This window comes from Hemitrygon akajei, chromosome 11, assembly GCF_048418815.1.
Source record: "Hemitrygon akajei chromosome 11, sHemAka1.3, whole genome shotgun sequence".
NCBI lineage: Eukaryota > Metazoa > Chordata > Chondrichthyes > Myliobatiformes > Dasyatidae > Hemitrygon > Hemitrygon akajei.
The window spans coordinates 88,120,758-88,185,166 of NC_133134.1; the positions used below are offsets into that span (position 1 = coordinate 88,120,758).

Below are 64,409 nucleotides of genomic sequence, written 5' to 3' on the forward strand. Positions count from 1 at the left end.
TGTCCCCCTCCCCCTCTGTCTCTCTCCACCCCTCCTCTCTTCCACCCTCTTTCTCTTCCCCCTCTTCCTCTCCCTCCCTTGTGTATGAATTTGTTCCAGTCTCTAAATATGAACCTGCTTTTCTGTTTGAGTGCTTGTCCATCCACTGTTCCTACTAAAGTCTTTCAGCATGTATCGCACTCTGTGTGTTGGTGTGATTTGTATATGGTACTGCGGCTGTCCGTGAGCATGCTCACACTCTCTGAATGTCCCGGCTTCTGTCTGAGTATGCTGCAGACATTTCTGTTCCTAGACTGTGACTTACTTTCTTTTTTTTTTGTAATTTTTATTTTATTGAAGTTCATCATCAAACATTTCTATAAGATGTATTTCAGATACTGTACATATATATCATATAGTCATATTTGTCACAAATCTCCACTTAATATTTATCTGAGGTATACACTTATAGAAAGGAGAGGAAAGAAAGAACAAGAAAAAGGAGAAAACTATGTACAAGTAGGGAGTGATCTTTTTTTTACAACTTATTCATTGATTTATGAGAACACTGTTATCTTCTCCATTTTGTAAATGTCCATTGTAATTTCCATCCATGCATTTAAAGTTGGACTCTCCTGTGATAGCCATTTCCTGGTAAGAGTCTTTTTACCAGCCACCAACAGTGTATTCATTAAATATTTATCTCTTTTCAACCATTCTTGAGGTATATACACAAAATATATTGTCTTACTTTCTAAGGGTATTTCACATTTAAAGGTGCCTTGTAGGGCATTATGTATCCTACTCCAATAGTCTTTGATAACGGGGTACTCACAGAAAATATGATAATGGTTTGCATTTTGACTTCCACAATTTCTTCAGCAAACAGGGAGGTTGCTATCATAATAGGATTTCTGAGAGGGTGTAATAAAATACCTAGCATCCAGTTTATTTGGCGTAAAATCCGAGACATATGCACACCATTTAAGAATTGCAATATCTCCCTCTAGTTTTTATTCTTTTATAATAGTTTTCCATATTTTAAGAGTCCATTTCACCCATGGGTTATCAATAATATTTATATAACTTTGTAGGTTGTTATCAGCCAAAATTGCCTGTATGGGGATGGAAAGTATCCTGTCTTCAATTTTTTTTCCATTGAGTGTCATATGACAGGTTGCACCAGCATATCACAGCTCTCAACTGTGCTGCAAAATAATCTCTAAGAGAAGGTAGGCCCCATCCCCCCTTTTCTTTGGCTAATTGCAAAGTTTTGTGATGAACTCTAGGCCTTTTACCTTGCTATATATATCTTGTTCCATTCATTGAGTTGATTTTGGTTCATCTCTATTGGTAGGGTCTGAAAGTGATATAATAGTCTGGGCGGTATATTCATTTTAATTGATTCAATCTTTGAACTGAGACTGAAAAAAGGAATTGTGTTCCATCTTGTTACATCTTCCTTATTTGAAAGACTCTGTTTTCCATGCCCAGGGGTATCTCAGACCGTGACTTTCAGTAAGCCAGTGTCTGACAGTGTACCACTCTATTTGAATTTATGTTTGGTTTGCACTCGCTATGACTGTGCATGATTATGTTTTCATTTCTTTCTGTCTGCCTCTGTTTATTAATGTTGATGCCTCTGTCTGTGAGTATGCATGTATCTCTCTGTTAGTGTACATGTCCCATTCTTTGTCTATGTATGTACCAGATTATGAGTAACCTCATCCAAACTCTTGATTGAGTTGGGCCTGGAACGCTTATGATCTGTGTCCACTCATCTCTGTGTAACTGCTTTTATCATTGAATGAGACTGAATCCATCATTCAGTGTACCTGTTACAATGGCGGATATTATCTAATGTCCCGTTCTCTTTCTTTGAGTGCCACAACTTTGCTTTCACCTATGTATCAATCTCTCTCTTTCTCTCAGAAGATCTGTCTCAAAGGGAGATGAGCATTCTTGGCCTCTGTCTGCCAGTGTTCATGGCCCCCACCTGTCAGTGTTCTTCCCTCTGACTGTTGGTATTCTTTTCCTGTTCCTCCCTGTGAATGCCAGTGTCAGTGTTGCTGGCCTCTGCCTGTGAGTTTTCATGCCTTGGTCAATGTCTGTTAGTGCACTTGATCTCAGTCTGTCAGTGTTCCTGTATCTATCCATCAGTGTTCTTGGTCTCTCTCAGTGTTCCTGCCCCTGGCTGTGTTCTTGGCCTCCATCTGCAGTCTTTCTGCATCTGTCTGTCAGTGTTCCTAACTCTGTCAATGTTTCAGCATCTGTTTGTCAGTTATTGGCCTCTGTCTGTAGGGTGTTCTTGACCTCTGCTGGTATTCCTGCCTCTGTATGCCAGTGTTCTTGGCTTCTGCCAGTGTTCCTGCATGTTTCTGTTGGTGCTCTAGTGCTCTTGGCCTCTGTCTGCCAGTGTTCCTGCCTTTGCCTATATGTAGAACAATGCAGCACAGTACAGGCCTTTCAGCCAACAATGTTGTGCCAACCTTATCAATCTAACTGATCCCTCGTACATAGGCCTCCTTTCTTTAATCATCTCTGTGTCTAACTAAGATTCTTAAATATCCCAATGTATCTGTCTTCATCAACACCCACCACTCTCTGTGTACAAAACTTACCTCTGACTTACTCATATAGCTTCAATCTAATCACCTTAAAATTATGCCCCACCATATCAGCAATGGGAAAAGGCCTCGAGCTATCCACTCAACCTTTACCTATTCATTTCTTAAACATCTCTATTAAATCTCTCTCAACCTCATTCGCTCCAAGGGGAAAAGTCCCAGCTCACTCAAACTATCCTCATAAGACATGCTTCCTAATCCAGGCAGGTATCCTCTGCAGCCCCTCTACAGTTTTCACATCCTTCCTATAAAGAGGTGACCAAAATTAATTACAATATTTTGTGTGGTTTAACCAGTGTTTTATAGAGCCGAAACATCATTTCATGACTCTTGAACTAAATCTGCCAATTAATGAAGGTCAACCTTCATTAGCCTTCTAACCACCCTTCTTAACACCTGCATAGAAACATGTATTGCAACATTTGTCTGTGACAATGTCTGCCTCAGTATGTACTGCCTCGGTCATAACTGTACACCAATGCAAATCTTGTTCTTTTCTTTTCAGAAATGCCACTCGGATTTCCTGAAGCATATACAGACAATAAGGTGACCTTTATTTGAATTCAGGTACAGTGACAGGTTCAATCTGATTCTCACATACAGAAGTTTCTTCCCAGTAACTTTCCATTTGCTTACCAACATTATGTCCAAAAAGAGGACGGCGAATTCAAGTCTAAGAGGCAAACCTAAACGACCTCGCAAAGGAATTTCACTGGACATGAAACTCGATATTTTACGAAGGTTTGATGCTGGAGAGAAGCTTAGTGCAATTGCTAAAACGCTGGTGCTTGCTAAGTCAACAGTGGGAACAATAAAAGAGAACAGAGATAAAATTAAGGCAATTGCCCAAGTTGCAGCACCATTAAGTGCTCGAACGCTTTATCTTCATCGTAGTGAAGTGATGCTGACAATGGAAAGACTGCTGAATGTGTGGATAGAAGAGCAGACACAATGTAACGTGCCATTAAATCCAATGATTATTCGAGCTAAGGCCAGGAGCTTATATGATGATTTGTTGAAAGAAAAAGGTAGTGGTGCAGGAGAGAAACGTTTTGTGGCAAGTAAAGGTTGGTTTGACAGGTTCTGCAAGCGATTTAACCTGCATTACATCAAAGTAATCAGTGACTCTGCTGGGGCTGATGAGGAAGCCCTGATAAATTCTCCTAGTGCCTTGAACAAGATCATAGATGAGGAAGGATACCTGCCAGAACAAGTGTTTAATGTGGCTGAAACTGGTCTTTATTGGAAACGCATGCCTGACAGGACATTTATTTCTAAAGAAGAGGATTCTGCACCAGGTTTTAAAGCTTCTAAAGACCGTCTGACACTACTGCTGGGAGGCAATGCTGCCGGTGATTTTAAGTTAAAGCCCCTTTTAGTGTATAGCTCTGAGAATCCCAGAGCCCTCGATGGTTATGCAAAACCTCACTTGCCTGTGATATGGCATTCAAACAGGAAAGCTTGGATGACCACAACTATTGTTCATGACTGGTTCACCAACTACTTCTGTCCAGATGTGGAAAGGTACTGTGCCAAACATAACATTTCAAACAAAGCTCTGCTCATTCTAGATAATGCACCAAGCCACCCTCTTAACTTAAATGACCTTTCCAATAGTGTGAGGGTTGAGTACTTGCCGAAGGAAACATCAACCTTAATTCAACCAATGCATCAAGGTGTAATTACAAATTTCAAGAGGTATTATTTGCGAAGAACGTTGAAGCAAGTGGTTGATGCGACTGATGGTGAAGGAAAAACAACAGTCCGAGAGTTTTGGAAACGCTTCAACATTATGAATGCCATCGACAACATTGCTGAATCGTGGGATGAAGTAAAAGTATCTACAATGAATGGTGTTTGGCAAAACATATGGCCAGGGTGTATCAATAACTTCACTGGGGACCCAGCAGCAGAACCTGCAGAGAAAGTTACTGGAGACATTGTAGCACTGGCAAACCAGGCTGGGTTTGAGGGTATCGTCAAGGAAGATGTAATTCAGTTGCTGGATTCACAAGAAGAGGAATTGTCGGATGAAGACCTTATGTTATTGGAGCAAGAGCGAGCGTCAGAAGAGATCAACGTTGCAGAACCTCCTGCCAGTCCACGTCAACTAACGACAAGCCACCTGTCTGTTACCTTATCATACATCGACCAGGTTGTGGATATCCTCAGTGCCAACGATCCAAGCCGGGAGCGTAGTCTAAGGGTTGTGCGTTTGCTGCATGATGCTATGAGCTGTTACAGGGAAATGTACAAGGAGAAAATGCGCCGTGAACAACAAACAGATTTTGATGCTTTTCTCATCTGCAAATCAGAGCCTCCCTCTCCCCCCTCTCCCCACATGTAACTCCACTCCACCACCACTACATCACGCAATGCTCCACCATGTCTCTGGTCAACATTTCAGTACTTTTGTGTATCAGTTCTCCTTTGTTCAGTGATTTTACTAGCTATCTTATCAATGATTAACATGCATTTCAAAGTGTTTGGATCTATTGATATATTTGTTATTATTGTTGAGACCATTTGGAACCCATCTTCCTTACAATATGCAAAAGTTTTGTGCTTGGGGAAAATGTGATTTAGATGCTTGTAACCACTCCATACAGCATGGTTGTATTATACCTTCATGTCTCAGTCAATGGACAGACCAGCCAGCTGTAGATCTAGTGCTCACAGAAGTGGTGTGGAGAATAGGCATGTGTAAGCAACCCAGGACACAGTGATAGCCAATGTCTCAGCTTCAGTGTTCAAACTCAGAATTGTAGTGATTTTGATAATTAACCAGGCCTTAAGAGTCCCCATGTTGTTGCTCAGTGATTGTGTCTGGATGCCTACACTCACCAACAGAGAGTGAGAGATTGAGACAGAAGCTCATTCATAAGGATAAAGCAGAGCACGCTTCCATTGAATGTGGATTTGAGCTGTCACCCAGCAAAGAAAAAGGCATTCTGCTTTTCCTCTTAGTCTGGTCTCCACTAACAAATGAAAAACCAGTGCTGTCTGGTCCCTGTTTGACCTCAGACAACCTCACTCATAATTTTTTCTGTCTGTTCCGAGTGTTTCACAGTCCACAGGACTGAAGGTTTCATATCAACAGTGAGGTATACAACTAGTGCAATAATATGGAAATAATTGACTATTTGGGGTCCCTCACTAAACATGGTTTAATGGAGTGAGTCTGTGAAGAGATGGGTCCTGAATTAATGTGTTTCACCAGTACTGTCCCATTCGATAAGGAGAGTATGAGGCAGGCAGCTCCAGGCAAGTATGTTACGAGGAATGGTAAATCTCTGCCAGCAATGGCTGGTTCAGAGCGGAGACCCTAAGCTGTTGCTGAGGCAATTTTCCTACTTCTGTCTCTTGCACTCCACAGGTTGAGGCCATGATCCATGTTAATTTACTGATGTTAAATACCTAGAGATCCTGTTTACATTCTTGCACCCACTAATCAAGAAGATTCAGCTCAAAATAGTCAAAATGGTTCTATGTATATTAGTGCAAGTGTAAGTGTGTCCAGGAGAGAGCTGGTGGTGATGGATAAGCAGTGGCCGGAAATTGAGTAAAAAATTGTGTTGAATTTCAAGGCGCTGCTGAAAGCCAAATACTGAACTCCCTGGGAGATGTAATGGATAGAAATTCGAAAAAAAGTAGCACAGATTTGCAGACATGCCATGACTTGGATCTGACTGAGATTGCTGCGGCCACGATACGGAATATTAATCTAAATCATACATCAGCTGTGCACCTCCTGCACTGTTAGGAGTTCTTCCCAGTGTGACTCAACCACTGATGCTCCAGCAATTAGCAGTAAATCTGGACTTGTACTGCTCAGCTGAGATTCCACAGTGAGACCCTTTTGCTTTTAAATCTGTGAACTGACTGGATGTCTTCCGCTAGTGGAGTTTGGAGAGCAAAGTAGTTTTAATTTCAGTTATCAAAAGTGAGTGGCAGTTGCAGATAAATACACAAATAGCAGGCATTCTGTAAAACAGCATTGAAGATTAAAAGGAGATTAAACATTGGCTTTGTCATTTGTATATTGAAACATAAACTGAATTGTGTCATTTGTGTCAGTGGCCACCACAGTCTGAGAAAAGTGCCACATGCAAGCCACAAGCATAGCATGTCCAGATTTCACTGTCTCTTAGCCTAACTGTATGTCTGTAGAATGTGGGGGGAATCCAGAGCATCTGGACATAACCCCTGTGGTCACAGGAAGAACATACAAACTCCTTACAGACAGTGCTGGGAATTGAACTCCAATCAATGATCACTGACGTTTGTACTCACCGCTACGTTGCTGTGCCAGGTAGCAGTTTACATACAACTTAATTGTTCCCTTACCCTGAAAGTGCTTATCCCCAAGGTCCACAAATCTATCTGGGAAGGCCCATTTTTTTTGGGCTGCTCTTGCCCTATTGAACTCATGTCCACATACATTTACTCCCTTCCGTTCCCCCCCCACCCCCGCGCCCCGGTTCAGTTCCTTCACTCTTACATCCATACCAATTCCCAAACTTTTGAACTCTTCAATCACTTTAATATCTCTGGATCAGATTGCTTCATTTTCACTATGGATGTTTCACGCCTCTTCCCCAGGGCACCACTGCTCAGTACAAGAGGACATGGCTTTAAATTAAGGGGAGGGAAGTTCAAGGGGAATATTAGAGGAAGGTTTTTCACTCAGAGAGTGGTTGGTGCGTGGATTGCACTGCCTGAGTCAGTGGTGGAGGCAGACACACTAGTGAAATTTGGAGGAATTTAAGGTGGGGGGGGTTATATGGGAGGCAGGGTTTGAGGGTTGGCACAACGTTGTGGGCCGAAGGGCCTGTAATGTGCTGTACTATTCTATGTTCTATGTCTAAGCCCTACACATTTCTATCCCCCATCAGGAAGGCCACTTTCCAGCATTCAGGGTCCCAAATAGTGTTTTGATGTGAGGTACACTACAATTGTGAGTTGTTGGGGCCATCTACTGTATCTGGGTGCTCCTGGTGCACTTCATCTACATTGGTGAAACCCAGCTTAGATTACAGGACCATTTCATGAAAGACTGCTGCAAGAGATGGAACTCCCATTCAGACATTTTGATCTATGGACTCCTCTGTGCTGCAGTCATGATGACACCCTCAAGCTGGAGGAGCCACACCTCATATTCACTGTATGACATTGTAGCCATTAGAATTATGACATTATGGCCATTAGTGAAACTTGGCTACAGGAGGGGCAAGACTGGCAGCTTTATGTTCCAGGGTTCTGATGTTTCAGATGTGATAGAGGCAGAGGGATGAAGGGTGGGGGGTGGGTGGCATTGCTAGTCAGGAAAAATGTTGTAGCAGTACTCAGGCAGGACAGATTAGAGGGCTTGTCTACCGAGGCCATATGGGTGGAGCTGAGAAACAGGAAAGGTATGACCACATTAATGGGGTTGTATTATAGACCATCGAGAATTGGAGAAGCAAATCTGCAGAGAGATGGCAGACAACTGCAGGAAACATGATGTTGTGATAGTGGGGAATTTTAATTTTCCACATATTGATTGGGACTCCCATACTGCTAAAGGTCCAGACAGGTTAGAGTTTGTAAAATATGTTCAGGAAAGTTTTCTAAATCAATATATAGAGGTACTGACTAGAGAAGATGCAATTTTAGATCTCCTAATATTAGGAAATGAGTTAGGACAGGTGATGGAAGTGTGTGTAGGGGAACACTTTGGTTCCAGTGATCATAACACCATTACTTTCAACTTGATCATGGATAAAGAGAGATCTGGTCCTTGGGTTGAGGTTCTAAACTGGAAAAGGGCCAAATTTGAAGAAATGAGAAAGAATCTAAAAAGCGTGGATTGGGACAGGTTGTTCTCTGGCAAGGATATCATTAGTAAGTGGGAGGCCTTCAAAGGAGAAATTTTGAGAGTGCAGAGTTTGTATGTTCCTGTCAGGATTAAAGGCAAAGTGAATAAGAATAAGGAACCTTGGTTCTCTAGGGATATTGGAACTCTGATAAAGAAGAAGAGAGAGATGTATGACAGGTATAAGAAATGGAGCAAATAAGGTGCTTGAGGAGTATAAAAAGTGCAAAAATATACTTAAGAAAGAAATCAGGAAGGCTAAAAGAAGACATGAGGTAGCTTTGGCAGTCAAGGTGAAGGATAATCCAAAGAGCTTCTACAGGTATATTAAGAGCAAAAGGATAGTAAGGGATCAAATTTGTCCTCTTGAAGATCAGAGTGGTTGCTAGGTATGGAACCAAAAGAAATGGGGGAGGTCTTAAAGTGTTTTTTTGCAGCTGTATTTACTAAGGAAACTGGCATGGAGTCAATGGAAATAAGGCAAACAGGTAGTGAGGTCATGGAACCTATACAGATTGAAGAGGAGGTGCTTGCTATCTTGAGGCAAATCAGAGTAGATAAATCCCCAGGACCTGACAGGGATTTCCCTCCGACCTTGAAGGAGACTAGTGTTGAAATTGCAGGGGCCCTGGCAGATATATTTAAAATGTTGGTATCTATGGGTGAGGTGCTGGAGGATTGGAGGATATCTCATGTTGTTCCGTTGTTTAAAAAAGGCTCTAAAAGTAATCCGGGAAATTATAGGCCGGTAAGTTTGACGTCGGTAGTAGGCAAATTATTGGAAGGAGTACTAAGAGATAGGATCAACAAGTATTTAGATAGACAGGGACTTATTAGGGAGAGTCAACAGGGTTTTGTGCATGGTATATCATGTTTAACAAATCTGTTAGAGTTTTCCGAGGAGGTTACAAGGAAAGTGGATGAAGTGAAGGCAGTGGATGTTGTCTACATGGACTTCAGTAAGGCCTTTAACAAGGTCCTGCATGGGAGGTTAGTTAGGAAGATTCAGTCGCTGGTCATGGTGAGGTAGTAAATTTGATTAGACATTGGCTCAATGGGTGAAGCCAGAGAGTGGTAGTGGAGGATTGCTTCTCTGAGTGGAGACCTGTGTCTAGTGGTGTGCCACAGGGATCAGTGCTGGGTCCATTGTTGTTTGTCATCTCTCTCAATGATCTGGATGATAATGTGGTAAATTGGATCAGCAAATTTGCTGATGATACAAAGATTGGAGGTGTAGTGGACAGTGAGGAAGGTTTTCAAAGCTTGCAGAGGGATTTGGAACGGCTGAAAAATGGCAGATGGAGTTCAAAACTGACAAGTGTGAGGTATTGCACTTGGAAGGAAAAACCAAGGTAGAACTTACAAGGTAAATGGTAGGGCACTGAGGAGTGCAGTAGAACAGAGGGATCTGGGAATACAGATACAGAATTCCCTAAAAGTGGCATCACAGGTAGATAGGGTAGTAAAGAGAGCTTTTGGTACATTGGCCTTTATAAATCAAAGTATTGAGTATGTCACGTACCCCGTGATGGGTTAAAGAACCAGCAGAAATGGAAAACACATTGGAGTGTGGTATTGCTATTAACTAATAGTGTTTATTAGTAACTACGCAATACAGTACTATAAATGCAAATATATTAAATGGTATATATATATATATATATATATATGTACATAAGTGTGCAAATGGGAACAAAACTAGGCTCTTTCAAACCTAGGGGTGGATGATGAAGAGAGTTCAGTTCAGTTTGAGGTATTTAGTTGAGTAGTGTTGGGGAGAGAGAGAGAGGTGAGAGGTGAGCTGATGCTGTTGATCTTCCCGTTGTTTTCTGAAATCCCCATTGTCCTCTGAAAACCTGTTGAAGTCACCGACTGTGACCATAACACGTACGACCGTTCTTCAGTGATGGAATTATCACCCAGGCGAAGGTGGACACAAAAAGAATTCCCCACCGGTCGCACCGTTTCACACTGCTAGAGCCACTGATCGATTTCTCCGAATCGATCCTCCAAAAACCCCACCTTCCCTGTGGGTGCAACAAAGCTCGTTCAGTGTCCGAAACTGTGTGTCTGTCTGTGTAACAGCGGACCTGGTTTTTATCTCCACATGTCGGACACCAGCTGTCCATCAACCTGCTCTGTCCTCCTCACTCTGCAAGAACTTTGCAAGCTCGCAAGTGGCCTTGTGAAAAGGTAAACAACTTGTAGAGAAACCATAACATCAATCTTTCGAGCAGTTTCTGTCTCCATCTCTCTCTTTGTAACAGCTCAAACAGTGTCCAAAAGTCAGTCTCATTCTCCCAACATTTTAAAGTGATTGTCCACAGAAAATTTGTACCCTAGGGGTACATAACACCCCCTTCCTTTAAAGAAAATTTTTACTAAGGAATAAATTTTAGTTTAACTGTATATTACAATATAAAGCAATACACATGTGATTATCATGTAGTACATTACAGAATCATATACAAATACTAATCTCTATTTCACTTTTAAACTTAACATTCAGTCAATCTACCATTATATTGTCTTTATCTTTCACATGCTTTGTTACAAAAAAGTCAAATTCCTGCAAAACCAGATCCTGTTGTATTGAAAATGGAGTTTGATCACCCATTCTCCCTCGTCCACTTCACCACAGAACAAGTAACCGTCACGTGATCAGCATGCTTACCAACTCGGATAAGGCCTTCATAGACTCCCAGCACAGGTGCTAGCTTATCACCAATGTTTTCCAAACTAAGCCCATTTGTTGAACTTCCAAACAAGTCATTAATTTTATCTCCAAGATCTTTAGTTCCATAATAATAACTGCAGATGGTCTCTCCAAATCACAAACTTGAACAGCATCACCAAGATGTTTATCTTTAAATTCCAAAGTATAGTTTAACAAATCAGCATGTACTGTCTCGGCCTTTTAAGCTTTCTTTCAGCCCGCAGGGTCTGGCATTGCCAGAAAATCCTGAACAACCATTTCTGCTGTTTTTCCACACAACCCAAAGCAAATAAGAGATTTTCCCCAATCAATTCAAACAAGCTCCCACACAATTTGTTCAAATCCCGGATGCAGGCCCCAATTTTGTCACGTACCTCGTGACGGGTTAAAGAACCAGCAGAAATGGAAAACACATTGGAGTCTGGTATTGCTATTAACTAATAGTGTCTATTAGTAACTATGCAATACAGTACTATAAATGCAAATATATTAAACGGTTAGCAATGATATATATGTCCATAAGTGTGGAAACAGGAACAAAACTAGGCTCTTTCATACATAGGGGTGGATGATGAAGAGAGTTCAGTTCAGTTTGAGGTATTTAGTTGAGTAGCGATGGAGAGAGAGAGTGAGAGGTGAACTGATGCCGTCGATCTTCCTGTTGTCTTCTGAAATCCCCGTTGTCCTCCGAAATCATCGATTGTGACCATAACACATATGACTGTTCTTCCGTGATGGAATTATCACCCAGACGAGGGTGGACACACAAATAATTCCCCACTGGTCACACCTTTTCACACTGCTACAGCCAGTGATCGATTTCCCCGAATCGATCCTCTAAAAACCCCACCTGCCTGTGGGTGCAACAAAGCTTGTCCAGTGTCCGAAACTGTGTGTCTGTGTAACAGCGGACCTGGTTTTTATCTCCACATGTCGGACACCAGCTGTCTATCAACCTGCTCTGTCCTCCTCTCTCTGCAAGAACTTTGCAAGCAGGCAAGTGTCCTTGTGGAAAGGTAAGCAGCTTGTAGAGAAACCATAACATCAATCTTTCAAGCAGTTTCTGTCTCTGTCTCTCTCATTGCGTTGGACACCTCCCTCTCTCTCTCTTTGTAACAGCTCAAACAGTCTCATTCTCCCGACATTTTGGACACTGTATGAACCCTCGGGGTACATAACAAGTATAAGAGTTGGAATGTTATTATGAGGCTGAATAAGGAATTGGTGAGGCTGAATTTGGAGTGTTGTGTGCAGCTTTGGTCACCAAATTACAGGAAAGATATTAATAAGGTTGAAAGAGTGCAGAGAAGATTTCCAAAGAATTTGCCAGGACTTGAGAAACTGAGTTATAGAGAAAGGTTAAATAGGTTAGGACTTTATTCCCTGGAGCATAGAAGAATGAGGGGAGATTTGATAGAGGTATATCAAATTATGATGGGTATAGATAGAGAATGCAAGCAGGCTTTTTTCCACTGAGGCTAGGGGAGAAAAAAACCAGATGACATGGGTTAAGGGTGAAGGGGGAAAAGTTTAAAGGGAACATGGGGGGGGGCTTCTTCACACAGAGAGTGGTGGGAGTGTGGAATGAGCTGCCAGATGAAGTGGTAAATGTGGGCTGACTTTAAACATTTAAGAAAATCTTGTACAGGTACATGGATGAGAGATGTATGGAGGGATATGGTCCAGGTACAGGTCAGTGGGACTAAGCAGAAAAATGGTTCGGCACAGCCAAGAATGGTCAAAAGGCCTGTTTCTGTGCTGTAATGTTCTATGGTTCTATATTCCATCTATTCAGCCTCCAACCTGATGGCATGAATATCAATTTCTCCAACATCTAATAATTTCTCCCCACTCCCCTTCACTGTTTTACCATTCCCCATTCTGGCTCCCCTCTTATCCACGTTTTCTCCTCCCCTGCCCAACTCCTCCCTTTGTTGCCCAGTCTTCCCTTTTGCCATGGGTCTCCTTTATTCCACTATCAGATTTAATCTTTTTCAGCCCTTTACCTCTTCTACTGATCATGTCTGAGCTTCTCCTTTGATACCCTCCCCCACCCTCCTGTAACTTGCCCTTCACCTATCACTTGCCACCTTTTACTCCTTCTCCTCCCCCACCTTCTAATTCTTCCCCCTTCCTTTCAAGTCCTGTTGAAAAGTCTCAACTTGAAATGTCAAATGTTTCCTTTTCTCCACAGATGCTGCCTCATCTGGCAAGTTCCTGCAGTATTTTGTGTGTTCTGCTTCAGATTTCCAGCACCTGCAGAATCTCTTGTGATTATTGGTTCTGTAGATTACTGGACAACAGAATAGAATGGCATTAGAGATGTAACAAGCGGTTTAAAGCAGTGAGTCTGTCAGCACTGGGTGTCCTGATTCCTGAACCCACGTTTGAACTGTGCAGGGGGTGGGGGTAGGGTGTTCAATGCAGAGTGGAAACATAGAAAACCTACAGCGCAATACAGGCCCTTTGGCCCACAAAGCTGTGCTGAACATCCGAACATGTCATTACCTTAGAAATTACCTAGCGTTACCCATAGCCCTCTATTTTCCTGAGCTCCATGTACCTGTCCAGGTCTCTTGAAAGGCACTATCACATCCGCCGCCACCACCATCGCTGGCAGCCCATTTCATGCACTCACCACTCTCTGCATAAAAAAACTTACCCCTGACATCTCCTCTGTACCTACTCCCCAGCACCTTAAAACTGTGCCCTCTCGTGCTAGCCACTTCAGCCCCAGGAAAAAGCCTCTGACTATTCACATGATCAACGCCTCTCATTACTTTATACACCTCTAATGGGTCACCTCTCATCCTCCATCGCTCCAAGGAAAAATGGCCGACTTCACTCGACCTATTCTCATAAGGCATGCTCCCCAATCCAGGCAACATCCTTGTAAATCTCTTCTGCACCCTTTCTATGGTTTCCACGTTCTTCCTACAGTGAGGTGACCAGAACTAAGCACAGTACTCCAAGTGGGGTCTGGCCAAGGTCCTATATAGCTGCAACATTACCTCTCGGCTCCTAAACTCAATCATATGATTGATGAAGGCCAATGCCCTGTATGCTTTCTTAACCACAGAATCAACCTGCACAGCAGCTTTGAGTGTCCTATGGACTCGGACCGCAAGATCCCCCTGATCCTCCACACTGTCTTACCATTAATACTATATTCTGCCATCATATTTCACCTACCAAAATGAACCATTCACACTTATCTGGGTCGAACATCATCTGCCACTTCTCAGCCCAGTTTTGCATCCTATCAATGTCCCACTGTAACCTCTGACAGCCCTCCACACTATCCACAACACCCCCAACCTTTGTGTTATCAGCAAATTTACTAACCCATCCCTTCACTTCTTCATCCAGGTAATTTATGAAAATCGCGAGGAGTAGGGGTCCCAGAACAGATCCCTGAGACACACCACTGGTCACCAACCTCCATGCAGAATAAGACCCGTCTACAACTACTCTTTGCCTTCAGTGGCAAGCCAGTTCTGGATCCCATGCCTCCTTACTTTCTCAATAAGCCTTGCATGGAGTACCTTGTAAAATGCTTTGCTGAAATCCATATGCACGACATCTACTGCTCTACCTTTATCAATGTGTTTAGTCACATCCACACAAATTCACTCAGGGTTGTAAGGCAAAGCCATGCTGACTATTCCTAACCATATTATGCCTCTCCAAATTTTCATAAATCCTGCCTCTCAGGATCTTCTCCATCAATTTACCAACCACTGAAGTAAGACTCACTGGTCTATAATTTCCTGGGCAATCCAACATCCACAACCCTCCAATCCTCCAGAACCTCTCCCGTCTCCATTAATGATGCAAAGATCATCACCAGAGGCTCAGCAATCTCCTCCCTTGCCTCCCACAGTAGCCTGGGGTACATCTTGTCCAGTCCTGGTGACCTTATCCAACTTGATGCTTTCCAAAAGCTCCAGCACATCCTTTTCCTTAATATCTACATGTTCAAGCTTTTCAGTCCACTGTAAGTCGTCCCTACAATCGCCACGATCCTTTTTCATAATCAATGTTGAAGCCACTTCTTTTCCACCGTCACATTTGATTGGTCCTATTCCCTTATGTCTTATCCTTTTGCTCTTCACATGCTTGTAAAATGCCTTGGGGTTTTCCTTAATCCTGCGTGCCAAGGCCTTCTCATGGCCCCTTCTGGCTCTCCCAATTTCTTTCTTAACCTCCTTCCTTCTAAGCCTAGCCTTATAATCTTCTAGATCTCTATCCTCACCTAGTTTTTTGAATGTTTTGTAAGCTCTTCTTTTCTTCTTGACAGAGTTACAACAGCCTTTGTACACCACAGTTCCTGTACCCGACCATCCTTTCCCTGTCTCATTGGAACGTACCTATGCAGAACTCCACGCAAATATCCCCTGAACATTTGCCACATTTCTTCCGTATGTTTCCCTGAGAACATCTGTTCCCAATTTATGCTTCCAAGTTCCTGCCTGTTAGCCTCATATGTCCCTTACTCGAATTAAATGCTTTCCTAACTTGTCTGTTCCTATCCCTCTCCAATGCTATGGTAAAGGAGATAGAATTGTGAACACTATCTCCAAAATGCACTCCCACTGAGAAATCCACCTGACCAGGTTCATTTCCCAATACCAGATCAAGTACAGCCTCTCCACTTGTAAGCTTATCTGCATATTGTGTCAAGAAACCTTCTTGAGCACACTTAACAAACTCCATCCCAACTAAACCCCTCACTCTAGGGATATGCCCCAATCGATATTTGGAAAATTAAAATCTCCCACCATGACGACCCTGTTATTATTACACCTTTCCAGAATTTGTCTCCCTATCTGCTCCTCAATGTCCCTGTTACTATTGGGTGGTCTATAAAAAACACCCAGTAGAGTTATTGACCCCTTGCTGTTCCTAACTTCCACCCACAGAGACTGTGTTGACAATCCCTGCATGTCTTCCTCCTTTTCTGCAGCCATGACACTATGTTTGATCAACAGTGCCACGCCATCACCTCTTTTGCCTCCCTCCCTGTCCTTTCTGAAACATCTAAAGCCTGGCACTCGAAGTAACCATTCCTGCCCCTGAGCCATGCAGGTCTCTGTAATGGCCAGAACATCATAAGCTTCAAGTACTGATCCACGCTGCAGGCTCAATCGCTTTGTTCATAATTATTTTCTTCGGCAGTTTAACGGGGGCACGACTGCGCAAGCGCGTGTAAGTCAGCCCGTGAGGCAGCGGGAGTGTTTAAAGAGAGCAGTAGACAGAGCGGGCGACGGAGTAGAGGGAGACAGAGTAGGAAGGTTTTGTCTCCAGAGGCTTCGGCGAGCAGAGGCTGAGGACAAGCTTCACTCCAAGTGAGGTAAGACTGGGTAAGTTCCTTTCAAAGGAGAAAGTTTCAAAAGTTGAGGCAAGTATTGGGTAGGTCATGGCAGCTGAGATCGGCCCCGTGGTTTGTTCATCCTTCAGCATGTGGGAGATCAGGGATACTTCCAGTGTGTCCCTGCCGACTACGTGTGCAGGAGGTGTGTCCAGCTGCAGCTTCTGGCAGACTGCATTGAGCGTCTGGAGCTGTGATTGGATTGAGCATCCACGGTGCTGAGAAAGTCGTGAATAGCACGTTTAGTGAGTTGGCCACACCGCAGGTAAAGGCTACACAGACAGAAAGGGAGGGGGTGGCCACTAGACAGCGTAGCAGTAGGCAGGTAGTGCAGGAGTGCCCTGAGGTCATCTCCCTCCTAAACAGACATACTGTTTTGGATACTGTTGGGGGAGATGTCTCATCAGGGGAAGGCAGCAGCAGCCGAGTTCATTGCACCATGGGTGGCTCTGCGGCACAGGAGCGAAGGAAAAGGAGTGGGAGAGCTATAGTGATAGGGGATTCGATTGTAAGGGGAATAGATAGGCGTTTCAGCGTCCGCAAATGAGACTCCAGGATGGTGTGTTGCCTCCCTGGTGCAAGGGTCAAGGATGTCTCTGAGCGGCTGCAGGACATTCTGGAATGGGAGGGTGAACAGCCAGTGGTCGTGGTGCACATAGGTACCAACGATATAGGTAAAAAACGGGATGAGGTCCTACAAGGTGAATTTAGGGAGTTAGGAGATAAACTAAAAAGTAGGACCACAAAGGTCACAAAGTAATCTCTGGATTACTACCAGTGCCACGTACTAGTCAGAGTAGAAATAGGAGGATATTTCAGATGAATACGTGGCTTGAAAAATGGTGCAAGGGGGAGGGATTCAAATTTCTGGGGCATTGGAACCAGTTCTGGGGGAGGTGGCACCAGTATAAACAGGACGGTCTGCACCTGGGCTGGACTGGAACCAATGTCCTAGGGGAAGCATTTGCTACTGCTGTTCAGGAGGATTTAAACTAATGTGGCAGGGGGATGGGAACAAGTGCAGAGAGACAGACGGGTGTAAAATGAGGGTAGAAGCAAAAAGTAGTAAGGCAAAAAGTAAAAGTGGCAGGCAGGCAAATCCAGGGCAAAAAGCAAAAAGGGCCACTTTTCAACATAATTGTATAAGGGCTAAGAGTATTGTAAAAACAAACCTGAAGGCTTTGTGTGTCAATGCGAGGAGCATTCGTAACAAGGTGGATGAATTGAATGTGCAGATAGTTATTAATGAATATGATATAGTTGGGATCACAGAGACATGGCTCCAGGGTGACCAAGGATGGGAGCTCAATATTCAGGAGGGATAGACAGGAAAGAAAAGGAGGTGGGGTAGCATTGCTGGTTAGAGAGGAGATTAATGCAATAGAAAGGAAGGACATTAGCCTGGAGGATGTGGAATCGATATGGGTAGAGCTGCATAACACTAAGGGGCAGAAAACGCTGGTGGGAGTTGTGTACAGGCCACCTAACAGTAGTGGTGAGGTTGGGAAATTAAACAGGAAATTAGAAATGCATGCGATAAAGGAACAGTAGTTATAATGGGTGACTTCAATCTACATATAGATTGGGTGAACCAAATTGGTAAGGGTGCTGAGGAAGAGGATTTCTTGGAACATATGCAGGATGGTTTTCTGAACCATCATGTCGAGGAACCAACTAGAGAACAGGCCACTCTAGATTGGATATTGAGCAATGAGGAAGCGTTAGTTAGCAATCTTGTCGTGTGAGGCCCCTTGGGTAAGAGTGACCATAATATGGTGGAATTCTTCATTAAGATGGAGAGTGACATAGTTAATTCAGAAACAAAGGTTCTGAAATTAAAGAAGGGTAACTTTGAAGGTATGAGACGTGAATTAGCTAAGACAGACTGGCAAATGATACTTAAAGGGTTGACGGTGGATATGCAATGGCAAGCATTTAAAGATCACATGGATGAACTACAACAATTGTTCATCCCAGTTTGGCAAAAGAATAAACCAGGGAAGGTAGTGCACACGTGGCTGACAAGGGAAATTAGGGATAGTATCAAGTCCAAAGAAGAAACATATAAATTAGCAAAAAAAAAGCGGCACACCTGAGGACTGGGAGAAATTCAGAGACCAGCAGAGGAGGACAAAGGGCTTAATTAGGGAAGGGAAAAATGATTATGAGAGAAAGCTGGCAGGGAACATAAAAAACTGACTGTAAAAGCTTTTATAGATATGTGAAAAGAAAAAGATTGTTCAAGACAAATGTCAGAAACAGGTGAATTGATCGTAGGGAACAAAGACATGGCAGACCAATTGAATAACTACTTTGGTTCTGTCTTCACTAAGGAGGACATAAATCATCTTCCGGAAATAGTAAGGGACCAAGGGTCTAGTGAGATGGAGGAACTGAGGGAAATACATGTTAGTAGGGAAGTGGTGTTAGATAAATTGAAGGGATTAAAGCAGCTAAATCCCCAGGGCCAGATGGTCTGCATCCCAGAGTGCTTAAGGAAGTAGCCCAAGAAATAGTGGATACATTAGTGATAATTTTTCAAAACTCCTTAGATTCTGGATTAGTTCCTGAGGATTGGAGGGTGGCTAATGTAACCCCACTTTTTGAAAAAGGAGGGAGAGAAAAACCGGGGAATTATAGACCGGTGAGTCTGACATCGGTGGTGGGGAAAATGCTAGAGTCGGTTATCAAAGATATGATAACAGCACATTTGGAAAGAGGTGAAATCATCGGACAAAGTCAGCATGGATTTGTGAAAGGAAAATCATGTCTGACGAATCTTATAGAATTTTTTGAAGATGTAACTGGTAGAGTGGATAGGGGAGAGCCAGTGGATGTGGTATATTTAGATTTTCAAAAGGCTTTTGACAAGGTCCCACACAGGAGATTAGTGTGCTAACTTAAAGCACACAGTACTGGGGGTATGGTATTGATGTGGATAGAGCATTGGTTGGCAGACAGGAAGCAAAGAGTGGGAGTAAACGGGACCTTTTCAGAATGGCAGGCAGTGATTAGTGGGGTACTGCAGGGCTCAGTGCTGGGACCCCAGTTGTTTACAATATATATTAATGATTTAGACGAGGGAATTAAATGCAGCATCTCCAAGTTTGCGGATGACATGAAGCTGGGCGGCGGTGTTAGCTGTGAGGAGGATGCTAAGAGGATGCAGGGTGACTTGGATAGGTTAGGTGAGTGGGCAAATTCATAGCAGATGCAATTTAATGTGGATAAATGTGAGGTTATCCACTTTGGTTGCAAGAACAGGAAAACAGATTATTATCTGAACGGTGGCCGATTAGGAAAAGGAGAGGTGCAACGAGACCTGGGTGTCATTGTACAGCAGTCATTGAAGGTGGGCATGCATGTACAGTAGGTGGTGAAAAAGGCAAATGGTATGTTGGCATTCGTAGCAAAAGGATTTGAGTACAGGAGCAGGGAGGTTCTACTGCAGTTGTACAAGGCCTTGGTGAGACCACACCTAGAGTATTGTGTGCATTTTTGGTCCTCTAATTTGAGGAAAGACATTCTTGCCATAGAGGGAGTACAAAGAAGGTTCACCAGATTGATTCCTGGGATGGCAGGACTTTCATATGAAGAAAGACTGGATCAACTAGGCTTATACTCACTAGAATTTAGAAGATTAAGGGTGGATCTTATTGAAACATATAAAATTCTAAAGGGATTGGACAGGCTAGATGCAGGAAGATTGTTTCAAATGTTGGGGAAGTCCAGAACGAGGGGTCACAGTTTAAGGATAAAGGGGTTGCCTTTTAGGACTGAGATGAAGAAAAACTTCTTCATACAGAGACTGGTGAATCTGTGGAATTCTCTGCCACAGGAAACAGTTGAGGCCAGTTCATTGGCTATATTTAAGAGGAAGTTAGATATGGCCTTTGTGGCTAAAGGGATCAAGGGGTATGGAGAGAAAGCAGGTACAGGGTTTTGAGTTGGATGATCAGCCATGATCATACTGAATGGTGGTGCAGGCTTGAAGGGCCGAATGGCCTACTCCTGCACCCATTTTCTTTGTTTCTATGTTTCTATAATACTACTTGCATTAAATAGGCACATCTCAAACCATCGATCTGAGCGTGTCCCTTCTCTATCACCTGCCTATCTTCCCTCTGAAACTGTCTCCAAGCTTTCTCGATTTGTGAGCCAACTGCCCCTTCCTCTGTCTCTTCTGTTCGGTTCCCACCCCGCAACAATTCTAGTTTAAACTCTCCCTAACAACCTTAGTAAACCACCCCTCCAGGATATTGATCCCCCTGGGATTCAAATGCAACCCGTCCTTTTTGTACAGGTCACACCTGCCCCAGAAGAGGTCTCAATGATCCAGAAATCTGAATCCCTGCCCCCTGCTCCAATCCCTCATCCACACATTTATCCTCCACCTCACTATATTGCTATACTCATTGTCACATGGCACAGGTAGTAATCCCAATATGACTACCTTTGTGGTCCTGCTTCTCAACTTCTTTCCTAACTCCCTGTAGTCTGCTTTCAGGACCTCCTCCCTTTTTCTGCCTATGTTGTTGGTACATAGGCAATATGTACCACAACCTCTGGCTGTTTTCCTTCCCACTTCAGGCCATCATGGACATGATCAGAAACATCCCAGACCCTGGCATCTGGGAGGCAAACTACCATCAGTGCTTCTTTCCTGCATCCACAGAATCACCTGTCTGACCTCCTGACTATAGTCCCCTATCCTCTTCCTTTCCCTACCCTTCACAGCAACAGGGCTAGACTCTGCCAGAGGCATGGCCACTTTTGCTGCCCCCAGGTAGGCCATTCCCTCCAACAGTACTCAAACAGGAGTACTTATTATTAAGGGGGACAGCCACAGGGATACTCTCTATCCTCTGACTCCTGCCCTTCCCTCTTTTGACTGTTACCCACTTATCTGTCTCCACTGGCCTTGATGTGACTACCTGCCTATTGCTCCTCTCTATCACCTCCTCACTCTCCCTGACCAGACGAAGGTCATCGAGCTGCATCTCCAGTTCCCTAAGGAGCACCTGGCACAGATGCGGCCATCCAGGAGGCTGGGAGTCTCCCGGACTTCCCACATCTGACACCAAGCACAGAACACTGGCTTCACCTACATACTTCCTGTCTGTAATCTACATAGATAACCTAATTGGCCTTGACCCATTATCGCCGAAGCCCTGTTGAGCCAAAGCCTTACTACTCTATCTCCCTCTACTCTGAGCCTGCTCTATAAGGTGTCTCCTATTAAACTCTTCTCGCTGTTCTCACTGGCTGACGTCCACACGTTTATGCAGTTGTGCCCTGATCAAACTGCTGAAGAAGGTCGCTCCCAGTCATCAATAAGTATCCTTATTCCTGAACCTGTATTTCAAATGTGCCACAAGAAGGGGTATTCAATGCAGAGCGGAAGGCCAGTTCCATTCAGCCCGAACCAAATGCTTTCCCAGTAGCGGCTGCACCTGAGAGAATTCTTGAGAATTCCTCAGGAGTTCTATGCCAAAGGACTGATATTCCAGAAACCAGGCTGCAATCCTCTTCATGTGTCAACTGTCAGTTCATTTGCTTTGACCCAATGATTAGTTTCCCATTAGAATCAGATTTAATATGACTGATGTACAGTATTTCATGAAATTTGTTGTTTTGTGGCAGTAGTACAGTGCAACATATAATAAAAAGAAACCATGAATTTATAAATTACAAGAAGAAATATATATATGTTTCCTATATTAGAAAGAAATAAGTTGGGAGAAGAGGAGGACCTCCTGGTGGTTAATGGATGGATCTATACTAGGAGGTGATAGGCGGATAAGGGCAGATGATTGCTGAAGCAAGGTAGTGAAAGATGGAAGTGACAAAGGACAGAATATGATGGAATCCAATAGGGGAGGAACGTAGGGCGAGGGAGAGAGATACAGGTTGGAAATTGAACTGATGGGAGTGCATGGAAAATGGACAATAGAGGGTGGGGAAGGTAAAAGGCATGGGTTGTCAGGGGCCAGTTGGCGAAAGATGAAAAAGAAAATGCAGTAGTAATGGGACATTAGTGGATTGTGAATGCAGCATGTACCAGAGGAGGGAGGACAATCTGGAATATATATTTGCATTTTACCCCATACAGTAGCTGAACGTGCAGGGAGCCATTGGATGGGAAGAGAGTTTGAACATCAGATGGTTGGGGTGCAGCTGGCAGAAAACAGAGCTGCAGTAATAGCTGGTTAGTGTGCAGGTCACCTGACCCAGAAGAGCAAGAATGCACAACCCTTAGTCATTGGAGTGTTTGTCTTCCAACAGGTAGAAAAATTTCCTACTTTCATTCATAGTAGAAGGATTTTGCCTGACACTTTGTACAAGAAGAAGCAGTAAACCGAGGACCAGCTATCCTCAAGACTAAGTCAGGACAGGGAACAAGACTCCACTTGTGCTGGGAAAACCCTTTGTACAGTGAGTATCATTGGTGGCTGTCCCTGTTCATCTGCAAAAACTCAGTGTCCAAAGGCAGCAGCAAACAACTACTCCCAGGCAGCCCTTCCTGTTGCAGCCATCCCATCCTCTGTTGCTCCAGGAGATGAGGCTCCAGAGAACTAACTCACTGTCCCTGGTGGCCACATCAACAGGAATCTCCTCCACTAGCTGAGGGCTCATGCCTTCAAACAAAGCAAAGTTGTATGGTGCACAGAAGGCCTGGATAATGCAAGCTACCCTGGTGGGTGAGTAATGTAGGGTGCCTTCAGATCTGTCCAGGCACTAGTGGCATGGTTGTAGCTGGCTTAAAGTAGGGGCTCATCTGCCAGGATGTCAGAGTCTATCTGCAACTCCATAAATGCACCAGTCCCCGGTAGGCAGGTCAGAATGCCTCAGGACAAAAGCATCAGATGTGCTTTCCAGATGGTCAACAGTCACACACAGGATCCATAGCTAGATGCCACAGAGGATCATCACATTCAGTGAGTAGAAGCCCTTCTCATTCTGTTATGAATGAGATTTATTGTCCAAGGTCTTAAGTGCAAAGTGGGCCTTGCCAATGACACCCAGCACAGGAGGGAAGGCAATGATTCAGTGGAAAGTGGTGGCCTTCTCTTCCTGCTGGGTAAACTGTTGTCATCCATTAGTGGACAGCTTCCATTGCCTGGTGAATGTAGTTCCTCTCCGTGCTCCAGACAAAATTGCAGAAATCCCTGGTCCCTGCCTGAAATGTACCAGTGGCATAAAATTTGCAGTTGTTCATCTTCGCGGTTATGGACAAGGCATTGTGACTGAAGGTCTCCGCTTAAAATGGTGCAGAGTCAGCCCATTACGTTTGGTGAAACAGAGCTCTTGAACATAAACCTCCTTTGACAACACATAGGACACTCTGTACGGAGAGAGTACCCTTACAAACTGCGGGCTGTGGTTTCTTACCATTCTGCGCTGTTCCAGGCACTGGCAATTCACCAACAGAAACCCATACAGCAGTTGAATTGTATTTGCAAGAGTCATCTTCCATCTTACTGGTGGATACTTCCTTCAGTAAACTCAATGCACATGGAAAAGAGGACATATGTTCAGAATGATCACTTGTATGAGATTAAAAATAGCAGTACGTACTTATTGGCAACTTTATTAGGAGCAGCTGCTCGTTAACGCAAATCATGTGGCAGAAACTCGATACATAAAAGCATGCAGACATGGTCAAGAAGTTCACTTGCTATTTTGACCAGTCATCAGAATTGTGAAGAAGTGTGATCTGTGACTTTGACCGTGAAACGATCGTCAGTGCCAGATGGGGTAGATTGAATATCGCAGAAACTTCTAACCTCTAGGGAATTTCATGCACAACAGCCTCGAGTATTTACAAAGAATTGCGTAGGAAACAAAAGAGACCCAGTGGGGGGTATTTTTATCTGAGGATAAAAATAAACGCAAAGTATACTGCAGATACTGGGGTCAAAGCAACACACACAACATGCTTGAGGAACTCAGCAGGTCAGGCAGCATCTATGGAAACGAACAGTCAATGTTTCGGGCCTGACAAAGGGTCTCAGTCCGAAACGTAGACTGTTCATTTCCACGGATGCTGCCCGACCTGCTGAGTTCCTCAAGCATGTTGTGCGTGTTGCTCCGAGGATAAAAATGCCTTGTTAATGAGAGCGATTAAAGGAGAATGACCAGACTGGTTCAAGCTGATAAGAAGGTGACAATAACTCAAATAAACACGCAGTACAACACTGGTGTTCAGAAGAGCAGCTCTGAATACGTAACACATTAAACCTTGAAGTGGATGGCCTATAACGCAGATGATTGTGGACATACAGAAATACATTACCTAAATTACCTAATAAAGTGGTCACTGAATGTACAATATAATGAGTTGACAGGAAGGAATGGAGCAAGAGCTGGTGTGTGATACGTGGATACAGGTGAGTAATGATACATGTTTGTGCCTGCAATATAATCCAACCAAGGAAATTGGACAAAACAGAATTGTGGTGCTGCCACATGAGAACATGTGACACTTCTTGACAGTCTCTGCCTCTCTGTCAGCCTTTTTTTTAAACCTGTGCAGGTTCCTTCTTCATTCTGTGCAATACCTTCACAAAGTGCTGAATGAACTCAGCAGGTGAGGCAGCATTTATAAAGAGAAATGAAGACTCAGCATTTTAGGCTGAAACCCTTCATTAGGTCCATAGGCACTGCCTGCCTGACCTGCTGAGTTCCTCCAGCATTTTGTATGGGTTGTTGTGGGTTTGCAGAATCTCCTTGCTTGTCTCTGTGAAATACCTTTGTTTGTTCTCCAGCCTCGTCGTCTGAGTGTGCTTCTGCTCCACTGTGTGTGCAACTTTCCTCTTCAATTTTTCACCCATTTCTTTTCTCTTCCTCTTTTTGAGCAGGGTGTGTGTATGTGTGTCAGTCTGTTCTGTCTCCCCCTCTAATTCTGCATGACATCCATATGGTGTACTGCACCTGTCTTCGAGTCTCCCCCTCTGTCTCTATCTGTCTGTCACTTCCTCTCTATCCCTTCTCTCTCTCTCTCCCCTTAATTGTTTATATTTGTACCTGCCTCCTTCTCAATGGGGCCTTCCTCTGTCTGCCTCAGTCCATTGAGCAATGAACATGCATTTTCCATATCTGTTTCAACCATACACTGGAATGTACATGCCTTGCTGGACTACAAAGACATCTTCTTATGTTTGCCATCCCTCACAGTTAGTGTTCTTGCAAGAAATGTGCCTTTTTTTTCTTAACATATTTGCTTTGTCTCTCTGTGACAGTGCATGGCCCTTGCTGTGGTCCTGTTAGCCTCTTTGACTGAGAATTCCTTCCTTTGTGGATGGAAGTTATTGACTCTGGCTCCCTACCTCTGTCACTGGGTGTTTCTGAATCCTGTCAGCATTCCATGAGCATTTTGCTTCTAATTGCGTGTGTTCCTGCCTCTGCCATGAGTGTCTGGCCCTGTTTTATGTGACTGCCTTCCTCTTCCTGAGACATACCTGTCTCTGTGATCCAGCTGCCACATGTGAGTGTGCCTTGCTCTCCCCATGTGTGTAACTATTCCCTTCAGATTGTTTGCCTTTCTCTGGTTCTCTCTTCTTTTGGTCAGGGATTTCTGCTCTTTCTTTGACTGTGTGTGTCCCTGGGTCTCTTTGACTCAGTACATGAGTTTCTCTCTCCACCTCTATATCTGATACCTCCTTCTTTGTGTGTGAGAGATTGAATCCTTTTCTCACTGTCAATGACATCTATGTTGGTTTGCCTGTGTCTGCCTTTCAATGCCACTTGTGAATGTACCTGCCTCTCTCTGTATCAGTCTCCATATTCCTTGATGACTGCAACAGGAGGAGTACTCCCCTTATCTGTACATATTGATTTCTTGAGCAATGAATGTGCATGTTCTGGACTGAATGCCTTATCCTCTGGCTTTAGGTTGCTGGCCTTTGGCTGTGAAAGTGCTGCCTCTCTGTGTGTGCCTGTGCCTCTGCATGTCAGTGCTCCACTTCTCTCTATGGCTGTTCTTGCCTCTGAAACAGTGTTTACCTGTTTTGACCATGACACTTTCCACACAATGAGTCCTCCTCCCCTATGTTGCATATCTGGCTGTGCATTTGTGTTTTCCTGTCTCTGTGTCAAAGTATTTGCCTCTCCTTGACACTGAACCTACCTTTTCCTGTGAATCTACCTGGCTCTGTAGCTATTTGCATGATTGCGTCTTCACAGGCTCTAGCTTATGCTTTTGAGAACTGTTGTTTCTCTGAGTACCATCCCCCATTTTTGAATGTGCATCCATTTTTGTGGTGTGTGTGTGTGTGTGTGTGTGTGTGTGTGTGTGTGTGTGTGTGTGTGTGTGTGTGTGTGTGTGTGTGTGTGTGCATGCGCGCATGTGTATTTGCTGTCTGTGTCCCAGGCTTCAGTCTGCTGTTTCTGAACACACCAGTCTCTTTTTCTGTTGCCCTTGCTGTGTGTGAATACAAACCTGCTTCTGTGAGATTTTCTGTCTCTGCCTCTCACTGTGACAATGGACAATGTCTCTCTATAGAGTACATTCTTGGCATGTTCATCCATATCATATTCAGATTCAGATTCAGTTTGTTTTCATTTATAAACCACAAATACAATGCAGTTAAAAAATGAGACAACGTTCTCCAGAATGATATCACAAAAAAGCACAAAACAGACCACACAAGAAAAACCACATAACGTTTGGTAATCCCCAATCCAGAGTCTGGAGAGGCTGCTGCGTATTGATATCACGCTACCGTCTTAGCACGTTCCCCGGAAAGGAACTACAAACCCATCAGATAAAACTAAAGCTACAAGACCTACACAAAACCGCATCGTTACATATAGTTAACATATAGTTTCAACAGTGCCAGTATCTACCTGTAGTTTCAATTCCCAGAATGTACATTTTTCTTTCCTTTTTTTCTCACTGTTTGCTGCCCTCCCTTTCTGTTATTAGGACTCACACCACTTTCGGGGAGCCCCTACAGATGTGCCATAGAATGCATGCTAACTGGCTGCATCACTGTGTGATTTGGAGGGGGCGGGCACTGCACAGGATCAAAATAAACTGCAGAAAGTTGTGAACTCAGTCAGCTCCATCACGGGCACTAGTCTCCCCAGAATCCAGGCATCTTCAAAGCGTGATGACTTTAAAAGGCGACATCCATCATTAAGGACACCCATCATCCAGGACATATCCAGGGAGGAAGTACAGGAGCCTGGATTCAGGAATAGCTTCTTCCCTTCTGCCGTCAGATTTCTGAATGGATATTGAACCCATCAACACTACCTCACTACTTTTGGTTTTTTCCTTTCGCACTACTTATTTAATTTTATATAGACTTATTGTCATTGTTTTTATTATGTACTGCCAACGCGTAACAATAAATTTCACGACATATGCCTGTTATATTAAACCTCATTCTGATCTATCTTTCTGTCTGCGCGTGTGCCTGCATCTGTCTTTAACTGCCAACTACCACGTCTCCTTTCTCTCACCCCAACTCCACCCCCTCTGTACATCCCTACCGTTGTGCGTTATTTTCCAGACTCTGTGATTTGTCTCTCTGTAACTAGTTCTGAGTTTGTATCTGCCTGCACGGCGAACTCACCTGGAGACGTTCCTTTGTCCACGCTAAGTTGTTTCCCTCCCGATGTCTCACTTGATGAGCTCCCTCGTACAGACAACTAGGAGCTCAGGACCCTGCCTGTGTTCCTACTCCCCGTCGGAGAACAGCACCATGCCCGGTGACCTGATAGGTCACTGTCGGCCGTACTTCCGGAAATACTGCTGAACAATGGCAGGGGGGGGGGGGGAGAGGAAGAGGAGGCATTCCTGTCACTTTTCCAGCTCCAGGGAACTGCAGCTGCGCATAGAATTGCGCATGCGTATTGTCCCTTTGCCGGCCTACGCGGTAATTTCCATCTGTGGTACCCTGGGTATTGTAGTCAAGATTTAGCAGCTTTAAAAAGGGGATTCAGAGAGCTTGGAGAAAGCTTGGAGTTTGGCATGGAGGCAGTTTCAAGTGCTCACTTATCCAAAGCAGAAGTGGTATATACGTACTTTGATAATATATTTATTTTAAATCTTAGCAACTTTGAAGTAATGCACAACAGTTACCACTAACAACCTTGTGTTAATAATTCAATAATCAGAATTGCAGACTGTTATTTTTCAGTACACGAATGCAAAGGAGAACGAAAATGATTGTAACTTCGGATCCGATGCAACAGCAAAAAGCACAATAAAGAACACCATCAAAACAAAACAGAATATATAAGTATCAAAATAATCCTATAACACACGATATACAATTAAGTGTTACATACATACAATGATTGTACGTGCATAAGTGACGCTAGGTGGTGTGGGTTAACCTCTGGAGATACTGATGGCTGAAGGTTTGGAATTCCCACAGCGAGTGCTGCCTTAATACAGACCCCCAGGAATTCATTCCTATACCAGTCTAATAAGAATGGCGTTAAATTGAACATGCTCATATTCAGGAAAAAACAGGAAATATCCGTGTAATCCTTAACTTGAATATTTGAAGATAAGAATTTAAACACAGACACACACACACACATACACACACACACACACACACACATACATACACACACACACACACACACACACACACACACACACACACACACACACACACACACACATACACACACACACATACATACATACATACATACATACATACATACATACAACCGGTTTTAAAGACATCCCAGAGAGATCATTTAGAAAGTTGCATTTAAATCCGCTATTAGACACACCTTATCTATTCACGTTCATACTGCATCACTCCCTCGGACTGGAATTTCTGGAACGATGATGTCCCGTCTGGGGCCAGACAGAAAGAACCGATCTGCGGTGTCGCCCTCAGCGTCAGCTTCTCATCTTCCCTCCCAGGAGCTGCTGTCGTGGAGCCAATATTTACAGGTGTTACGAAAACCCCGTAACCAGGTAACTTACCAGCAAAGATAGATGGCTCAGCTGAGTCGGATGCTACTATTTTCAAAAGTTTTATTAATAAAGGGGCACAAAAATTAAGGTTAATACAAACATTCAGATAACATGCGTCAATACTCAATCTAAAACGCAGGTACATTAATAATCACTCAGAAATAAGCTCTTTCGTTGTCTAGGGTATAATATACTGAGTCCAATTGGAAATATAAAGAGTCACTCTGAAGTCTGCAGGCTTTTCCCTTTTGGTTTCACGTGTTGGAGAGAGAGAGAGATAAAACGGAAAAACTTGCCGTTTACATCCGTGTAATCAGGGGAGCGATCTTTCCCGTTGTTAGTTAAAAGCGATCTTCCGTTGGTTCCAGCCACAAACCCCGCATTCGGAATTTAACGCACGTGGCTTATTTCAAAATGGCTTCCCGTTCCCACGGGAAGCGTTATCGTGCTTCTTGGTGTCTCCTTGGTGCGTCTGAGGGTCGTCCTCTTTCAGACCCTTCTTTATACTGCCTCACGGGATCTCAGGTGTCAATCAGGTTGCAGGTGGTGCAATCTCTCTCTCAACCAGCCCACTTTGCCCGAGGGCTTTACAATGTCCCTGCGAGTTGGCACGTCTGCAGTTCCCAGGTGTCTCCTGAGAACAATGCCACAGTCACCAGCTTTTGTCCCAGTGGAATGTCTTTCCATTTCCTGTGTCCATTCAGCCTGTCTCTCTCTCTCTCTTTTGGGTCATTGACCCCCCTTTTCTAGGGCTCTTGCAATTCTCACAAAGGAGGGGGCTGGTATCATAACACCTCCCCTCTTAAAAAGGTTTTTACCAGCGGTTAAAACCCAGTGGTACAGTCTTACAGAAATTTTGAATCTAATACAATACAGAAGCTTTTCTTTTCACTACAGAGTAATACAGTTATACATTCAAGTCAGCATCTAAACAGTTAACAATTACAGTGCCCCTTTCCTTTAATACCTTAACCGCATGTGCCCTACTAACGCCTGGTAGCATCAAACTTCAGCTCAATAACCACCTTATTTATTTGCTTTCTTCGGCAACATAACTAAGGAGGTGTGATCTTAGCTTACATACATCTACAAAGGTTCATGCAAAAGACAAATTTTTATGCTACTTTCAAACTTAACAGTCAAGCTTCCATGGGTGTTGTCTTTATTATTCACATACTTTGTCAAAATCCCTTAAAACCGGCTTCTGCTATTTTAAAAATCGCGCCCCCATTAACCCTCGCCTTTTTTCCGGTTAATTCCCTCGTGGCGATCTTGGGCACCCTGGCGAAATAAGCTTTCGCCCGCTCCTTTCATAGGAGTTATTTTATCAGCGTGTTCCAAACTTAGACCACCCAATTCCTTAATTTTAGGCCATTTGTCGTTTTTCTCTTCAGGACCCGTCATGCTATTAGTTTTTAATTCCAACTCCTCTTTCAGGTAGCATTTCGAATGCAACCTCTTCACACCCCACCCTGGCGTAACAATAGAGTGGGGGGCCCCGCTATTTCCCGACTCACTCTGTGAGCGATCTGCCAGGTTTAAAATTTCTTCCTTCGACTTGGGAACTACAGACTTTCCGTTTCCTTCAATAACAATCCTCATTCCCCCCTTAAATTCGGCACTAACCTTGGCCCCACTCTCGAATACAAACACCGTGGAACTCACACTTCCCACGGTTACCAAGGTTAACCCTTTTCCTACTGAACCAACCCTATCTGATCCACAAAGACGGCCGCCCCGTCCCCCTGAATCAAACACCTCAGACTTCCTCTGAGCTCTGTTACCAGGTTCAGCACCACGTGCGCCCCCATCTTGGACACACTCAAACGGGACATTGGCCCCTTCCAGGCTTTCAATACCCGTACCTTTTTCAAATTCTAACGTCCCCCGATCCTTCCAGCTACTCTCTAGGCAGCCCCCCGTTGGGGAAGGCGCAACCCTGCAAGCTGAAACAACCTCCTCGGCCATTTCAGCTGACTTCTCCACAGCAAGGATACCCTTCCTCTCTAAGACTGCCCTCATTTCACTCTCGGGACCATCGAGAACACCTTTAGAACTCTGAACTTCTTCAAACAATTCTGCCAAACCAGACAGATTAACCATGTCCAACTCTGGACATTTTAACAACTTTATCCGTTTCTCAACTTTAGTTCCTACCTCTAGGACCTTTCTCTTCACTAAGGGCAGGGCTATTTCCTCTCCCTTACCCCCTTTTACTTTACTGCTTTCTGTTTTACCACCCTCGGAACCCTCATGGTACAGGGTCGGTAAAAACATCTTGGCCAGATCACCGCTGGCTTCATTTAAACTGTCCTCTTTCTCAGCCGCTTTTTCCGACAGGCTGCGAGTGACCGCGCATGCGCGATAGCTTTGGGACTCTAGGGGCGGGGCCACCGCACTCGCCGGTCGGCGGGTCGGCATCATGGCTGCCCAAATCCTCCCTCCTGCTAACACACTTTGTAACAACGCGACCCACTGCTCTTGTGGCCACTTCTGGTTCACTGCCACCGTTTCAAAAAACAAGAAATAACTATCAACATCCGTCTCTTCGAACGGAGGTACTACTCTCAGCTCCCGACTAACATTAAACCGCTCTCTCCTTAGCTCCTCCCTCTCTCTTTCTCTCCCCGCTGCCGCTCTCTCGGCTGCTGCTAACTCTCTGATCCGAATTTCATGCTGTCTTTGCCTCTCAGCGTGATCCTGCTCGTTTTCCAGTTCTAACCCCTTCGCCAAATTTAACAAGTCTGCTTTGGTGCTCACCTCTAGCGCCGCCACAGTCGCGTTTTTCATAAATTCACACACGTCCATCTTTGCTGGTTTTTCTGTCTGGCTACCTGCGTACCAGATCCAAATTATTTTGTTTTGACTTACAATCCCGATTGACTGACCTCCCCCTTTTTGGTGTCAAATCCCGAGACGAGAACCCCACTTGTTACGAAAACCCCGTAACCAGGTAACTTACCAGCAAAGATAGATGGCTCAGCTGAGTCGGATGCTACTATTTTCAAAAGTTTTATTAATAAAGGGGCACAAAAATTAAGGTTAATACAAACATTCAGATAACATGCGTCAATACTCAATCTAAAACGCAGGTACATTAATAATCACTCAGAAATAAGCTCTTTCGTTGTCTAGGGTATAATATACTGAGTCCAATTGGAAATATAAAGAGTCACTCTGAAGTCTGCAGGCTTTTCCCTTTTGGTTTCACGTGTTGGAGAGAGAGAGAGATAAAACGGAAAAACTTGCCGTTTACATCCGTGTAATCAGGGGAGCGATCTTTCCCGTTGTTAGTTAAAAGCGATCTTCCGTTGGTTCCAGCCACAAACCCCGCATTCGGAATTTAACGCACGTGGCTTATTTCAAAATGGCTTCCCGTTCCCACGGGAAGCGTTATCGTGCTTCTTGGTGTCTCCTTGGTGCGTCTGAGGGTCGTCCTCTTTCAGACCCTTCTTTATACTGCCTCACGGGATCTCAGGTGTCAATCAGGTTGCAGGTGGTGCAATCTCTCTCTCAACCAGCCCACTTTGCCCGAGGGCTTTACAATGTCCCTGCGAGTTGGCACGTCTGCAGTTCCCAGGTGTCTCCTGAGAACAATGCCACAGTCACCAGCTTTTGTCCCAGTGGAATGTCTTTCCATTTCCTGTGTCCATTCAGCCTGTCTCTCTCTCTCTCTTTTGGGTCATTGACCCCCCTTTTCTAGGGCTCTTGCAATTCTCACAAAGGAGGGGGCTGGTATCATAACACAGGTATGTCGTAGAGAGCATTTTACCTGGTTGCATCACCATCTGGTATAGAGCGACCATTGCACAGGACTGGAAAAAGCTGCAGAGTTGCATACTCAGCCCGCTCTGTCATGGACACTAGCCTCTCACCATCGAGGACTTTCTCAAAAGGCGATGCCTCAAAAAGGCGGCATCCATCATTTTAAAATCCCCATCGCCCAGTGCGTACACACTTCTTACTAGCATCAGGAAGGGGGCACAGGAGATCGAGGTACACACTCGATGTTTTAGGAACCCCTTCGCCATCAGGTTCCTGATCGGACATGAATCCCAACCCATGAACACTGCCTCACAATTTTTGTTCGCTTTTTGCACTACTTATTTAATTTATATTTTATATACTGATCGTTGCAATTTGTTATGTATTACTCTCTAATGCTTCCGCAAAAGAACACATTTCAGGCCATATGTCAGTGATATTAAACCTGTTTCTGATTCCGTGTCTATCAGCCAGTCAATGAATGCGTGTTCTCTCCCTTCTTTGTGTTTAAGAGCCTGCCTCTCCTTCGATCAGTGTCTGTGTCTTCCTGAGCCTGTCTGGTTCTGCCTCTATTTGAATAACGTGTCATCGAGTATTCCGGTTTAAGAACCTGAGAATACCTGTGTCTGTGTATGATTATCTCTGGCTCCACAATGTTAGAATCTATATTCACATGACTGCTTCTGAGTGTTTTCTCGAAACTGACTGACAGTTCTGGAATCTGTGGCAATGTCTTTCTCTCCACAGAGAGCACATCACATATTTCCAGCATTTTATGCTTGTTTTTCAAATTTCTAGAACGCGGCCAGTATTTTTGGCGTCCTCCTCCATTCCTCGCAGTGTGCTGCCTGCATACTCTCTTTGCGCCTTTCACTATTCTCAGAGAGTTCCTGCCTCGTTCTGTATGTATGCCTGCATCTGTATCTCATTATTCCTCTTTCTCAGTTTATTTTCTCTCTCTTTTCTGTCTTGGATTCTACCACCACTCTCATGGAGATCCCGTCTCTCCCTCTCTGAGCGTTTTTGCCTCTGGCTCTCACTGTCCTTCTCTCTTTGCCTTTCTCTCTCCCTTCTCCATGTCTTTCAATTTCTCTTTATGTGTTGGCCTTCAGGGACTCGAACTGAGGTACAGACCACAGAGCGAAAAACATAGTGACAGGCAGAGGCCGGGATACCCACGTGAGGCAGAGTCAGAAAAAGACACAGAAGCAGGCAGTGTCTTTTGTGAGGCTCGGTACATCTCTGAATTCGTGTGCAGTTGTCTCTCTGTGTGATTGGCTCTGTATTTGTATCTGCCCGCCTCCTTGCCCGGTGCCATTACCTGCTAAAAAGCTCCTTGCTCCTGTTAAGTTGTTTCCTTCCTTTTGCCCTAGGTGATATGGTCCTTTCGACTGACAATTTAGAGTTCAGCCACACCACTGTCCAACATACTCTCAGGGAACGCAGCCACGGGGCACAGTGACAGGCAGAATGTGGATAAAGAAGGAGCGTGTGAGATCAGAGGCAAATGGGATATGCCTCATCACTCTCCAGGTTCAGGGTGTCGAGGTTGCGCAAGGAGCTCGGCAAGGCCCCACGCTTTTGAATACTATTTGTGTAGACGCATTATGGAGCTCCAAGCATTGTAGTCAAGTGGATGTTGGTTTGAAGAGGGAGATCCTTAGAGCTGGAGATAGGAATGTCACATACTGAGGATGCTTACAGATCCCAAACCTCATCACAGTCCATGACAAATAGACAATGACCAATATAAACAATGCAGAAGTCAAATAAAACACAGACGAAAAACTTGCGACTACGGCTCAGATTATTATTCCGTTCTTTTCAGTCAACGCTGGCGAGGCGAACGTAGATATACAAAAAGGCGAGAGTCAGGCTTCAACATTCCCACAGACCAAGCTCACTCTGCAGAAGGAATACTCAATGATGTCCCAGTGCTGTCTCTCCGACGTACACTACACTCAGTCCCTCCCTTCTGCCAGTGCAGTACTTTCCCCAACACCATCTCTCCGACAATGCAACATTCCCTTATCACAAACTCCCACGCCCCACACCAGATGCTGAGACATTTCCACTGGACTGAAATTCTGACAGCAAATGCTGCCTTACTACAGAACTTCTGATATTGCCTCCTTATTGATCTCATCAAATGATGGGATTGATATAAAATGTCTGTTTCAAGTGTTACGTTCCCAGTAACCGGGTGACTTACCAGCAAAGATAGAGAGGTCCGCTGAAGCCTGATGATACTATTTTCAAACGTTTTTATTTATAAAGGGGCACAAACGTATGGTTAATACAAAACATTCAGATCATATACATCGTCAAAACTCAATCGAAAACACAGGTATAGTAATAATCAATCAAAAATAAGCTCTATCGTTGTCTAGGGGATAACACTGAGTCCAATGGAATATAAGAGTCACTCAAAGTCTGCAGGCTTCCCCGTTTCGGGAACCGCTGGCATTTTACGTGTTGGAGAGAGAGAGAAGGAACACTTGCCCGTCGTCTTTGCGAAGCAAATCCCTGTTGTTAGTTAAAACGGTTTTTCCTTTGGTTCCAGCCACAGACTCCCGATCCGGAATCTAACGCACGTGGCTTCCTTCAGAATGGCTTCCCGCTCCGACGGGAAGCCCTATCGTGTCTTCTTCGTGTGTCTCCTTGGTGCGTCTGAGGCCCCGCCTCGGCAGCCCACCTTTTATCTGGACTGGCAGGGTTGTAGATGTCAATCAGGGTGGGGGTGAGGCAATCTTTCTGCCATCACCCAGCCCACGTTGCCCTGAGGGTTTGCACGTAGTCCAGTCCCTTATTCCACAAAGGTGTCTCCCAAGACAATGGCTATGTCCAAGGCTTTTGTCTGGCTGAGCGGCCAGCCCACATTCCAAACCGTAAGGCTTCTCTCTCTCTCTTGCGATTCTCACAAAGGAGGGGGCTGGGGTCATGCCACCTCCCCTCTTAAAAGTTTTTTACCAGCGGTTAAAAACAAGTTGGTATAGGATTTTTGGAATCTAACATACTACACAAGCTTTTCTCTTCACAGAGTACTACCGTTATACATTCCAGTCAGTATCTAAACAGGTAACAATTACAGTGCCCCTTTCTTTAATATCTTAACATCACGTACCGTACTAAAGTCTGGTAGCATCAAACTTCAGCTCAATAACCACCTATTTTTATTTATTTTCTTCAGCAACACAACTAAGGAGGTGTGATCTTAGCTTAGGTGCATCTACAAAAGTTTATACAAATACTAATCGTTTCGGTCGTGTTATTTCACCGGCAGGTCTCCAAAGGGGTTGTCTTTATTAGTCACAGGCTTTGGCGCAAACCCGTACAACCAGCGTTGCTGTTTAAAAATGACAATTTCTATTAACCATCGCCTCTTTCCCGGGGAGTCCCCCCGTGGGGAACTTGAGTAATTTGGCGAGGTACTCTCCCGCCTTTCCTTTCCACGAGGGTTATTCTCTTAACTCCGTGTCCCCAACCTAGTCCATCATGGGAACTTCCACCCAATTCTTTAATGTTACACAGGTAGTTAACCCTTTTGTCAAGACCATGCAGGCTGATGTGTTTCAGTTCGAACCTTTTTCTCCGGCCGCATTTAAATTTCGACTTCCTCACAGCGCTTTCTTGAATAACAATAGCGTGTGAGGCACCCTTACATTCCAAATCAACCTGTAATCGATGCGCAGGCATCAATCTAGACTTTAACTTTTTTTCATTCGATTTGGGAACTACAGATTTACCGTTCTCCTCCACAACAACAGTTATCTCCCCATTCGTAAACTCCACATTAACTCTGAACACCCCCTTCAGCACAACCATCTGGGAACCCACACTTCCCAAGGTTAACCCCTTCTTCCCCGAACCAAGTCTATCTGATCCAAAAGGACGGCCGTCTCGTCCAGCCGAGTCAAATACCTCAGACTTTTTCAGAGCTCCGTGACTAGGTTTAGGACCACGTGCATCCCCATCTTGGACACACTCAAACGGGGCATTGGCCTCTTCCAGGCTTTCAATACCCGTACCCTTTTCAAATTCTAAATTCCCCTGACCCTCCCAGTTACTCTCTGGGCAACTCACTTCCGGAGTAAACTCAACCCCGCGGGCTGAAACAACCTCGTCTGCCAACCCAGCAGACTTCTTCAAGGTAATGGCATCCGTTTCATCGAGGACTGCCCTCATTTCATTATCGGGAACACCTTTAGACTCATCCATGTCCAACCCTGGACCTTTTAACAGCTTTATCTGTTTCTCATCTTTATTTCCTACCTCTAGGACCTTTTTCTACGCTAAGGGAGAATCTACCTTCTCTCCCTTACCCCCTTTTACGTTACTATTCCTCGTTTTACCACCCTCGAAACCCTCGTGGCACAGGGTCGGTAAAGACGTCTGGGCCAATTTTAAACTGCTCGCTTTCTCAGCTGCCGCTCTCGACAGGCTGCGAGTGTCCGCGCATGCGGGATAGCTCGGGGACTCTATGGGCGGGGCCTCAACTCTCACGGGCTGGGTTGTCAGCTTCACGGCGGCTCCCATCTTCCCACCTGCTAGGTCGTTACCCAGAAGGACGTCCACGCCTTCCCCCGGCAACTCCGGCAGGACCCCTAGTTCCACTAGTCCCGACACCAACTCACAATCTAGAAAGACCCTATGCAAAGGCACTACCTCGGTCCGGTTTCCTATGCCTCTCAGGGCTACCTCGCCCGTCGGAGGTCCGAATGGTAATACGTTACGGCTAATTAATGATAGCTCCGCCCCCGTGTCTCTCCAAATCCGTACGGGGATTGGCGGGTCCCCCTTCCTCACAGACACGGTTCCGGGTGACAGATAAATCTCCGACCCCTCGCGCTCTCTGCTCCCCTGGGACCCTCTTGCCAATTTTCTGATTACCACTGCACGCCCGATAGGGATCGCTGCTCTCTCTCTCTCTGTCTCCTTTCTCCGGAGCAAAGCATTTTAGATGCAATATGACCCACCTTTCCACAATTAAAACAGGTCAAGCCAGGACCTCTCCTGCCGTCTTGTCTCTCCTCCTCAATTTTACCACTAGCTCCCAGCGGGATCTCCGCCTCAGCCGGCGGGCTTTCCCTACCATTCCGACGGTCTCTCGGGTAACTTCTTGGCGAGGAAAACTTTGTCTTGTGGGTTAGGGCATATTCATCTGCGAACCTAGCAATTTCTGAGATGGACTGATTCGTCCTCTCGTTTAAATACATCCGGATCTTTTCCGGAACACAACCTTTAAATTCCTCAATCAAAAATAACTCCCTGAGACGCCCATAGTTCTCGGCCACCTTTTCCGCGGTGCACCAACGGTCCAAGAGCACACTCTTCTCATGGGCTAGCTCGGTATACGTTTGATTCCACCCTTTCCTTAAATTTCGGAACCTTTGTCTATACGCCTCAGGTACTAACTCGTAACCTCGGAGAATGGCCTCCTTTACTTGGTCATAATTCCCTTCCCCATCCGGGGGCAACGCTGCATATGCCCGCTGTGCTTTCCCTCGTAACACACTTTGTAACAACGCCACCCACTGCTCTCTGGGCCACTTCTGATTCACTGCCACCTTTTCAAAAAGCAAGAAATAACTATCAACATCCGTCTCCTAGAACAGGGGGACCAACCTCAACGCCCGACTAACATCAAACCCCTCCTCTCTCTCTACCCCTTGAGCTCTTCGCTCTTGCCTTCGCCTGTCCAGCTCCAATTCATGGCTCCTTTGTTTCTCTTTCTCTTCTGCTTCTAGCTGTTTTAGCTGGAGCTCATGACTCTCTTTTCCTTCTCAGCTGCTTCTATCCCTGTGGTACATTTCTTTTGCAGTACTATGTGCTGTTTCTGTAGTGTAGTGGTTATCACGTTCGCCTCACACGCGAAAGGTCCCTGGTTCAAAACCAGGCAGAAACATTTCTTTTAAATTCAGTTAATGGCAAAGGGGCACACCTAGATGTTTATTCAATTTAATGCATCTTTTGATCCTTCCATAACGGACTGCACTCCCTTATCTCCTTCACAGCGTTTCACCAAACACTTATTAAACGTTACCGAATCACATATTCTTGTGAATATGATAATGCCCTTGCGTAAACACGAGAGATTCTGCTGGTGCTGGAATTTTGAACAACACATAATAAAAATGCTGGAGGAACTATGGAAGTGAAGCGGTATCTATGGTGGGGAGACTCTTAATCTACCACCCGAAATGTCAACAGTTTATTTCCCTCTATAGATGCTGTCTGACTCGTCGAGTTCTTCAGCCTTTGCGTTCGTTCTGCCGCCCTTATTAATCCCGGTGAACGCAAATGATCCGCCATGATTCAGAATAGTTTGGACCCGTGTTAGAAACTTTTCCAGTTCCGATCCAGGGTTAGAGTGAGTAGCTTTCACGTGTTCAACGTCCTGCGGCTGTCTGCCTTGCTTTTCGTGGGACATTATCGAAGGAAGGATCTCTGCAGAGACGCTGCTGCTGTCGCTCTGAGATTAAAAGAAGTTGCTGATCAGGACGTCCTCCTTTCGCCATAGCGTCTTTTTTCCATGTAACGTCCTCGGGGCGGCCTCTACAGCGCAGGGTTCTGTCCCCACTCACTCTCTGATTTTCCCTCTGCGGTCGTTTCTAAACTTCTGTATATCACGTAGTCAACATCTCTATGTTCATCGTTCCTGACTGCCCTGCCACTGTCGTCATTGCCGGAAGGAAGAGAAAATCGGAGAATGTTGGAAACAGTCGACACGGTGATCTGTGGAAGATGATCCCCGTACCCGCAGAAAGCTGTGGCGGGACATCCTCAAGAAACTCACAATGGCGGAGGAAGCTAGGTAGCATCTGTGGAAAAGAGTACAGTCGACGTTTTGCTTTCTTTTCGCACAAATTAATAAATTTATTTTCATACATACTTCTTATTGTAATTTATAGGTATTTTATCATTATGGTTTGAGAGACAGAGAAAGAAAGAGAGAGAGAGAGAGAGAGAGAGAGAGAGAGCGAGAGAGAGAGAGAGGGAGAGAGAGAGAGAGAGAGAGAGAGAGAGAGAGAGAGAGAGAGAGAGAGAGAGAGAGAGAGAGAGAGAGAGAGAGAGAGAGAGAGAGAGAGAGAGAGAGAGAGAGAGAGAGAGAGAGAGAGAGAGAGAGAGAGAATGATTTTGACGCAGTTCGCAGTTGGTTCTTGTCGCAGCTTAATCGCAAGGTCGGAGCCATCTCAACCCACTCCAGTCTCACACACCGTTGAAAGTGGCGCAGATACACACAGAAACACACAGAACACGCTCTCACACGCTTTTGTCGTTCCAGTGTTTATTTTGCTTATTTAGAGATGCAGCCCTCCCAGCCCATTAATTTGCGCAGTCCTGCAACACACTTATTTAACCGTGGCCTAATGATAGGGCAATTTACAATGAGCTATTAACCTACTGGCCGGTATGTTCTAGGAACGTGGGAGGGCACTGGAGCGTCCGGAGAAAACACACGCGTTCACGGAGAAAGCGTACAAAATCCTTACAGACGGCGCCGGAATTGACCTCCGATGACCCGTGCTCTAATAGCGTCGCTCTGCCCTGTTGTCCCTCTTTTTCTCATTGCGTCCTTGTTCTCTTCCAATGTAGCAGAACTTCGATCTGGCCGCAGACAAAGTTCAAGTCGATAGGGCTCAATAGCATTTTATAACTGAACCGTCACTGAGATGGTCATTGATTTTAGTTCTTCTTCTGGAAAACGTGGCTCAAACAAGAGAGAGCTTATGGCATCCATTAATCACAAACGCATTATTGAGCAAGATTCAGCCTCGGTAATTTGGGACTGACTGTGACCGCTGAACAATTACAGGAAATATACTACAATGATGTCTGCATATCAGCAGTGCAGTGGGTCCAGGAGCGCCGCTCTTTGTTCTGTCCCCGTAACGACCTGTAAACGTCCACCCAACACTTCAAATTACACCAGTATTGTTACAGCACAACTTGCTGCAGCTATGCTAAAGTGAACTACAGTGCCACCACTCGGTGAGAATGAATTCATTCGCGAGGCCGACGGGGAGCAAAACTTCGATTCGTCCAGTGTGTACCTAGAGTGCGCAAAATTCACTGCAGACTTCAGTGCTTTATAAAAGGAACGCCAATTCAGGGATGTTACGGTATCATATGATTAACTGAGATACCTCATAGTCACAGAGATCTCTTTTCCCTCAAGCCACATTAACGCTCCCCACAGCAAGACGGCAAACTGCGGCACCATTTTCTTTCCGTGTTTATTGACTAAATGTTCGTATCACTTGGAATGGCGGTAGGGAGGAGGAGCCGTTGAATACGTGGGTTTTGGCGGAAATGGAATTAGAAATGCCTCCATTTATCTGCTGGTGAACAAAATAGAGTTTCGAGAATGCACTGATCAGCACTATGTCCAAAAGATGGAGGTTGGCGATGTGCACACAGCCCGAGACATAGTGACACCCCAGTACAGAGTATCACGGCGGTAACCCAGGAATTCTGCACGTCCGGTCCGTACTTAGACTCTCTGAACAGAAGATAGTCCGTCCCTTCCTGTGTCGTTATTATGAACCGATCACGCAGTGTAGTTCGGACCATCGGGAGGCATTGATATAGATCGTGGATCTTGTTGTAACACCAGTCAAATGAGGTCTGTGTTCCTTTAATCTTCACTCACTACTCACTTCCGATTCTTCCATGTTAAGGGTGAAGGGGAAAAGTTTAAAGGGAACATGGGGGGGGGGGGGTGCTTCTTCACATAGACAGTGGTGGGAGTGTGGAATGAGCTGCCAGATGAAGTGGTAAATGCGGGCTCACTTTTAACATTTAAGAAAAACTTGGACAGGTACATGGATGAGAGGTGTATGGAGGGATATTAGCCAGGTGCAGGTTAGTGGGACTGGGCAGAAAAATAGTTCGGCACAGCCAAGAAGGGCCAAAAGGCCTGTTTCTGTGCTGTAATGTTCCATGGCTTCTATGTTCTATGTGTTTGATTTAGTACACCCTCACTGATATCAAGCTGGAAAATATTTTTGAAAGGCCATTTATATTTCCCAGTTCCCAGGATTGGGCGCTTAATTTCAAGTGACAAGGGAACAAGAAAGAGGTACAATGGGAAGATAATCAGAAATAATTTGTCACCAGCCATTCACAGAGCTAAGCAAAGATTAACTGAACAAAATGTCCTGGGTCAGTGTAAGAGCCGCATCGGCACTGACCCACGGCAGAAACTGGATCGGGGAACGGGATTTTGAAGTTCTTTTGAATAGAAGCTTGGCGACGCTTCTATGCAGCTCACGCCGTCTCTGGTCTCTGCTGCGGTTCCCTTTTAAGACAGCGGACTGGAGGACACCACACTGGTTTAAAAGGCCAGCAGGATAGTTCTGCCTTATGCACTCCGTGGGACCGGTTGACGATGCGTGTTCTTTTAGTGATGGTATATATCCAGAGAGCCACTTAACATGCTAATATTTTCTGAGCTGAAGATAACGATCAGCTGGAAATTACCCTTCTGGTTCCATGTACATCAGAGCCAATGGGAATCCAGGAGAACGCTGGCGGTGGTAGAGGAATCTCGCCCATACTAGCCCACTCCCAGGAAAAGCGGAAAGTTCAGCCAAAGGAGAGCGTTGCATCCACAGGAGCTGCTGAAAGTCAAATACTGAATATAAAAAGTAGCCTGCCGTGACTCGGATTCGAACCGAGGTTGCTGCGGCCACAACGCAGTGTACTAACCACTATACGATCACGGCGAAACACTTCAGCTCTGCGGGCCCGCGTTGTCTTTGTGTTTTATCCTCTGACTCTCAGCTGACCATCAGTGGTCTGCGTTTCCCAGCGACACTTCTATACAACTCGCGCGGTCTCTGGTGTGGTTCCCCTTTAAGACAGCGGAAGAGTGGATACCCCACTGGTTTATAAAAGTTCGCTTAAAGAGACGATGGTCTCCGGTAACAGTACCGACTCTCCAGCTGGCAAATGTACAGCCTCTAGTAAATGAAATCAATGAAATCAAGATTTCTGTATCAGAAGGACAGTACTACCTGCTGTGTTTTTTTTTGTTTTACGGAGTCTTTTTTTCTCTCTCACCATTGCCGACGCAGCGATACTGCTTCACAATTCACCGCCAGGACAGGGCTGATAAGCTTCCAAAGGCAGGTAGAATATGCTTTGGGATCAATTCCTTGTGGTGTACAAACGTGGCGGTACTGTCCCAGTTCTGCTCATCCAACCTGGAACATTTCACAATCAAGTGTTATCTATTTTATATGCCGCGGAAGTTTTTAGCCATCTTCTTTTTAGCGCTGTACATCCTATCTTATTTCCGTTTCAAACAGGCTCCAGACAAATTGGGCGACGTAATCAACATGCACTAAACAGCCTTCCAAATCATTCTGGGGGGCTTTAGCAAGGCCATCTCGAAAAAAGTCTCTAAATGATTATTACCAGCAGATTACTAGCAGAACCAACACATTGGACCACTGTTAGACTACCATCAGGAGGGTTTACCGTGCCTTCCCATGACCACACTTTGGAAGGTCTGAGCACCTAGCTGTACTTCGACTCCCCGAGTATAGGAAGAGACTGAAGACCGCAGCACCAGCAGTGAGGACCAAGAAGTTATGGACAAGGGCGGTGCAGAAGCGTTTACAGATCTCGTTTGAACCGGTGGAGTAGAACGTATTCAGAGATTCATCTTCGATTCTGAATGACTTCATTAACCCTGTGTACGTGAGTGTGTGCTAACGACAAAATACTGTACATAGCCACATCAAAAGCCGTGGATGAACTAGGAGATTACAAGATCACAAGGCCATCAGATATAGAAGCACAATTAGGTCATTTGGCTCATCAATTCTGCTCCGCCATTTCATTATGGCTGATCCATCTTCCCTCTCAGCCCCAAACTCCCGCCTTCTCCTCGGATCCCTTTATGACCTCACCAGTCTATAATCTATCAATCTATGCCGAAAGACTTGGCCTCCACAGCTGCCAGTGCCAACGAGCTCCCTAGATTAAATAAACTCCTCCTTATCTCCGTTCTTAAAGGACTCTTCTCTATTCTGAGGATGTGTTCTCTGGTCCTAGACTTTCCCACCATAGAAAACATCCAATCCACTCCACCAAGGCCTTTCACCATTTGATAGGATTCAATTAGGCCACCCCACATTTTTTTTAGCAGCTTCATTTCTGACAACTGGTGAAAGGCATTCTGAAAATCCAAGTACACAACATCAGCCGATTCTGCTTTGTTTATTCTGCTTGGTATTTCTTTAAAGAATTCCAACAGCTTTGTCAGGGAAGATTTTCCCTTGAGAAAGCCATACTGACTGCAGCCTATTTTATCATGTGCTTTCAAGTATCCCGAAACCACATCCTCAACAATCAACTATAATATTTCCCCAACAACTGAGGTCAGATTACTTAGCCTATAATTTTCTTTCTTCTGACTCTGTCCATTCTTGAAGGGTGCTGTGGCATTTGCAATTTTCCGGAAGCATTCCAGAATCTGAGTGACTCTTGACAGATAATCACTAATGTCTCTATAATCTCGTAAGTCTCCTCTTCCAGAACCGTCGATCGAATACCATCTTGTCTAGGTGACGTATCTACTTTCAGTCCTTCCAGTTGCCCAGGAAGCTTCCCACTAGTAATGGTAACATCAAACATTTCATGATGTCTCACAGCTGGAACTTCCACCATACTGCTAGCGTCTTCCACAGTGACGACTGTTGCTAAATACTTTTTCAGTTCGTCCACCATTTCCTTGTCCCGCATTGCTACTTCTCCAGAATCGTTTTCCAGCGATCCCATGTCCACTCTTGACTCTTTTACGCTCTATGTATCTGGTGAAATGTTTAGTATGCTCTTCAATATGATTATCTAGCTTACGTACGCATTCTATCCTTGTCTTCTTATTAACTTTTAAAATTTTCCTTCTTTTTATTTTTAAAAGCTTCCCAATCCCCAAACTTCCCACAAATTTTGCTGTATTATGTGCCTTCCCTGTGACTTTAACTTCTCTTGTTAGCCACGGTTGTGTCATTTTGCCTTTAGAATACCTGTCCATTTTTGAGGTGTATATATCTTGTGCCTTTCGAATTGCTTCCAGAAATTTCAGCCATTGCTGCTCTGCCTTCATCCTGCCAGTGTTCTTTTCCAGTTAATTTTGGTTAGCTCATCTCTCATACCTCTGTCATTTCCGTTACCCTACTGTAATACTAATAATCAAACCTTAGTTTCTCCTCAAATTTCAGAGAATATTCGATCATGTTATGATCACTTGCACCTAAGGGTTCTTTTGCCTTAAGCTTTCTAATCAATTCTGGTTGATTGCACAGCACCCAATTCAGACTAGCTGATCCCCTAGTGGACTCAACCACGAACTGCTCTAATAGCCATCTTGGAGCCCTTCTAGAAATAACCCCACTTAGATTCCAACATCAACTTGATTTTCTCAATTTACCGGCATATTTAAATTCCCCCATGACTATTGTAACATTGATTTTTTTTGACATGCATTTTTAGCTCCTTTTGTAACTTATAGATCACCTTCCTGCTGCTGGTTGGGGTCTTCATGCAACTCCAATCAGGGACATTTTACTATTGAATTCCTTCGCTCTTTTTAATGATTTGATTTCTTTTTTTTTACCAACACACCCCTGCCTGTCCTTTCGATACAATGTGTATGCATAGACGTTAAGCTCCCAGCTACAAATTTCTTTCAGTCAAAATTCAGTGATGCCTACAAGATCATACATGCCAATCTGTAACTGTGCTACAAGTTCATCTGCCTTATTCCATGCACTGCACGCTCTGAAATATAATACAGATCGTACCCTCCCCAGAAGAGATCCCAGTGATTCATAAACCTGAGCCCCTGTTCCCTGCACTAGTTTCTCAGCAACGAATACACCTGCCATATCATCCTATTCTTACCCTCACTAGAGCGTGACACAAGCAGAATCCAGAGAATACTACCCAAACGCCCTGAAACTTAATGCTCACCCTCTCTCTTGAGAATGTCATGGGCCAAATCTGGGACATTCTTGATCGTGGCACCAGGGAGGTAACATATCATCCGGGTGTCTCTATTGCGCCCAAGGAATCTCGTCTGTTCCTCTGACTATGGAATCTCCCATCAACACTGCAGCCCTTTTAACCGCTCTGCTTTTCTGAGCCACAACACAAGACTCGTTTTCAGAGACCCAGTCACTGTGGATCCCCGCCCTGATAGGTCGACTCCCTCTATAGTATCTAAGGTTGTATGCTTATTATTGAGGGGAACAGTCTCTGTACTCTGCACTGGATGTATATTTCCCCTCCTTACCCTGACATTCACTCAATTCCTCTCTCTTGCACTCTCAGGCTGACTACCCCGATATAGGTCCAATCTATCTCTTCGTCCTTCTCCCTCTCAGTCGGAGATCATCAAACTGCAGCTCCAGTTCCTTTATACGTTCTCTGAGCAGCTGCAGGCCTACAGTCTGTTGAGGGTTAAATCTGGGGTTTTCAAGATCCAGGACGACTCAGAAAAGCCAAGTATGAATTGCAAATTACCTGACCATACACCTTTGAAGCTATCTATTAAGACAATGGATTCATCTTCTAATGCTAAATCTTGGAGGTTCAACTCTACTTTACTGCAGGACTCAGACTTTCTTAACTTTATTAAACAACAAATTGATTTGTTTTTTTTCAATAAATTCTACAGAAGAGACTACTGGAATATTATGGGACACTTTTAAAGCATTTATTTGCGGACAGATTATTTCATACTCTGCTGGAGTTAGGAAACGAACTAATTCTGAAATATTAACATTGGTCGATAAAATTAAAGAAATTGATAAGATTTATTCAGTGACCCCCCAGTAAAGAACTTTATAAAAAAAGAGTTGAACTTCAAATGGAACATAGTTTGTTATTATCCTCTTCGATTGAAAATCAGTTAATTAAATCTAGAACCCAATTTTCTGTACATGGAGATACATTAGGCAAATTATTGGCCAATCAATTGAAAACTGCTTCGGTTAAACGACAAATCATCAAGATTCGTAAACGAGATGGCACTTTGACGATTGATCATAAAGAGATAAAGAAAGCCTTTCAAGATTTTTATAATTCTTTATATCAATCAGAATTTGTTGAGGATTCTTCCATAATGGATGAATTTTTAATAAAATTGAATATCCCGAAATTAACAACAGAAGATAGTGTACTTCTAGGCGCACCTATTACGGAAACCGAAATAAAAGAGGCTATTTTTTCAATGAATTCAGGTAAAGCCCCTGGTCCGGATGGTTATACTGCGGAATTTTAAAAATCCTTTTCTTCTATACTCTCTCCTTGGATTTGTAAAATTTTTAAAGATGCGTTAACTGTAGGTAAATTACCACAATCTTTTTATGATGCCTCCACTTCTCTAATTCTTAAAAAAGATAAAGACCCCACTGAATGTGTATCCTATCAGCCTATATCCTTGCTGAATACGGATTCTAAGATTTTTACTAAAATCTTGGCCACTAGATTAGAAAATTTTATACCTCAAATTATCTCTGAAGACCAGACCGGATTTATTAAAAATCGTTATTCATCTTTTAACATTAGAAAATTAATTAATATAATTTATACTCCTTCATCTAAAATACCAGAATGTGTCATTTCCTTAGATGCTGAAAAAGCGTTTGATAGAGTTGAATGGCCATATTTATTTAATACGTTGCATAATTTTAATTTTAGTCTGAAATTTATATCATGGATTAAATTAATATATTGTAAACCTTTGGCTTCGGTTCTTACCAATAATCAGAGATCTCTTTTTTTCAGTTATCCCGTGGTAAGAGGCAAGGCCGTCCTTTAAGTCCTCTATTATTTGACATTGTTTTGGAACCTTTAGCCATTGCCATTCGTGAATCTCCTAATATTTTTGGTATTACCCATGAGTAAGGGACTTATAAGTTATAATTATATGCGGATGATTTGTTACTATACATATCTGACCCTGAGAGATCTATTCCTGCTATTTCGTCCTTGCTTGCTCAGTTTAGTAGCTTTTCTGGTTACAAACTGAACTTTAATAAGAGTGAATTATTTCCATTAAATATGCAAGTTCCAATTTATAAACATTTACCATTTAAAGTTGTCACAGACCATTTTACTTATTTGGGTATTAAAACTACCAAGAAACATAAGGATTTATTTAAAGTTAATTTTTTTTTACCTTTAATTGACCAGATCAAGCAACTTGTTACCAGGTGGTCCCCATTATCTTTGTCATTGGTTGGTCGAATTAATGCTATTAAGATGATAGTAGTACCCAAATTTTTATATTTATTCCAAGGATTACCAATTTTTATTCCTAAATCTTTTTTTGATATTATTGACTCCAAAATATCCTCGTATGTGTGGCAGAATAAAAATCCTAGATTAAGTAAAAAATATTTACAGAAGCCTAAGAAGGAGGGTGGTTTTAGCTTTGCCAAATCTGAGATTTTACTATTGGGCAGTTAATATTCGATATTTAATATTTTGGACACAAGAATCGATTATAGTATCTTGCCCACAATGGGTAAATTTGGAATGTAAATCTGTACAAGACTTCTCATTATTTTCTATTCTAGGATCTTCTCTTCCTTTTGCTTTATCTAAATTTAATAAACAAATAACCAATCCTATAGTTAAACATACATTACGAATATGGTTTCAATTTCGTAAATTCTTTGGCTTGAATAAGTTTATCTTATCAAGCCCTATTACATTTAACTTTTTTTTCGGCCCTCTTTTATGGATCAAGCCTTTGTATTATGGAAAACAAAAGGTATAACTTGTTTTCGTGATCTTTTTTTAGACAATAGTTTTATGTCCTTTGAACAGCTATCTAATAAATATAATTTTCCTAAAACTAATTTCTTTAGATACTTTCTAGTTAGAAATGTTTTGAATAATACGTTACAGTTTTTTCCGAAATTATGTCCAATGGACATTATGGAAATTTTTTTAGCTCTGAATCCTTGCCAGAAGGGTTTAGTAGCCATCATTTATAACATGATCATGAAAATACAGGCAGAAGTATCAGGAAAAATTAAGAAGGAATGGGACAACAAATTGTTGTAATTGTACAACAAATTGTTGCAATTGTGCAACAATTTAAGGTTGTACATAGGGCTCACATGTCTAAGGATAAACTTGCTCGATTTTATTCTTATGTTAATCCAACCTGTGACAATGCCATTCCGAAGTTGCTTCATTGACTCACATGTTTTGATCTTGCCCCTGCTTGCAAAATTATTGGAAATATATTTTCGGTATTATTTCAAAAGTTCTGAATATTAAATTGCAACCTCATCCTATTACTGTAACTTTCGGTTTGCCAATGGTGGATAATAGTTGTTTATCCCCCTCAACTCGGCGGATGATTGCATTTGTTACGTTAATGGCTAGAAGATCTATCCTATTGAATTGGAAAGAAATTAATCCTCCAACTATATTTCAGTGGTTTTCTCAAACTATTTCTTGTTTGAGTTTAGAAAAAATTAGAAGTGTTGTTTTTGACCCTTAAATTAAATTTGAAGAAACTTGGAGACCATTTATTCAACATTTTCATATGAGCTAAACTGACTTTTCCTAAACCTTACTTTTATTATCCTTCATTAGTTGGATGGAGGTACGGAGTTACTGACACTACTGTGCATATTTGACATAATGCAATGGCCGATGTTGGTTAGGTTTTTTTTTTGGAGGGTTTTTTTTTTCTTATTTACTCCTTTTTTTGTAATTACTATGAGTTTAGGAGGCTATTATATATGGATTATCATCTATTTGTATTTATACTTTAACCTATTAATTATGTATTCTCAAACTCTATGTATCCATGTTTCTGCAATGTTCGTTTAAAATTAATAAAAAGATTTAATAAAAGAATTGCAAATTACCATCTCAAGAGCAAAAGAACAATTTTGGAAGTGGTTGGAGGCGGAATCGGATGGCAGGGTTTGTAGGCCATTACTTCTTACTGCTATTGTGAAAGGCAGTGATGCTTTACTCGCAGATAATCTTAATGCCTTTTATGCACATTTTTAAGAGGGAATCTTTAAAGGGAGACGGTCATTTCTTCAGCGGTTTGATCGGGGCACGACTGCACAAGCACAAGGATGTCATCCAGTGAGAACAGCGAGAAGAGTTTAAAAGGAAATATTTATAAGATCTGACGTCGGAGGAGCGGGAGACGGTGTAGAGGTAGATAGAGTAGAGAGGCTTCGGCGATAACGGGTGGAGGCGAGGCGAGGCCTGTGTAGAATACAGACAGGAAGAATATTTGTGAGGCCGGTGTTCACTGCTCGGTGTCAGATGTGGGAAGTCTAGGAGACTCCCAGCCTCCTGGACGGCCATCGCTGCACCAAATGCGTCGAGCAGCAGTTCCTTAGGGACCGTGTTAGGGAACTGGAAATGCAGCTGGTCAGGGAAAGTGAGGAGGCGATAGAGAGGAGCTACAGGCAAGCAGTCACACCGGGGCCTGGGGAGACAGATAAGTGGGTAACAGTCAAGAAAGGGAAGGCTAGGATTCAGACGCTAGAGAGCACGCCTGTGGTTGTACCCCTTGACAATAAGTACTCCAGTTTGAGTACTGTTGGGTGGGGTGGGGGAGACGCCCACCACTGCGGGAAGCAACAGTGGCTGCGTCTCTGGCACACAGTCTGGCTCTGTTGCTCAGAAGGGTAGGGGAACGCCGCAGTGATAGTGGACTCTATAGTTAGGGGGTAGGACAGTCGATTCTGTGGACGCAGGAAAGAAACACGGGTTGTGGTTTGCCTCCCAGGTGCCAGAGTCCGGGATGATTTTGATCCCGTCCATGATATCCTGAAGTGGGAAGGAGAACAGCCAGAGGTCCTGGTACATACTGGTACCAACGACATGGGCAGGAAAAGGGAGGAGGTCCTGAATGTAGACTACAGGGAGTTAAGAAGGAAGTTGAGAAGCAGGACCACCAAGGTAGTCATCTCGGTATTACTGCCTGTGCCACGTGGCAGTGAGTATAGGAATAGAGTGAAGTGGAGGATAAATGCATGGCTGAGGGATTGGAACAGGGGGCCGTGATTCAGATTTCTGGATTGTTGGGACCTCTTTTAGGGCAGGAGTTACCTGTACACAAAGGACGAGTTGCACTTGAATCCCAGGGGGACCAATATCCTGGCAGGTTTGTTAAGACCATTGGGGAGAATTTAAACTAGGATTGCTGTGGGTGGGAACCAAACTGAAGAGACGGAGGAAGAGGCGGTTGGCTCAAAAATAGAGAAAGCTTGGAGATAGTGCGAGAGGGAGGACAGACAGGTGATAGAGAAGGGACGCGCTCAGACCGATGGTTTGAGATGTGTCGATTTTAACACAAGGAGTATTATGAACAAAGCGGATGACCTTAGGGCGTGGATACTACTTGGAGCTATGATGTTGTGGCCATTACAGAGACTTGGATGGCTCAGGGGCAGGAATGATTACTTCGAGTGCCAGGATTTAGATGTTTCAGAAAGGACAGGGAGGGGGGCAAAAGAGGTGGGGCAGGACACTGTTGATCAGAGATAGTGTCAGGACTGCAGAAAAGGAGGAAGTCATGGAGGGATTGTCTACGGAGTCTTGGTGAGTGGAAGTTAGGAACAGAAAGGGGTCAATTAGTTCTCTGGGTGTTTTTTATAGACCACCCAATAGTAACAGGGACATCGAGGAGCAGATAGGGAGACAGATTCTGGAAAGGTGTAATAATAACAGGGTTGTTGAGGTGGGAGATTTTATTTTCCCAAATATCGATTGGCATGTCCCTAGACCGAGGGGTTTAGATGTGGTGGAGTAGGTTAGGTATGTTCAAGGTTTCTTGACACAGTGTGTGGATAAGCCGACAAGAGGAGAGGGTGGACTTGATCTGGTATTGGGAAATAAACCTGGTCAGGTGTCAGATCTCTCAGTGGGAGAGCACTTTGGAGATAGTGATCAGAATTCTATCTCCGTTACCATAGCATTGGAGAGGGATAGGGACAGACAAGTTCGGAAAGCGTTTAAATGGAGTATAGGGAAATATAAGGCTATCAGGAAGAAACTTGGAAGCATAAATTGGGAGCAGATGTCCTCAGGGAAATGTTCGGAAGAAATGTGGCAAATGTTCAGGGGATATTTGCGTGGATTTCTGCTCAATACATTCCAATGAGACAGGGATTGGATGGTAGGGTACAGGAACCGCGGTGTACAAAGGCTGTTGTAAATCAAGTCAAGGAGAAAAGAAGATCTTACGAAACGTTCAAAAAACCTTTGAAAAGGTTCAAGGAAGGATTGTGTGGATAGTCAGAGGCTTTTTCCCACCGCTGAAATGGCTAGCACGAGAGGGCACAATTTTAAGGTGCTTGGAAGTAGGTACGGAGTTTTTTACACAGACAGTGGTGAGTGCGTGGAATGGGCTGCCGCCGACAGTGCTGGAGGCGGATACAATGGGGTCTTTTAAGAGACAGCTGGACCATTACATGGAGCTCAGAGAAATAGAGGGCTATGGGTAAGCGTAGGTCATTTCTAAGGTAAGGACATATTCGACACAGCTTTTTGGGCTGAAGGGCCTGAACTGTGCTGTAGGTTTTCTATGTTTCTATGTTTAGAATAAAACTACCTCTATGAGTATCATTGCAACACCCGGTGATCCTGCGATCTTTGTTTCGGAGGCCGACGTCAGAACGTCTTTCAAGAGGGCGAACGCTTGCAAGGCGACAGGCCCTGATGGGGAACCTGGTAGGGCTCTGAAAGCCTGTGTCAGCCAGCTGGAGGGTATGTTCAAAGATATTTCAATCTCTCATTGCTACAAGCGGAAGTTCCCTCCTGCTTCTAAAGGGCAACAATCATGCCCGTCCCCTTTGTGCTGATCTCACCTTCCCCTGAAGAGACCCCAATGATCCATAAATCCGAACCCCTGACCCCTGTAGCATTTCTCAGCAACGTATTCACCTTCCAAATCATACTCTTCTTACGATTTCTTGTTCGTGGCACAAACATCCAGTGCCCAAAAAGAGCAGGGTGGGTTGACTTAACGACTATCGTCCAGTAGCACACACATATACAGTGGTGAAATGCTTTGAGAGGTAGTAATCTTGCTGGTGGAGAAGCAGGAAAGGTTAAGGCGATGGACTACTAAACTATTTTCTTTTCACGTGCAGTTTCGAAACCGATTCGCGAGGTGAGTTGTTCTACTGGGGGACCAACTTTTTAAGCTTTAAGTTAAATAACTTCCAAGCCTTCAACATTTGTTATTTGGAAGCAGGGGGTATGGTTTGTGATTCATTAAAACCAACATTCACAATTAGATTTTGTCACCAGGTTTGGCGCAGTGGGATTGACATGAAAGTCGAGTTAAAATGTGATGACCAAGATCGCTCTTCTTTTGTTTCTTCGCAGAGTTAAGTTGAACACTGATTGGATGAGTACTGCGATAACCTCTGAGGACGCGGCAAATTGCATACTTACTGAAGGACTTGCAGTTGAAATAATCTCTCACAGTGGACTTAAGGAATTATTAAACATAGATCGGTGCATATCAATACGCTAGGATACTGACTGCGGACCAAAAACAGATCGATCCGTAAATGTACTGCACGAGATACAAGTGGTAGCGGAAGAGAGGAGCAATATCCGGTCCGACGAACTGAAGAGCAACAACTGTTGTCAAACAGGCATGGAGCTAAGTAGTTAAGGCGCCCAACAGCGACTCCTTTGCTTACATCTTTGAAAACAGCTCTATTTTCATCTTTAATATCTCTATTTTTCCCTTTCAGTGTTCTTTTGAAGACCGTGACCTGGAGTTGCACGCTGATTACGGTTCTTTGTGGGAATGGGACGAGCTCTCAGGGTTCCACTATCGACCGCTATTCGGCATGCCTAAGGCTTGGCCTAAGATTTCGGCTCGGATTCGGAAGCCTGAGATCTCGAGGAACTGGAGTCGGAACAACTGCTGTGTGGCTGGGGATCCGGGATCTTTGCCATCTTCAGGGACAGAGCTCGAAAAAAGAGACGTAACGGACTTCTAATATCGTAAACTAATGAGTTGTTTGTTATGTCTCCCCGCTCGTTGGAAAATGGAGTCACCCCTTTATTAGAAGAGAGAGAGAACCTGCAGTATGTCGAATTATTGGGTGAACAATGTAGTCTTTGGGGTAACTGCAAGTCTGTGTCTTCGTTGTTGCTTTGCTTACGCTTGAGTGCTGGTAGCGGGTGCGCTTTATTTTTGCCGGTGGTGGTGGTGGTGGGGGGGGGGGGGGTGGAATTCTGCTCGCTGCCGCTTATGCGAGGGAGGGAGGAGCTGGGGGGTACTTCGGGGTTCTAACATTTAACTGTCGTTCATTCTTAGGGACACTCCTCTGTTTTCGTGGATGGTTGCGAAGAAAAAGCAGGAGGTATATTACATTCATTTCTCTGACATTAAATTGCACCTTTGAAACCTTCGAAACATACATTTGTAGAAAGCGCTGTCTGAGGAATGTTCGGTTTACCTCCAGTATGCTATGAGTGAGCACGATTATACTGCCGGTTGTCCTGCATCAGGCTGTGGAAGATTACGCCAGCGAACCACGAAAGTACTTTCACTTCTTTTTCTTTCAAAAGGGGTTCTGCTACAGTGATTTTCATTTTGGTGGCGTGTCTTCGGGACGATTGAGCTGTCTTCAAATTGGTAACTTGAGGTTTCGAGCGAACTGTGCGGCCTGGAGGCCAAGAAGCGCGCACCCAGGGCGCAAGCCCACTGTTGACTTAATTTATTGCAGATTTTGCTGGTGAAAATGTCTAGGAAGACTGAAATCATCCAGGCGAGAGGGTGGTCGGCGCCATCTCGATGCTAACGGAGGAAGGTCCTACCGTCTTCCTCCCGCTAAACGCAGGCGGAGGATGGTCCAGGTCCTCGATCTCCGGCGAGGTTTACTCGACACTTTTTGTGGATTGGACGCTGTAGTTGAGGTTCCGGTGTACCGGTGTTTTTGGTCTCTCCTTAATGTTGCTATTTTGTGCGATTTTGGATCGGGGGCCGACTGCATCTGCGGCCTGAAGTTAACAAACAACACAGAGCTGTACCAAATTAAACTGAACTAAACTGAACTGAATCGACTGTTTTGATGATTTGTGGTTTCGTGTTTTATATTCTGTGTTTTCCGATCTTTTTTTGCCATTTGTCCGATTTGCTATTTTGCTTGGAACGGAGTCGGTGGTTTTCCTTCTTTGTTTCGTGGCTGTCTATTTGAAGATAAATCTCACGGTTTTATACTGTATATATACTTTCTTAATAAATTGTCAGGGCGCTGAAGCAAGGATCCAACCGCAGACCCAGTACTGTGCACACAGTGGTATTAATTGAGCAGCAAATCCCGAGGTGCAAACAAAGTCGGTGTCAAAGTTCAGGCAGAGATCAAAACATCCAGAGAAATCCAAAACCCAGAATCGGGAAACAGGCAGAGTCGATATTCAGACAGACAGAGTACAGATACGAATGCTGGAAAGGCTTAGGAAAATTCACTGGCATAATTTGGCAACAAACAGGTGTAGACACAGGACTGAAATACACAGAGAGGCAGATGACAGGTGGAGCACAATGAGGTACGGGTGGCTGCAATACAAGTAATAATGAGAAACAGATGAGAGATGGAGTACTCAGTAATACATGGGCCGGAGTAGAGCAGGAATAGGTACAGGAGCATATGGCAATACAAAACCACAGACTGAGAGCTAGGAGCAAACGCACAAAAATACAGAGTTCAACTGGAGGTACTGACATAAATGTACTTTGAATCTTTTAATCTGTTCCTGAACTTCCGATGTCCAGATTTTTGGTTGCCTCCACACCCAATCATGTATACTAATATTATATACAGCATTATAATATATTATATACTGTATATTAATCGTTTCTGGTCAAAGCTGATGAGCCAGATGAGTAGAGTTCGGCCAATGTATGCATTTATTGGAGGTGGACATAAGTATTAGACTTAATTAGACAGTCAATTAACGACATGGTCATCTAAAGTTCAAAGTTCAAAGTGCATCTATTATCAAAGTATGTGTACATTATATAACCTCGAGGTTCATCTCCTTACAGGCAGCCATAAAACAAAGAAACACAAAAAATAGAAGGGCACGGAGCGACTACTCCCAGCTGAACATCGTCGACTCCTCGGTAAAGATCGTTAAGAGCACCAAGTTTCTTGGTGTTCACCTGGCGGAGAATCTCACCTGGTCCCTCAACACCAGCTCCATAGCAAAGAAAGCCCAGCAGCGTCTCTAGTTTCTGAGAAGGCTGAGGAAAGTCCATCTCTCCCCCCCCCCCCCCCCATCCTCATCACATTCTACAGGGGTTGTATTGAGAGCATCCTGAGCAGCTGCATCACTGCCTGGTTCGGAAATTGCAGCATCTCGGATCGCAAGACCCTGCAGCGGATAGTGAGGTCAGTTGAGAAGATCATCGGGGTCTCTCTTCCCGCCATCACGGACATTTACACTACACGCTGCATCCGCAAAGCAAACAGCATTATGAAGGACCCCACGCACCCATCATACAAGCCCTTCTCCCTCTTGCCGTCTGGGAAAAGGCACCGAAGCATTCGGGCTCTCACGACCAGACTATGTAACAGTTTCTTCTCCCAAGCTATCAGACTCCTCAATACCCAGAGGCTGGACTGACAGCTTACTGCCCTACTGTCCTGTTTATTATTTATTGTATGCCTGCACTGTTTTGTGCAGTTTATGCTGTCCTGGGTAGGTCTGTAGTCTAGTGTAGTTGTTTTTTTTTCTCTCTCTGTTGTTTTTTTACGTAGTTCAGTCTAGATTTTGTACTGTGTCCTGAAAAACGTTGTCTCATTTTTACTATGTACTATACATAGCAGTTATGGTCGAAATTACAATAAAAGTGACTTGACTTGACTTGACTTGAAGATCGTCAACCATTCAACTTGCAGAGAGGGAAAAAAAGTCGTGGCAGGGCCTCAGTTCAGCGCAGAGCCGAGTAAACGACGCGGAGCAGCGAGCCGATCCTGTCCGAACCTCGGGTCTTTCCTCTTGTGGACGGAGCCAGGTTCCGCCTGCATTCCCCCTCACCTCCGCTCGCCTCGCCATTGTTTGCGGTGATCATTTATCATAAAAACAAACCGTGACTAATAAGGTATTTCGTTGTTTCCTTTGTTCCGTCTGCCACTAATGTTGCTGAGCTTCACCAGGGCCAATTTAGAACCCTCTGGGTTAAGTATTGTGAATAAAAAACTCCGAACAGCTGGAATAATCTACTAAAATTCCGTAGGGATTTCACGGAGTACGTTGTGTCTGGATGCCCTGATACATATTCTTGGGGAAATAATCGTTTTGTACAAAATAATAAACTACCCACTGAATCACCATGATTTAAAATTCTGCTGTGCCCGTAACTTGGTTTCGTGTAGCTCGTTAAGAGAGTGGAATGATGGGGCAAATTGCCTGTCATGGCGCTGTCAGCACCATGTGGGACGGAGAGGCACAGCTTCTCCAGATATTCACTCTCTGAAACTGGGAGAAGCGCGTTGAAACACCTCAACAGCTTTTGCTTCTTGCGTCAACCAATCAGCTCACTGAAATTGCTTATTTCCATTTCCTTTTTTTTACATCTAGCTGGTTTCCATGATTTGTATTATTGCCCTAGCTAGCTTTGTGGTACACAGGTTATCACGTTCTCATTGCACGCGAAATGTCTCAAGTTCGATCCTGGCCAAGAATAATATTTTTACTCCTGTTCCAGTTTTTCAGCGGAATGCAATGTCTGGCTGTTCCGTTTATATTGTCAACAGTTGCCCGAATCCCTGCTGGAGAAGCATGGGAATACACCTGTACTTTGAAAACACCCCACCGAACTTTTTACTTCCAAGACCACCTCCAGCCGTCAAACAGGATTGAAGAGACAGGGCGATATACATGTCTATCCGTCTTTTGGAAAGCCCTTTTAGAAGGACTCATGCGTATTGTTGTCCGGAAGATCCTACCACATGGGAACCGATGTGAGGTCGTCAACTGATTACTGCACTAACTTGAGGAGGAATCAGTGGATGGCAGTGGAGTCTACTTTTTCTTCTAAACTGGAACCCTTTGAATAGTGACATTCCCCAGTCGTCTCTGTCGCACCTCCCGTGATCTGTCATCTCTATTAAATGTTTTGTTAAGAATGTTAGTGGCTTGTTGAGTGCGGTAACGAATTACACAGATGCTGGTAGTGTGGCGAACAGTAAGAACATATAAGGATCTGATTCTACTGGGATTATGGGCCAATGAGTAGAAGATGGAACTTAGCTCGTACAAGTGCGACTTGCGGCATCCTGGTACTTTAAACTAGAGCAGCGCGTACACAGTAAAGCCAGAGCTCTGGGGAGTGTTGCAGATCAGTGAGACATCTGGGCGTAGGTATTTCGATTTATGGTGACACATCAACACAAGATGGCGAAGAAAGTGTTTCACACGCTTGGTGAGACACCGTGAAACAGGTTCGTTGCATCGGTTATATCCCTTTGTAGTCACTTGTACTGATTACGAACTGCTCTACAGCTCTGTTCGACACATTGCAAAATGACTCTTATGAAAAGAAATGTGCAAATCGTCAATTAAAGGAAACAAAAAAACTGCAGTGAGCCCTCGGAAGTATTTTTCGACGTATTATTTTTTGTTCTTTTAGTTCTTGATCCACTGGGAAAATCTCCCATCATTTCCTATCAATTGCAATCGATGTAAGGACAGCGAAACTTTGTACCGTCCAGTAGCAGCGAAAGCGCGGAACTGGAATCACAATTGATTTCATTCATTTGTGTCTTAAAACGTGAGGCCCAAAGCCATGTTGACTATCTCTAACCAGTCTTTGCCTCTCTAAATGCAGGTAGATCTTGAGATCTTGTCTCTCAGAATCCCCTCGATACTTACATACTCCGATCACACGTCCTCTTGTTACCCGGCTTGTCCTTACGGCCGTTCTCAGATAAACGTGCCATTTTAGCCAGTTGTCAGCAGCTGATCTCTTTGTTGCATACCATAATGTCATTAGTTTCGAAGCAAATATGCAAAAAATAGGTCTGGTTCGCTGGTTGAGATTCTAACTTGGAGAAAGGACTATTTTGATAGCATCAGAAACGATCTGGCAAGGTTGTTTTTTTTTGCCAAAAATGTATTTGGTAAGCGGGAGGCCTTCAAAATTGAAATTGTGAGAGTACAAAACGCCTGTCAGAATAAAGGATAAAGATATCAGGTGTAGTAAACCTTGGTTTTCAAGTGCTTTGGAAGCCTTGGTTAAGAATAAAAAGAGGTGATTTACAGATAGGACAGATGAAGACAGATGAGATGCTTATGACAAATGTAAGGAAACACATAAGGATGAAATCAGAAGGGCTAAAAATAAGGCATGAACTTTCCTTAGCATACAAGGTGAAGAAGAATCCAAAGGGGTTCTACATTAACTACGAAAGGAGAGACAGCTACAGTCGGAGAACCAACAGTTTCCTCAACAGATTTACAGAAACGGAAAAATTGCCAAATTCGAGTGGGTAAGTGAGCAACAGATGGATCTAAATAAATTCCTGAGATGCATATTAATTTCAGTATTTCAGCAGTTTCCTCAGACCTCGTGGCGCAACGGTAGCGCGTCTGACTCCAGATCAGAAGGCTGCGTGTTCGAATCACGTCGGGGTCATGGATGACTCGTGTTTTATAGCGCTCGTGAAAAGGCTGCTCTCCAGTTTAGAGCATTTTCACTTCAATGTTCACAGTTCATTACTGCAGCCTCGTTGAGAGGTTCCCTGTTTCCTTTTATCATCAGGCCTTCCATTGCTGACTAGTTATCCCTTACAAAGAACGGGTACTTGGTTGAGATGATATTCTAAAACGGAAAACAATGGAGAGCGGCTTCACATTCTGCATGGGTGATTGCCCGAAGGATTGTTTCTGTACTTTACCCCTCTGTGAGTTTATGAATCGATTATTGTTCTGCTGTTTGCTTCCGATAAGACGGCTGCGCGCTCAGAACAAGGATGTCATTGTCTGTTGTAAACGATCACAAGACCCAGCTGGACATTAAGAACTCATGGTTCAGCAGACCTGCTCCATCAGTGAGCTGCTCGTTGGCGGAGAAACTGAAGGAACTGGGCTTGGTCAGTGAGGCGTCGGAAGAGTTCGGTCTGGAAGGCGGCGTGCAGTCAAACGAGTGATTGCTTTCGTCGCTGTTCCCGTGACTCTTGTTAACGTGGAAGGCAGTGTCCGATTCACTGGTTTATTGTCGGATAGCGGAGTATCTGCAATACCTCAATCGTAGCGAGGACTCGGCCTCGCGCGACGGTGTCGCCTATTTCCAGCCGCCCAGAAGGGCCGGAGGCGTCAGAGTCGGACTGCTCGCCATAATGCTGGAGGCGGTGTGGCGAGGCGGTACTGGAGTGTGCTGGAGTTGGTACTATTCCCCAGTGCTTGCCCGGCAGAATAAGACGAGCCATGCTGTGTCCGACTGCAGACTGCTGCAATATTCATCAACTCAGACATTTAGACAACTTTTGGTTTAATTATATTTTATTCTCAACCTATCTGCGCATGCTGTCTTATATGTGCTATATGTGCCTTTAACTGTGCATGCCTGTTGGTGATGTGTATTACATATTGATCCCAGCAGAACTGTATTTCGTCTGCTGTATTCATGGCTACTCAGGTCTGGTTGAGTGATAATTAATCTTCAGCTTGTGTTTATTCCTGTGGTGAGCTCATCAGACCATCAGTCTGTTTAGTTATCACCTCTCCACTCCTCCTCTATTGGCTTTTATGAGGTTTAGCTGCATAATTATTCTTTGCATTTCTGATTAGATGCGAACTGCATTTCATTTGGCTATGATTCTGTACTCGGCACAATGACAATAAAGTTGAATCTAATCTGATCTAATCTAATATTAGTGAGTTCATTGCTTATTTCTTATTTATTTTTTCCTTACTTAACTCTTGAGAGAAGAGAGCGGTGTTTTTACAGATCCAGTGTTTTGTTCTGGGTATCCGATGTGGGATTTCCAGGTGAGTTCCAACCACACAGATGGCCTTATAGACCGTGTTAGGAAACTACAGTTGCAGCTTGATGACCTACGGGTTGTTAGAGAAAGTGCAGCAGTAATAGACTGGAGCTATAGGGAGGTAGTCACGACAAGGCTACAGGAGACAGGTAAATGAGTGACTGCCAGGAGAGGGAAGGAGAACATCAGACAGTAGAGAGCACGCCTGTGGCCGTCCCCTGAACAATTACTCCATTTTGTGTACCGTTGGGGTGGAGGGGGACTTTCCTGGGGGAAGCAACAGCAGCCGTGCCTTTGGCACTGTGTCTGGCTCTGCGTCTCAGAAAGGTAGGGAACTGAAGAGGATGACAACAGTAACAGGGGACTCTATAGTTAGGGGGACACAGAGGCGAATTCTGTGGATGCGAAAGGGAAACATGGATGGTAGTTTGCCTCCCAGGTGCCAGGGTCCACGATGTTTCTGAACGCGTCCAGAATATCCTGAGAAGTGAGTGTGAGCAACCAGACGTCATGGTACATGTTAATAGTAACCACACAGGCAGAAAAAGGGAGGAGGTCCCGAAGAAATAATGAAGGGAGTTAGAAAGAAAGCTGAGAAGCAGGATCTCAAGGGTAGTAATCGTGGGATTGCTGTCTGCGCCACGCGACAATGATGATAGGAACAGAAAGGGGTGGCGGCAAATGTGTGGCTAAAGAATTGGAGCGGGGGGGGGGCGGGTGCAGGGATTCGGATTTCTGGATAATTGGGACTTCTTCTGGTGCAGGTACGACCTGTACAAAAGGGACGAGTTACACTTGAATCCGAGGGGGATTAATATTCTTTCGGGCAGGATTACTAGAGCTGTTGGAAGTTGTTTAAACTAATATGGCAGAGTGCTGATACCCACTATCATAGAGCTGAGGACAAGCCAACAGGTTTATAAGCAGGTGATGGGTGTAACATCAATTCAAGTAAGGACAATCAGAGGACTGGGTGCAAATACAGACAGAGCAAAAAGTTACATTGTACCTCTGAGACAAAAAAGGGCGAAGAATGCAAGACTGAAGGTGCTGTATTTAAATACGCGTAGAATTTGGAATGAGGTGGAGGAACTCGTGGTGCAATTAGAGATTGGTCGTTTTACGTTGCGGACATCACTGAGCCGTGGCTGAAAGAAGGCCTAATTGGGAGCGTAACATCAAAGGACAGGCAGGATGGCATAGGCGCTAATGTGATTCTGTTGATAAGAGATGGAATTACATAGGGTCAGCGAATGTTAAATCCGTGTGTGTGGAGTTAAGAAACTGCAAGGGAAAAACATTATGAGAATCATATACAGGTATAGGCCTACAAGCCCGGATGTGGGGTTGAGATTGCAAAGGGAGCTAGAAAAGACTTCTAATAATGATAATGACACAGATATTGACAATGATAATGACAATAATAATGCGGGATTTCAACGTGCAAGTGGAATGGGAAAATCTGGTTGGTGTCAGATTGCAGGAGAGGGGAGTTGATGAATGCCTACAACCTAGGAAAGGCTATTTTAGATTGGGTGTTATGCAATAGCCCAGATCTTATTAGGAAACAATGTAAGTGAACCCCCAGAAGCAATGATCATAATAGGATTGAATTCAATAGAAGAGGCCTAGGGCTGGACAATGTGGGGAATAAGGTTGATAAGTCCACAGGGTCGGACGTGATATAACCCAGGTTGCTGTGGGAAGTGAGAGAAGAGATCGCTGGATCAGTAACTATGATCTTTCAATCCTCTTTAGCTGCAGGGGAGGTGCCGGAGGATTGAAGAACGTCAAATGTAGTTCCCTTCTCTAAAAAAGGAAATAGGGAGAATCCTGGGAACTATAGACCGGTGAGTCTTACGTTGGTGGTCTGCAAACTACTAGAAAGGATTCTTAAGGATAGGATCTACGAGCATTTGGAGAAGTGCAGTCCACTCAAGGATAGTCAACATGGCATTGTGAAGGGAAGGTCGTGCCTCACGAGCCTCATTGAGTTTTTGGAAGAGGCAACAAAAGTAATTGATGAGGATAGGGCGGTAGATGTGGTCTACATGGATGTTAGCAAGGCATTTGTCAAGATCCCCCACGAGAGACTCATCCAGAAAGTCATGAGGCATGGGATTAGTGGAATCTTGGCAGTTTGGATACAAATTTGGCTTACAGGAAGAAAGCAGAGGGTAGTAGTGGAAGGAAAGTATTCTGCCTGGAGGTCGGTGACTAGTGGAGTGCAGCAAGGATCTGTTCTGGGACCCCTGCTCTTTATGATTTTTATAAATGACCTGGATGAAGAGGCGGAAGAATGGATGAGTAAGTTTGCGGATGACACGAAGAATGGAAGAGTGGTGGTTGTCGAAGGATATAGACAGGATGCAGAGTTGGGCAGAAAAGTGGCAGATGGGGTTCAATTTGGATAAGTGTGAGGTCATGCATTTTGGAAGGACAAACCAGAAGGCTGAGTACAGGGTTAATGGTCGGTTACTTAAGAGTGTGGATGAACAGCGGGACCTTGGGGTTCAAATCCATACATCCCGCAAGGTCGCTGCACAGGTTGATGGGATAGTTAAGAAAGCCTAAGGGATGCTGAGCTTCATTAATAGGGTGATTGAGTTCAACAGTAGAGAGGTCATGTTGCAACTCCCTGGTGAGACCACACTTAGATTATTGTGTTCAGTTCTGGTCACCTGATTATAGGAAGGATGTGGAAGCTATGGAGAGGGTGCAGAGGAGATTTACTAGGATGTTGCCTGTATTGGAAAACAAGCAGAGCTGGGAATGTTCTCTTTGGAGTGTAGAAGGATGAGAGGGGACTTGATAGAAGTCTACAAGATTATGAGAGGCATAGATAGGGTAGATAGCCAGTACCTGTTTCCCAGGGCACGAATAGCAAACACCAGAGGGCATATGTGCAAAGTTAAGGGAAGGAAGTTGAGGGGAGACATCAGGGGGAAGTATCAGGGGGAAGTTTTTTTTACATAGAGGGTTGTGGGTGCCTGAAATGACTTGACAGGGATGGTGGTGGAGACTAAAACTTTAGGGGTATTTAACAGCCTCTTGGACAGGCACATGGATGAAAGAAAAATAGAAGGTTACGGAGTAGTGTGGGTTTAGTACTTACTTTTA

At 44.2% G+C, this 64,409-nt stretch overlaps 3 non-coding genes across 3 annotated transcripts; 2 read left to right on the top strand and 1 right to left on the bottom strand.

Moving 5' to 3' along the window:
* The first annotated feature begins 39,096 nt into the window (after positions 1 to 39,096).
* Positions 39,097 to 39,169, top strand: trnav-cac (transfer RNA valine (anticodon CAC)). Its single transcript has one exon. It is a non-coding gene; the product is annotated as a tRNA-Val (tRNA).
* Positions 39,170 to 42,920: 3,751 nt separating this feature from the next.
* On the bottom strand, positions 42,921 to 42,992 carry trnah-gug (transfer RNA histidin (anticodon GUG)). Its single transcript has one exon. It is a non-coding gene; the product is annotated as a tRNA-His (tRNA).
* A 16,874-nt stretch (positions 42,993 to 59,866) lies between these two features.
* On the top strand, positions 59,867 to 59,938 carry trnaw-cca (transfer RNA tryptophan (anticodon CCA)). Its single transcript has one exon. It is a non-coding gene; the product is annotated as a tRNA-Trp (tRNA).
* Positions 59,939 to 64,409: the final 4,471 nt, after the last annotated feature.